At 33.0% G+C, this 72,089-nt stretch overlaps 3 protein-coding genes across 4 annotated transcripts in view; 2 read left to right on the forward strand and 1 right to left on the reverse strand.

Moving 5' to 3' along the window:
* The first annotated feature begins 35,561 nt into the window (after positions 1-35,561).
* On the forward strand, positions 35,562-35,900 carry LOC107948008 (uncharacterized). The gene has a single exon (XM_016882495.1). The coding sequence runs from the start codon at positions 35,562-35,564 to the stop codon at positions 35,898-35,900; it is 339 nt and encodes a 112-aa protein (XP_016737984.1).
* A 6,856-nt stretch (positions 35,901-42,756) lies between these two features.
* Positions 42,757-46,236, reverse strand: LOC107948811 (monooxygenase 1). Of its 2 annotated transcripts, none has more exons than XM_016883465.2 (6): positions 46,063-46,236; positions 45,769-45,915; positions 44,110-44,166; positions 43,863-44,031; positions 43,646-43,754; positions 42,757-43,453 (listed from the first exon to the last, which is right to left on the reverse strand). In XM_016883465.2, exons 1-6 carry the CDS (start codon positions 46,143-46,145, stop codon positions 42,936-42,938), a joined length of 1,083 nt encoding a protein of 360 aa, XP_016738954.1. In that variant the 5' UTR covers positions 46,146-46,236; the 3' UTR covers positions 42,757-42,935. The 2 variants fall into 2 exon arrangements, with proteins under 2 accessions (XP_016738954.1, XP_016738953.1); XM_016883464.2 differs by having other exon boundaries at positions 43,526-43,754.
* Positions 46,237-70,833: 24,597 nt separating this feature from the next.
* The window catches only part of LOC107948808 (22.0 kDa class IV heat shock protein), a 1,755-nt gene continuing 499 nt past the window's right edge, over positions 70,834-72,089 (forward strand). Inside the window, exon 1 of the mRNA XM_016883463.2 lies at positions 70,834-72,089. This exon is cut by the window's right edge and continues 499 nt beyond it. Within this exon, the coding sequence (XP_016738952.1) occupies positions 71,841-72,089 (249 nt within the window). The 5' untranslated portion in view covers positions 70,834-71,840.

Here is a 72,089-nt window from a genome sequence, read left to right on the forward strand (position 1 = left end):
ATTAAACTCTTCAATCTTTTCCCATTAAAACACTATTTATTCCATAGATATTTTGGTATAATTTGAACTCTGCTTAGCCTATTTGAAGGCATCTTGTATCCCCATTTCAAGGCCAATCAGAAAAATAGCTTTTCTTTTGGGGCGACAAAGTGTAGTTGTATATGAGTTTTGGTGAGAATTTCGTTATAATTATGTAGATTATTTTATAACCCTTTTTATATGTTCCCTTTGACATTAAGGGTTTTGTTTTCCAATTTGCACATTGGAATTTTGAGTTTTGTATACGGGGTTTTTAGTAATGCCCATTTGGTACATTTAGGTTTATTTTATGCATATTTTACTCTCAATTGTTTATTCATTTTGTAGAAAATCAAAGCCTCTATTGCCATGGTTTTTCCCTCTATGAAGGTTTTCCAAATAAAAAAATTTTTATTCATTCTTCTCCACTTTTATTATCTCGTTGTTTATACAGGTCGAACCCCAACAATCTAAACAAAAGTTTTTACAAGGTAAATGAAAATTAAAGAAGAAAATGAAGATTGAGATGAAGAATCACCTGGAGGATTGTCATTTTCTAAGCATGCAAAGAAGGTGGGCCTCTGACTCCATGTAAGATTCCTTGAATTCACACATCATAACTATTTGAGTTAAAGGGATATGCAAGTGATTTTTTAGGCTATTGACAATGGAGTCTAAATTATTTATTGTAATACCCCAAAATTTAGGGTTAGAAGTTTTGAGGTTGTGGTTAGGGTCATTGAATAGGTCGAGCACTTAAGTGGGTTTTCATATTATAATGTCAGAATGGACTTGCTAGTCTGGTGGTTTGTTGTGTGTTAATTTACCTTTGGGTTCTAAGTTCGAGTCCTCATGTGTATTTTGAAGAATAAATTTATTTTGGTTTTTCTTTTTAATTTTTAAAGACTTACTTTTAAAATTTGAGAGAGGAGTTTTGTTTTAGTCTGATGTTCTTTTCCATTTCCTTTTCCCTATTTTTTTCTTTGTGATCCCTCTATTATTTTTCAATTCTTTCCCAAAATTTTAGTTCTTTTGATTTATTGTTTCTTCTATTTTACGCTCACGTTACGTGTTGCCTGTCAAGACTGATCGTCCTTGTGTGTTTCGTTTTATTGGAGGTGGAGCAAGTAAGTTTTGTTCATGAGGGTTTATGATATAATTACTTCTATTTCAATTATTTGTTAATGGAAGTTCTTATAGTTTAAGTTTATGTGTAAAATTGAGGTTTTCGAATAGTTTGGTAAGAGCAAATCGATTGATCCTTACTGCTTGATATCGTGTTCTAAGGTGTGTGTTCTGGAAAAGTTTAACTTCGGTATCGAATTTCGATGGAATTCGATAATGTCTTGTGTGTTTCTAAAATTGGTTATTTGAAGTATCTTATTGTTACTAAATTGTGTAAAATTCTGAATGTTTTGGAAAAATTCTTGGTTACCAAGGGTTGGGGATCATTTCGACATCAATCATGATTTTCAGGCTATTCGGTGTGGTTTTGTGACCACACGGGTGGCCACACGAGCGTGTGCTGTACACGAGTAGTCCACATGGTCATGTGCAATTTGGAATTTAGGGTTTTTTATGGTTTTTGGTTCCACACGAGCGTGTTCTCCTCCACATGGGCGTGTGAGCCTCTACACAGCCTAGACACTTCCATACAGCCGAGGCACATGGCCTTTTGGCCCTATTTTGTTGAATTTTTGTTTTGAGTCATAAACTATCTGTTTTATGTTTTTGTGTAATTCGATCCTCGATCAAGCCTCGGTAAGTGTGTTTGGGACTCGATTTAGCTTGGTTCGTGTATATATGTGGGATTATGGGCTTTAATCTATTTAGTCATTTATGTGATGAATAAGTATGAGTGTTTTATTATTGTCATAACTGAATATTAGAATACAAGTGTAATCAAATCTGAATTTGTTTTACTAGAAGTGTTAATGTCCGTTTCTGTATGTTGCCTGCATAATGTGTACATTGTTACACAGCATGAAAATTTTGGGATCTGGATATGAAGAGAAGGAAGACAGACTTAGTAGTTTTAACTGCGATACTTTTGTATAGCGGTTTATCACACTATCCTATTTTGCAAATTTTTTTAGTCATAAAGTATCTATTTTATGTTTTTGTGTAATTCGACCCTCGGTCAATCCTCGGTAAGTGTGTTTTGGACTCGACTTAGTTTGGTTTGTGTATGTATGTGTGATTATGGGCTTTAATCTATTTACTCGTTTATGTGATGAATAAGTATGAGTTTATTATTGTTGTCGTAACTGAATATTAGAATACAAGTGTAATCAAATCTAAATCTGTTCAACTCAAAGTGTTAATGTCCGTTTCTGTAAGTTGCCTGCATAATGTGTGCATTGTTGCATAGCATGAAAATTTTGGGATCTAGATATGAAGAGAAGGAAGACAAACTTAGCAATTTTAACCGAGATACTTTTGTATAGCGATTTACCGCACTATCCTATACGTATATCAGCTCCACTGTATACAGTTACTCAAGTGGCATAGTTCCACGCTGTGGTGTGTAGGGTGGATGAACCTATTATGATCTTCTATGGTGTGCATGGTTGACGGGCCTACCATAGGCCTTATATGGTGTGCTGGATGGACGAAGTGGTGTTTGATTGGTGGGGTGGGATTTTGACCTATGCATTCGTTCGCGTCTGAATATACGCTTGTTTGTCAGAACATTTTGTCTGTTTGTGTGAACTTTTGGTTATTGATAATATAGTTAATGTCATGTAATATGTTCTGATTATTGCGTATGATTGGAACATCATTTCTGTGGTTTTATATTGTATTTTACAATCTGATTGAGACTTTTGTAAGTGTTATTTTTATACATATGCTTGTCTGAAGTATTTATTGTGTCACTCCATCTTTTGCCATCTTTTGCCATCTGTTCATCCTTAGAAGCTGTGGATTTTATCTCTGATTTTTTACGCAGGTTTAATATTGCTTCAAACATAATGAACAAAAAGATTTTCTTGATTTGAATTCAAGTTTTTGTTTCTACCACTTCTGGTAGCCAATGTAACCTCTAGGATTCGGTCTAAACTTCTAAGCTAGATTTTGGGGTGTTACATTTAACATCATAACATAAAAGTAATTTATTTATTTTTTATTTTGTTGGTTTTTTATCCATTTTAAGGAAGTGAAGAAATTGGCTAATTTTTTATTCTAAATTTATTATTTAAATATTGGAAATATGAGTTGCCTTAAAAGAGTAAACAAATCAAAAACTGGTAAATTGCTTTGAAGAACTTGGCTTTTGGATTTTTTTTCCTCTTTTAAGACAACTCGTATTTCCAATATTTAAACAAAAAAATTTAGAATAAAAATTAGCCAAGTTCTTCACTTTCTTAAAATGGATAAAAACCAACTAAATAAAAAATATATAAATTGTTTTTATGTTCTGATGATAAATAATTTCAGAGTCCATTGCCAATAGTCTAAAAAATCACTTGCATGTCACTTTAACTCAAATAGTTACGATGTGTGAATTCAAGGAATCTAACATGGAGTCAAAGTCCCACCATCTCTGCATGCTTCAAAAATGACAATCTTCCAGGTGGTTCTTCATCTAAATCTTTTTTTTCTTCTTTAATTTTCATTTACCTTGTTGAAACTTCTGTTTAGATTGTTGGGGTTCAACCAGTATAAACAATGAGATAATAAAAGTGGAGAATAATGAATACAAATATTTTAGGTGGAAAACCCTTAAAGAGGGAAAAACTACGGACAATGGAGGCTTCTTGTGCCGAGTGTAACACCCCTAACTCGAATCCATCACCGGAATAAGGTTATAGAGGATTACCAGAATTTATAGATCAATTAAACAAATAAATCATGTCATATAATATTCATATCAGGAACCAATCGAAATCAAATAAGTCGGGACTAAATCGTACTCAAAGAATTTTTTAGAAAAAATTAAAAATTTTCAAAGGTGCAGGGGACACACGTCCGTGTGGCTAGGCCGTGTGTCTCACACGGTCAAGAGACAAGCTCGTGCCTCAGGCCGTGTGGACATTTAAAATAGGTACACACGATTGTGTCTCAACCTGTGTCCAAACTTATAAGATCCCTGACTTGGGCCACACGGCCAAGTCACACGCCCGTGTACTAGGCCGTGTGAGCATTCTAATTTGTGCAAATTACAGATACAAGGGACACACAGCCGTGTCACCTGACACACGGCTCAGACACATGTCCGTGACTCTGCCTGTGTAGACGAAATAGGTCATTTTTCTAGCCACATTTCTCACCCAATTTGGTATTAACCCAACCCAACATTTTTGCACAATAACCAACCATAAAAAGACACTTAAAACAAGTCAAACTCAAGTCTTTTACATGAGATATCATCACATAAATCCCAATATCCTAACTTACCTAATTGACCAACTATACATATATGCATATTTTACCAAATATATACAAATTTAAAACAACCATCAATATACCTATAAGATTTTCATCATTCAACTATATCAAACACACATTAAACATGATAAGGCCACTTATACACACATCAAAATATATCCATCACAAGTCATTCAAATGGCTAGTCTCAACAAAACATCTACTTGCCAACATTGGCTAAACTAACCTATACATGCCATTATAACCAAAATTAATTTACTATTTATACCGAATGAGCCATTGGATAGTGTGAATCTACTCTGACCAGCTTCCAACCAAAACGAGCTTCCAAATTACTATAAAACATGGACAATAAAATAGAGTAAGCATTTAAGCTTAGTAAGTTTGTATAACATGGAAATTTACTTACCATTCAATTACATTTAAGGTAAGCATACAAAACATATCCAAATCATTTTGGCCAAAAACCTAAACACATCCTCAACATGTTAGTCATGTATCACCTTCAATAACCAATAAACATGGATGTACATAATCACTAGGCAAGATACACATACATATATCATCCACTTCATGCTTCAATCATGTATATATATATTTGTATTAGTTTGTATCAAATTCATATTGCCTCGTAACTGAACATTGCCCGTTGAACCATTTAAAATATCATTGGATACACTGGTAGTACACACAAAGTGTACAAATCTGTAATCCATCAATTCATATGCATGTATGCTCATACGAGCATATAAACGAGAAGCTCTTCTGAGCCATATAACGGGAAGCTTATGTGAGCTATATAACGGGAAGCTCATGCGAGCAAAATATTGGAAAGCTCAAGAAAGCTGTTAATTTGGAAGCTCATGAGAGTTGTGGTGTGTCCGCAACACTTGCAGGACCACAACCAATTCAGGAACCCTAATGACATTTCATTTGTATCCTTCGAATTTCTAAGGTTCAAACAGGACTCGGTACTTTTCAAATATGTAATCAATAATTATTCATGAAAATTATAAAAATCACACACAATAATATTCAATTTAAAACATATAAATATACAATTTAGTTACACAAACTTACCTCGACAAGTATATGTAGATACGAAGGCTACTAATCCGATACTTTTTCTTTGCCTCGATCTAACTCCGTACTAGGTCTACACGAATCTATACGAATGAATTTAACTCAATTTAACATAATTCATATTCAATTCCGTCCAACACACATCTTTGAAAAAATTACCATATTTCCCTTATACTTTTAATTTATTATGATTTAGTCCCTAGGCTCGGAAAATGAAATTCATACAATTTAATCCATATTTAAGCCTAAAAAAATTTCATACATATCAATAGCAGCCTATGTATTTCACAAAATTTAAAATTTTACCATAAATTTATCATCTTTTCAATTTAGTCCCTAATTGATAATTTCATCAAAATTCTCTTTACAAAAGTTGTTTATCTATCAAAAACCTTTCATTTTCTATCATAAAACTTCAAATTCAACTATACTCATCCATGGCAAAAACCTAATATTTTAACGATTTTACAAATTAATCCCCGAGATAGTTAGATTAAGCTATTACAATCACGGAAACATAAAAATCATTAAAAGCGAGACTCAAATACATACCTAATTGAGCCAAATAAGTTTGCTAGAACTCAAGCTTCCGTGGCTATGGTTTTCATATTTTTTTGATGAAAGATGATGAGAATGGATGATAATAATTTTTATTTCATTCATTTATCATCATTATTTTACCAACTTTCCAAAATTAACCTTACTAATTTATTAAATTTCCAATGATAAATAATCATTCCTATCTACTAACTACTCTAAATGGTCCATTTGTCATAAAATGACCTCCAATTTAAAATCCTATAGCTATTTAATACATTTAGCTATTAGAACTCAATTTTTGCACTTTATGCAATTTAGTCCTTTTTATTCGATTAGACATGTAAATAGTAAAATTTCTTATCAAAATTTTCATACGATATTCCTATCATACTATAGACCATAAAATAATATTAAAATAAATTTTCTTCTGACTTTAGATTTGTGGTCCTGAAACCACTACTCTGATTCCACTGAAAACGGCCTGGTACAACTCTTCCCCCTTCAGGAATTTTCGTCCTCAAAAATCTTACCAGTAAAGAGGTTTCTATATTGTTTCCTCATAGTTTTCTCGGGTTCCCATGTAGCTTCTTCTATTCCATGTCATTACTAGAGAACTTTTACTAAAACTACATTTTTATTTCTTAATTCTTTCACTTTCGGTGCCAAAATTCTGATCGGCTCTTCACTGTATGTCATGTCAGCCCGAATCTCGATATTAGTCGAGGAGATAACATGTGAAGGGCCAGATCTATACCATCATAACATAAATATGCGAAATACATTATGAATCTTTTCTAGTTCTGACGGTAAAGCTAATCGATACGCAACAGGTTCGATTCTCTCAGTAATCTCATACATTGTGTAGGATCACCGGCACCCCTACGGCGCAGTGAAAAAAAATTAAAATCGGTGACCCTAACCATAGATCCATGTGTGAGGAACGAATCGGGGTGAAAAAGGTTACGAAATTACCTAATGTCTATTCCGATTAGACAGCAACTTCCCAACAACGTGTAGTCTGATCTACAGTCGAACCAAGCCGCAATCTATCGAGACTCCGACCTCTACGTAATCCACCCAGTTGACTATGAACGGAAGAAATCCCCAAAACAGTTTTGAAAGTGATTTTTCTTTGACAGTTGCTAGACCCAAGCAAAGGAAAAACGGGATCCTTATAAATCTTTTATTTTTAGGGTTTTTAGGAATTAAATAAATATAATAATATTTTAAACTGAAAATTATAATTACATTAATTATAATATAATTTCGGTAAACCATATATTTATTTGAATTCATATGCTAACCAAATTCATCTCCTCATTATGCGTACAACAACCTTGTACATAATGTGTTGGAAATTTAATTCAAGCGACCCCCAAAAAACAATACCAACTATGGTTTATACCGTTCATTTCAACTATAGGGTGTGACCCTGTAGGTTCCTGTAACGTTAGCCGTAATACTAGAACGATTCCAATGTTACAAACAATGAGTGGCATCTAGCAATGCATCATTGCTACCTAAGTCACAAGAGATCATGATTCGACATAACCTTTTTATGATTAACCTTTTATGCAATAATCCTTAAGTCCTTTATCTCTGGATTGGACACAAGTCATGGAATAGTCACACTTGAATAGTCCATTCCATGTTCCTTAATATCTTAAGCAGACTACGATATACAAATAAGTATGACATCTCATATCAACTTATTTGACCATGGCCATACATTTCTAGTCCCACTTAATTAGGTGGCCTAAGATATTACTCCCATTATGTAGGAGGGACTTATTCTATATCGACCAACCATATACCTCTACATCGATTGTGGTATATCCAACATCAGCCTCTATAGAACAACCAGTTGCGATGTACGTTTGACTGTATCAAGACATACTACTCACGATGTTGGGATTATGATGATCTCAAGTCTGAGGATCATATACATATTAATCGCTATGAGTAATGTCGTGACAATTACATAATAATCTAAGAAACATACTCATAATGGGTCAGTCCAATATGTTGTTCTCTAACACACATATTCATGCATCGATTCTGACATTCCATATCAATGACAACTCTTTATCATCAATCAACTGCATGTTAGTCTTAATGCATTATCCTTGTCCTATCCAACAATAATACTTGACTAAGGATCTTTTAAGAATAATCATATTATTCTCAGGACATTATTATAAAATAGTTTATTTATACACACAAAAAAGAAACTGAAATAATAATGGTAACGCCTTATATTAGTAAACATGATAAATCAAGTATGTTATTACAACCATCTCATGATTGATCTTTGGGCATACTCTAACAATCTCCCACTAGCACTAAGACCAATCACTTATATATCTAATACCAAGTGACTTAGTGTGACGATCTTGCTTCTGCTGTGTCAGAGGCTTGGTCAGGGGATCAGCAATGTTATCATCTGTAGGTACTCTGCATATTTCTACATCCCCTCGATCGATAATCTCTCGAATAAGATGGTAGCGCCTAAGTATATGTTTGGATCGCTAGTGAGATCTAGGTTCTTTAGCTTGTGCAATGGCTCTATTGTTATCCCATCGGAGTTCTATAGCATCTGATATGCTAGGCACAACCCCTAGTTCAATAATTAACTTTTTGATCCAAACTACTTCTTTTGCTGTCTCACTGGATGCAAAATACTCGGCCTCTGTTATCGAATTGGCTACAGTACTTTGCTTTGAACTCTTCCAGCTCACAGCACCACTATTAAGGCAAAACACAAAACCTGATTGTGATCGAGAATCGTCCTTATCGGTTTGGAAGCTGGCATCAGTGTAACCTTTTACACTTAACTCTTCCTCACCTCCATATATTAGGAAAATATCCTTAGTCCTTCTCAAGTACTTAAGGATCTTCTTGACTGTGGTCCAGTGACCTTCACCGGGATCTACTTGGTATCTGCTTGTCATGCTTAAGGCATATGAGACATCTGGATGGGTACATAACATGGCATACATGATAGATCCAATAGCGAAAGCATATGGAATTTTACTCATGTGTTCTCTCTCTTATGGAGTTGAAGGACACATTTCCTTCGAGAGTGAAATACCATGTCTCACAGGTAGGAATCCTCTCTTAGATTCTTCCATACTGAACCTTTTCAGTACTTTATCTATGTATGTACTTTGGCTTAGACCTAATAGTCATCTTGATCTATCTCTATAGATCTTTACTCCTAAGATGTAAGTGGCTTCGCCCAAGTCCTTCATGGAAAACAACTTCCTAACCAAGTCTTAATAGACTGCAAGGTAGGTATGTCATTTCCTATGATAAGTATGTCATCTTCATTTTTTATAAAACCAAACTCTTTGATTGCATCATTAAAATGAAGATTCCAACTTCAAGAAGCTTGTTTTAATCCATAAATGGATCTTTGTAGCTTACATACCTTTCCAGCATCCTTTGGATTGACAAAACCTTCAGGTTGTGTCATGTACACATCCTCTTCAAGTTTCCCATTAAGGAAAGTTGTTTTGACGTCCATCTGCCAGATTTCATAGTCATGAAATGCAGCTATAGCGAGCAAGATCCTAATGGATTTAAACATAGCTATAGGAGAAAAAGTTTCATCATAGTCAACACCATGAACTTGGCGAAACCCTTTAGTGACTAATCGCCCCTTGTAAGTTTGTACATTACCATCCATGCCGGTTTTCTTTTTAAAAACCCACTTGCACCCTATGGGCTTAACCCCTTCGGGTGGGTCAACCAAAGTCCATACTTGGTTTTCATACATGGAATCCATCTCAGATCTCATGGCTTCAAGCCATTTCTCAGAGTTTGGGCTCGTCACCGCTTCTTGATAGGTCCTAGGCTCATCTTGATCTATAAGTAGAACGTCACCATGCGTTGTAATGGGAAATCCATATCTCTCGGGTGCTTGGCATTCTCTTAAAGATCTACGCGGTGGTTGTGTTTCTACAGCAATTACTTGTTCCTCAATCCCTTGTGGAACTTGCTGTTGTTCTATCTCTGGTTTAGTGGTATTTTGCAATTCTCGAACTTCATCAAGTTCAATCTTTTTCCCACTTCCTTTTCTAGAAATAAATTCTCTCTCTAGGAAGACACCAGTCCAAGCAACAAGTATTTTGTTCTCAGTGGGATTAAAGAAATAATATCCTTTGGTTTCTTTTGGATGCCCCACAAAAACACATTTTTCAGATTTCGGTTCAAGCTTAGTAGACGTCTGACGTTTAACATAAGCTTCGCAACCCTAAATTTTCATAAAAGACATACTGGGACATTTCCCAGTCCACATCTCATATGGTGTCTTTTGAACCGATTTAGATGGAACACGATTAAGTGTGAAAGCAGCTGTCTCATGTGCATGCCCCCAAAAGGAAGTCAGCAGATCAGCATGACTCATCATGGATCGAACCATGTCTAACAAAGTTTGATTTCTTCTTTCAGAAACTCCATTCCATTGAGGAGTACCAGGAGGAGTAAGTTGTGAGACAATCCCACATTGCTTCAAAAGATCATCAAACTCTAAGCTCATATACTCCCCACCTCGATCAGATCGAAGTGTCTTTATAGTTTTTCCTAGTTGATTTTGTACTTCATTTTTTAATTCCTTGAACTTTTCAAGGGATTCAGACTTATGGCGAATGAGATAGACATACCCATATCTACTAAAATCATCAGTGAAAGTAATGAAGTAGTGAAATTCTCCTCTAGCCTGTGTATTTATTGGCCCACATACATTAGAATGTATTAATCCCAATAAATCACTAGCTCGTTCACATTTACCAGTAAAAGGAGATTTAGTCATTTTTCCCAATAAGCAAAATTCACATACTTCAAATTGTTCAAAAATAAATGAATCCAAGAAACCATCTTTATGGAGCTTGGATATGCGTTTCTCACTTATGTGGCCCAAACGACAATGCCATAGATAAGTTTGATTTGAGTCATTTATTTTTTATCTTTTAGTATTTATGTTGTAGATGGGATTTGTTTGATCTAAAATATAAAGGACATTAATCAATTGTGTCGAACCATAGAAAACATTATTGAGATAAAAGGAACAACAATTATTCTTAATAATTATCTCAAAACCAATTTTGTCTAAACAAGAAATTAAAATAATGTTTCTAGTCAAACTGGGCACATAATAACAATCCTCTAAACATAAACCAAGTCCACCAGGCAAAGATAAATCATATGGTCCTACAGCTAATGCAGTAACTTTTGCTCCATTTCCAATTCGTAGGTCCACATCTCCTCTAGCCAAAGTCCTACTCCTTTGCAGTCCCTGTATAGAAGTACAAATGTGAGAACCACGACCAGTATCTAATACCCATGAAGTAGTAGTTGATAAACTAATATCAATAACATAAATAACTGAAGCAGGTGTTCTGCTTATTTTTGCCTTCTTGACTTACTCAAGATAAATAGGTCAGTTCCGCTTCCAATGTCCAGTTACACCACAATGAAAATAGTTTCCTTCCTTAGCCACCCCTCCTTTAGGTTTCAATGCAGCCTTTACTTGTCCAGGCTTGGGCCTACCTTTGCCCTTGGGCTTTGTCTGAACTTTGGCCTTTCCCTTTCCTTTATTATTACGGACCATCAGTATAGGCTTGGGTCCAACCTTTTTCATGTTGCCTTCAGCAGTTCGTAATATACTGAGCAATTGTGGCAGAGTCTTATCAATTTCATTCATATTGAAATTGAGGACAAACTGGCTGTAGCTATCCGGAAACGATTGCAGAATAACATCAGTAGCCAACTCTTAGCTCAATGGAAACCCAAGCTTAGACAAGCTTTCAATATAGCCAATCATCTTAAGGACATGAGGTCCAACTGGGCTTCCTTCAGCTAGCTTATATTGGAATAAGGTCTTAGAGATATCGAACCTCTCTTGCCGTGCTTGCCCTGATAAAGTTCTTTTAGGTGCTCAATCATTTCATAAGCAACCATGTCCTCATGTTGCTTCTGAAGCTCAGGATTCATAGTGGCGAGCATAAGACATCCAACATCTACCATGTCATCGAGGTGCTTCTTGTAAGCATCTCTATCAGCCCTCGAGGCATTAGCGGGTGGTTCGTTTGGAACTGGTTGTTCAATGACATATAATTTTCGTTCTTGTTTGAGGACAATCCTCAAGTTACGAAACCAGTCAAGAAAATTTAAACCATTCAACTTGTCCTTCTCAAGGACCGATCGTAATGATAGTGTATTTGTGTTTGCATCCATAATATATCTACAACAATGAAATTATGCGTGTGAAAATTTATCAAATTTATATCAATCATTAAAAGGACTTAATTAAATGATGATCCCACTATTTTATTACAAAACTAATACCCTCATAGATTCGTTTCGGAAAGACTTTCTCGAAAATTATTTCAAGTGGGTTAAGGATCCATATTTCACCTCCTCTTAAGTTAGCTTTGGCTTTACTCTCAAGATTATGGTTATCTAGGTAAGCAACACTTTGCTAATTACATCATATGTAACTTCTAAAGTTTGGTGAACAACTCTTGTTCTAATCATCTTATGATTTATCCAAATTACTCGCCTCTAGGTTTCTAATCCTATTAGAATAACCTAGTTAAGTCATTAACCAATTTTAACCAGCAAATATCACTTGTTTATTCTTCGCGTTTAACCAAGATAAATACTAGTACTTCGCTTTAGCAGAACCTACACAGTATTGATCGAGGCCTTAACGAGGGCAAAATTTGGAAGGCTATGTTGACTTAATCTTTTAATAGAGGGATTTTATTAAGATCATTCCATCTCACCAATTATGATTTACATTAGTCCATTTAGCCATTTAATTGATCTCATCAATTAATGTGGTTCAATATTATCAAATTTTAACATGTTTAAAATTTGGCAGGCTTTAGACATCCATAGCATCTCATACATGAATAAAGTAATATATAAATGCAATAGTTATAGCCCATAAACTAAGGTGGCGCAACCTAAGCCAATGGGAGAACCAAAAGGAAACCTAAAGGTGTAAGCCGGTTTTCAAGTTATCAGTCCACACTGGTTGGCCCATCTTCCTTCTCGGCTAGCCCACAGCAACTCTTGCAAATTACAATATTTAGAAACTCATTTTACATACGAGGGTGTAAGATGAGAAGAGAAATACAAGAGAATAGTAGCAAGGAACGACACGCAGGCCGTATTTATAAAATTACAACCTTTTATCAAATGGTTTGTTGGGCTATAACTATGCATTTCAAACACCGTGCATGTCAAAAATAGCATACATAAATAAACACTTTTGTTAAGGTGTATTAAAACATATCCTTTCAACTTTTATGGCCCACCAAGTTTTATTTATTAAAAAAACCATACTTTAAGAAGATGGGGGCTGAGGCGATAGAGGGAGCGGGATTTGATAATTGTTATCAACAAAATCGTGTTTTCGGGATTTTAATCCCTGAGATTTCATGCCGGAACAACCCTTGTTCCACTAACCAATTAACTATTACTGGAAACTGTTAACACCACCGTCGCACCATCATAGACCTATTAACACTTAATAGTAATAACATAAAACCGATTAGGTCATAACACCATGATTAACATTTAATCCATTGTCAAAAGGAATAATTATCAGGTTACTCTTAAACGATTTAAACAGTCAAAAATTTAATAAAATTGAAGCATGCATCTCATACAATTGCATCACCCAAGTATTTAAACCAGAGTCTGTGTCACACAAGTGGCTCTGATACCACTGTAGGATCGCCGGCATCCCTATGGCGCAGCAAAAAAAATTAAAATCGGTGACCCTAACCACGGATCCATGTGTGAGGAATGAATCGGGGTGAAAAAGGTTACGAAATTACCTAATGTTTAATCTGATTAGACCGCAACTTCCAAACAACGTGTAGTCTGATCTACAGTCGAACCAAGCCGCAATCTATCGAGACTCCAACCTCTACATAATCCACCCAATTGACTACGAATGGAAGAAATCCCCAAAACAGTTTTGAAAGTGATTTTTCTTTGACGGCTGCTAGACTCAAGCAAAGGAAAAACAGGATCCTTATAAATCTTTTATTTTTAGGGTTTTTAGGAATTAAATAAATATAATAATATTTTAAACTAAAAATTATAATTACATTAATTATAATATAATTTCGGTAAACCATATATATATTTGAATTCATATGCTAACCAAATTCATGTCCTTATTATGTGTACAACAACCTTGTACATAATGTGTTGAAAATTTGATTACCGAATTAAATTAATTATAGAATTAATTTAATTCAAGCGACCCCCAAAAAACAATACCAACTATGGTTTATTCTGTTCATTTCAACTATAGGGTGTGACCCTGTAGGTTCCTGTAACGTTAGCCGTAATACTAGAACGATTCCAATGTTACAAACAATGAGTGGCATCTAGCAATGCATCATTGCTACCTAAGTCACAAGAGATCATGATTCGACATAACCTTTTTATGATTAACCTTTTATGCAATAATCCTTAAGTCCTTTATCTCTGGATTGGACACAAGTCATGGAATAGTCACACTTGAATAGTCCATTCCATGTTCCTTAATATCTTAAGCAGACTACGATATACAAATAAGTATGACATCTCATATCAACTTATTTGACCATGGCCATACATTTCTAGTCCCACTTAATTAGGTGGCCTAAGATATTACTCCCATTATGTAGGAGGGACTTATTCTATATCGACCAACCATATACCTCTACATCGATTGTGGTATATCCAACATCAGCCTCTATAGAACAACCAGTTGCGATGTACGTTTGACTGTATCAAGACATACTACTCACGATGTTGGGATTATGATGATCTCAAGTCTGAGGATCATATACATATTAATCGCTATGAGTAATGTCGTGACAATTACATAATAATCTAAGAAACATACTCATAATGGGTCAGTCCAATATGTTGTTCTCTAACACACATATTCATGCATCGATTCTGACATTCCATATCAATGACAACTCTTTATCATCAATCAACTGCATGTTAGTCTTAATGCATTATCCTTGTCCTATCCAACAATAATACTTAACTAAGGATCTTTTAAGAATAATCATATTATTCTCAGGACATTATTATAAAACAGTTTATTTATACACACAGAAAAGAAACTGAAATAATAATGGTAACGCCTTATATTAATAAACATGATAAATCAAGTATGTTATTACAACCATCTCATGATTGATCTTTGGGCATACTCTAACAAAATACATTATGAATATTTTCTATTTCTGACGGTAAAGCTAATCGATACACAACAGGTTTGATTCTCTCATTAATCTCATATGGGTCGATAAATCTCGGAGTAAAATTTCCTTTATGGCCAAACCAAAGAACTTTTTTCCAAGGTGAAACTTTTAAAAATATACCTTGTCACTGACTTGAAACTCTATATATTTACATTTAAGATCCGCATAAGATTTATGTCGATCAGAAGCTACTTTTAAACTGTATTGGATCACTTTCACTTTTCTTCAGTTTTACGAACCAAATCAACCCAATGTATCTTTTTCTCACTGAGCTCAATCCAATACAACGAAGTTCAACATTTGCAACCATATAGAGCCTCATACGGTGCCATCTTTATGCTTGACTGAAAAATATTATTATATGCGGGTATGACTAATGGATAATACTTCTCCCAATTGCCTTCGAATTTTAAAACACAACATCACAGCATATCTTCAAGAATCTGGATCACACGCTCAGACTAACCATCAGTCTGAGGGTGAAATGTGGTGCTAAAATGTAATTGAGTACCCAGAGCTTCCTATAACTTTTTCCAAAATCGTGATGTAAACCGTGGATCTCTGTCTGAAATAATAGAAACTAGCACTCTATGCAATTTGACAATCTCTAAAACATATAACTCAGCCAATCTGTCAAGTGAGAAATCTAAATGTACCGGGATAAATGTGCAGACTTCGTCAAACGATCAATAATAGCCCAATACAAAATTCATAGTAACTCTATCCCATTTCCACTCCGGTATCATCACTGGCTGTAATAGTCCTAAAGGTACCTGATGTTCAGCTTTAACTTGCTGACATATCAAACATCTAGATACAAAATCAGAAATATCACGTTTCATTCCCGGCCACCAGTACATCTATTTCAAATCATTGTACATCTTATTACTTTTCGGATGAACAGTCATGCTACCACTATGAGCTTCGTGCAAAATTTTCTGTATAAGTTCTAGATTCTTCATTACACAAATTTTGCCTTTGAATAACAAACAATCATTAGGTCCTAACTGAAATTCTAAATCAGAAGTCAACTCACACTGTACTCGTTTAGCTCGCCACTCATCATCACATTTTTTAGCTTCAAAAATCTACTGTAGAAACGTCGGTTTAGCTTTTAACTCAGCTAAAACTGAACCATCATCAGACAAAGTCAATCGTGTATTAATTGCTTACAAGGCAAGCAAAGACTTTCTACTTAGAGCATCTGCAACTACATTTACATTTCCCGAATGGTAATCAATAACTGACTCATAATCTTTTAACAGCTTGAGCCATCTATGTTATCTTAGATTCAAATATTTCTGCGCTATCAAATACTTTAAACTCTTATTATTGGTAAATATATGACATTTTTCACCGAACAAATAGTGTCGCCAAATTTTTAATGCAAATACAATAGCTGTCAACTCTAAGTCATGTGTCGGATAGTTCTTTTCATGTGGTTTTAACTGTCTGGAAGCATAACCTATTACTTTCCCTTCTAGCATGAAAATACAGCCTAAACTGTTCAATGACACGTCACTGTACATTACAAATTCCTTACCCGATTCAGGTTGAACCAAAACTAGTGCTCCAGTCAATAAGGCTTTCAACTGTTCAAAACTTTGCTGACATTTATCAGACCATTCAAATTTCACATCTTTCTGTAATAGCCGTGTCATCAGTGTAGCTATCATAGAAAACCCTTTCACAAATCTCCGATAATAACCAGCTAATCCCAGAAAATTCTGACTTAAGATACATTTCTCGGTGGTATTCAGTTAACAATCACTAAAATTTTATTCAAATCAACTCTAATACCTTCAACCGATACTATGTGTCTTAGAAAACCAACTTCCCAAAGCCAAAATTCACATTTGCTAAATTTAGCAAACAATTATTTATTTCACAAAGTTTGTAAAACAATTCTCAAATGCTCAGCATGTTCGATCTCATATGGGGAATATACCAAAATATCATCAATAAATACCACAACATAACTATCCAAATACAGTCTGAAAATTCTATTCATCAAATCCATTAATACAGTAGGTGCATTAGTTAAACCAAACGGTATCACAACAAATTCATAATGCCTGTACTTGGTTCTAAATGTTATTTTTGGCACATCCGAATCTTTCACTCGTAATTGATAATAACCAAAACGAAGATCAATCTTTGAAAACACTATGGTACCTTTCAACTGATCAAACAAATCATCAATACGTGGCAATAGATATTTATTCTTGATTGTTACTTTGTTGAACTATTGGTAATCAATGCATAATCTCAATGATCTGTCTTTTTTCTTAACAAACAGAACCGATGCACCTTAAGGTGAAAAACTAGGTCGAGCAAAACCTCTATCAATCAATTCTTGTAACTATGTTTTCAACTCTTTTAACTCTGTAGGATTCATTCTGTATGTTGCTATCGATATCGGTGTTGTTCTCGATACAATATCTATTGCAAATTTGACTTCTTTAACCGGTGGTAATCCAGGTAACTCCTTTGGAAATACATCAGGATACTCACAAACCACTGGCACTGGTTTAAGCTTTGACTCAGACATTTTAGTATCCAACACATAAGCAAGGTAAGCATTACAACCTTTTCTCACATATTTCTGTGCTAACATAGCTGATATCTCATTAAGCAACCCATTCAATTTATCTGATTCAATACAGAGCATTTCACCATTCCTACATTTCAATACAATATGTTTTTGTTCTCAATTTACCATGGCATCATGCAGAGTTAACTAATCCGTGCCTAAAATCACATCAAATTTATCGAACGGTAATAACATCAAATCAGCCGAGAAATAATAACCCCGTATCATTAACAGACAGTTCTTGCAAACCATATCAACCAACACATACTATCCAAAAGGGTTCGATACTTTAACCACGAAGTCAGTGCACTCAACAGGTAAATTTTTACTAGACACTAATTTTGTGCAAATATATGAATGAATTAAACCAAGATCAATTAAAGTAGTTACATCAAAATCAATAAGTGAGAAAGTACCGATAATAACATCTGGTGTAGAAGCATCTTCACGTGCACGAATAGCATAAGTCCTAGATAGTGCTTGTTCTTCGAATCTTACGGTAGAGTCTTTCGTCATACCACGGCTACCACTCATATTTCCAAGATTATGAGGTGGTTTACCTCTCGTAGCTATATTGCTCAACCTCGAAGTTTGAATATTATCTTTTACAGGTTTCTCCAAGCAATCTCTAAGATAGTGGTCGAATGAACCACATTTAAAACAAGCTCCACTCTTCATTCTACACTCACCAAAATGTAGCTTATTACAGTGCTTGCACTTGGGTTAGGTGCTTATAACACTACCCGCACTCGCTACAGATGTAGCCTGAGATCTAGAATTGAAGAGTCAAGTACCTCTATCTCTACCATAGTATCTCATAGAAATAGTAGAACGGTCATGATATTTCTTTGATTTCTTTGATACTGACTGGTATGACTTTTCTGTCAATCTCTTACTTGGATTTCTGGCTTCAATATTTGCTTGTCTTTTCTCTTTGCTTAGCTCTTCAGCTTTATATGTCCGATCAACCAGTACAACAAATTCTTTCAACTCAAGAATCTCGACTAATAATTTTATATATTTATTTAAGCCATCTTCGAATCGCTTACACATTGCAGTCTCAGTCGAAATACATTCTCTAGCATATTTGCTCAATCAAACAAATTCTCTTTCATATTCAAAACTGTCATATGACCCTGTTAAAGCTCCAAAAATTCTTTACTTTTTGTATCAAGAGATTGATGTATTTCTTTCAGAACTCAATTTGGAAAAATTCCTAAGTGACCCGATCTTTCGGCACAACAAAAATCAATGTATTCCACCACTGATAAGTTGAATCTTTTAATAAGGATACTGCACATTTAAGACATTTAGCCAATGAACAAGATAATTCATCAAGAGATCTGATAGTATTTTCTAGCCAAAACTCAACTCTTTCGGGATCATCTTCTAATGTAGCTCAGAATTCTTTACCACCGTACTTACGAATTTTATCAACAAGAAGCTTACCAACTCTGATAAGTTTTGTACTTTGAGACATATCGGGAACTGGTCGAGGAACAGAACAAGGTGGAGGTTGTGGCACAGCCAGGTCCATTTGTACAAACTCAGTAAACCATTCATTCATCATTTGGAAGAAGGCTTCTTTAGCCTCTCCTCCTCGGCCCTAGATACGAGCCTCCTACTACTAGAAGCTGCTCTTTACATAGAGGCTTGAGCATTACTTTTTGCTTCTACGGAATTAGCTCGGTTGGATGAAATTGCTATACGAAAACATATTTTAAAATGGTCAGCTATAACAGGTTCTATAATGGCATGTATAGCTAGACTCATATATGCTACGTTAGTCCGAGAATCGACTAAACCATAGCTCTAATACTAATAAATGTAACACCCCTAACCCGAATCCATCGATGGAACAAGGTTATAGAGCATTACAGGAGTTTACAGATCAAATAAATAAATAAATCATATCATATAATATTCATATCATGAACCAATCGAAAACAAATATAATGTCCCTTATGTGTGCCCTCGACGCCCAAAATACATGTTATAAATAAGTCGAGACTAAATCGATACTCAAAGAATTTTTCAAAAAACATTAAAATTTTTCAAAAGTGCAGGGGACACATGCCCATGTGGCCAGGCCGTGTGTCTCACACGGTCAAGAGACACACTGTGTCTCAGGCCATGTGGACATTAAAATAGGGACATACAATCTTGTCTCAACCCCTGTCCAAACTTATGAGCTCTCTGACTTAGGTCACACAACCAAGTCACACGCTCATGTGCTAGGCCATGTCAGCATTCTATTTTGCGCAAATTAAAGTTACAGGGGACACACGGCCGTGTCATCTATATGTGTGTCACACACGGCTGAGACACACACCTTTGTCTCTACCCGTGTGGACGAAATAGACCATTTTTCTAGCCACATTTCTCACCTAATTTAGTATTAACGTAACTCAACATTTTTGCACAATAACAAACCATAACAAGACACTTAAAACAAGTCAAAATCAACTATTTTACATGAGATGTCATCACATAAATCCCAATAGCCTAACTTACCTAATTGACCAAATATACATATGTGCATCTTTTACCAAATATATGTCAATTTAAAACAACCATCAATATACCTATAAGATTTTCATCATTCAACCATTTCAAACACCAGTCAAATATGATAAGGCCACCTATACACACATCAAAATATATCCATCACAAGCCATTCAAATGGCTAGTCTCAACAAAACATCTACTTGCCAACATTGGCCAACCTAACTTATACATGCCATTATAACCAGAATTAATTTACTATTTGTACTGAATGAGTCGTTGGATAGAGTGAATCTGCTCTGACCAACTTCCAACCAAAACGACCTTCCAAATTACTAGAAAACATGGAAAATAAAACAAGTAAGCATTTAAGCTTAGTAAGTTCGTATAACACGAAAATTAACTTATCATTCAATTACATTTAAGGTAAGCATACCAAACATATACAAATCATTTTGGCCAAAAACCTAAACACGTATCCTCAACATGTTAATCATGTATCACTTTCAATAACTAATAAACATGGATCTACATAACCACTAGGCAAGATTCACATACATGTATCGTCCACCTCATGCTTCAATCAAGTATATATATATATTTGTATTAGTTCGTATCAAATTCATATTGTCTCGTAACAGAACATTGCCTGTTGAACCATTTAAAATATCGTTGGATACACAGGTAGTACACACGAAGTGTCCAACTTTGTAATTCATCAATCATATACATGTATGCTTATACGAGTATATAAACGGGAAGCTCTGACGAGCCATATAATGGGAAGCTTATGTGAGTTGTATAACGGGAAGATCATGCAAGCCAAATATTGAAAAGCTCAAGAGAGTTCTTAATCTGGAAACTCATTAGAGTTGTGGTTTGTCCGCAATACTTGCAGGACCATAACCTATTCGGGAACCCTAATGACATGTGATTTGTATCATTCAAATTTCTAAGGTTTAAACGGGAGTCGGTACTTGTCAGATATGTGATCAATAATTGTTCATGGAAATTATACAAATCACACACAATATTCAATTTAAAACATATAAATATACAATTTAGTTACACAAACTTACCTCGACAAGTATATGTAGATACAAAGGCTACTAATCCGGTTCTTTTTCTTTGCCTCGATCTAGCTCTATACTAAGCCTATCTGGATCTATACGAATGAATTTAGCTCAATTTAATATAATTCATATTCAATTCATTCTAACACACATCTTTGACAAAATTTTCATCTTGCCCTTGTACTTTTAATTTATTATGTTTTAGTCCCTAAGCTCGAAATATGAAATCCATACTATTTAATCCTTATTCAAGCCTAGCTGATTTTCATGCATATCATTAGCAACCCATGTATTTTACAAATTTTAAAATTTTACCATAAATTTATCATCTTTTTCATTTAATCCCTAATTGATAATTTTATCAAAATTATCTTTACAAAAGTTGTTTATCTATCAACAACCTTTCATTTTCTATCATAAAACTTCAAAATTCAACTATACTCATCCATGGCAAAATCCTAATACTTTAACAGTTTCGTAAATTAATCCCTGAGATAGTTAGATTAAGTTATTACGATCTTGGAAACATAAAAAACATTAAAAACGAGACTAAAATACATACCTAATTAAGCCAAATAAGTTTTCTAGAACTCAAGGTTCCATGGATAGGGTTTCAATATTTTTTTGATGAAAGATGATGAGAATGAATGATGATAATATTATTTAATTCATTTATCATCATTTTTTATCAACTTTCCAAAATTAACATTACTAATTTATTAAATTTCCAATGATAAATAATCATTCTTATCAACTAACTACTCTAAATGGTCTATTTGTCACATAATACCTTTAGCTATTAGAACTCGATTTTTGCACTTTATGCAATTTAGTCCTTTTTATCCGATTAGACATGTAAACAGTAAAATTTCTTAACAAAATTTTCATAAGATATTCTTCTCATACTGTAGACCATAAAATAATATTAAAATAAAATTTCTTCTAACTTCAAATTTGTGGTCCTAAAACCAATATTCTGACGCCACTAAAAATGGGTTGTTACACCGAGAAAGCGGATCACATAGATATTTTTCCAAACTGAGTTCCAAAAGAAATATATTAGTCAATTTTTCTGGATAAAAAATGTAAAGAATTTTTGGAGTTTAAACAAGGTCATTTGATTGTGTCAGAGAATGAGCGGGACTTTGTTAGACTGAGCAAATATGCCCAAGAGTGTATTTCGATCTAGACTGCCATGTTTAAAAGATTTGAAGAAGGGTTAAACGAAGACATAAAGCTTCTAGTTGGAATTCATGAACTAAAAGAGTTTGTTGTACTGGTTGATCAACCACATAAGTCGGAATGACTGAGTAAAGAGAAAAGACATGCTAATTTTAAAGCTAGAGACTCGAGAAAAAGATCGACTGAGAAGTTTTATTAGTCAGTATCAAAGAAATTAAAAGAACATAACGACCGTTCTACTGCTTCTATGGGATATTCTAATAGGGACAGAGGTTCTCGACGCTCCAATCCTAAAACTCAGGCTACATCTGTAGCAAATGTGGGTAGTGTTAGAGATGCCAAACCCAAGTGTAAGCACTGTAACAGACCACATTATGGTGAATGTCGAGTAAAAAGTAGAGCGTGTTTCAGGTGTGATTCCTTAGACCACTATCTTAGAGATTGCCTAGAGAAATCCGAGAAAGAGAAAGTTTAAACTACGAGACCAAGCAACATAGCTGCGGGAGGTAGACCACCTCGTAATCCCATAAATGTTAGTGGTAGCCATGGTGTTACAAAAGATTTTTTTGTGAAATCTGAAGCACGAGCACCAGCTAGGGCGTATGCTATTCGCTCTCGCGATGATACTTCTGTGCGAGATGTTATTACCGATACTTTCTCTATTTATGATACTAATGTTACTACTTTGATTGATCCGGGATCAACCCATTCATATGTTTGCACGAATTTAGTATCTAGTAAAAATTTACCTGTTGAGTCCACTAAATTCGTTGTTAGAGTATTGAACCACCGAGGTCAGTATGTGCTAGTTGATAAAGTTTGCAAGAATTGTCCTTTGATGACCCAAGGTTACAGTTTCCCAACTGATTTGATGTTATTACCATTTGATGAATTCAATGTGATTTTGGGCATGGATTGGCTAACTCTACAAGACGTTGTTGTAAATTGTAGATAAAAGCTTATTTTATTGAAATGTCAAAATGGAGAAACACTTCGTATTGAATTAGATAGTTCGAGTGGGTTGCCTATGGTCGTATCAGCTATGTCAGTGCAGAAATATGTGAGAAAAGGTTGCAATGCTTACCTTGCATATGTACTGGATACTAAAGTGTTTGAGTCGAAGCTTGAGCCAGTCCTAGTGGTTTGTGAGTATCCTAATGTGTTTCCAGAAGAGTTACCTGAATTACTGCCGGTCAGAGAGGTTGAGTATGCTATCTTGTACCAGAAACATCATCGATATCGACAGCACCTTACAAAATGGCTCTTAAAGAATTCAAAGTGTTGAAAGTGCTACAAGAGCTGACAGATAGGGGTTTTGCTCAACCTAGCTTTTCACATTGGGGTGCATTGGTTCTGTTTGTTAAGAAGAAGGACGGATCGAGAAGATTATGTATACATTATCGTCAACTCAATAAAGTTAGAGTTAAGAACAAATATCCACTGCCTCGAATTGACGATTTGTTCAATCAGTTGAAAGGTGCCACAGTATTCTCAAAGATCAATTTTTGTTCTGGCTACCATCAGCTACGAGTGAAAGATTTGGATGTGCCAAAAATTGCATTTAGAGCCAGGTATGAACACTATGAATTTCTTGTGATGCCGTTTGGTTTAACTAATGCACCTACAGTATTTATGGATTTGATAAATAAAATCTTCAAACTATATCTAGAAAGATTTGTTATGGTATTTATTGATGATATTTTGATATATTTCCGAGATGAATTTGAGCATGCTGAGCATTTGAGAATTATTTTGCAAACTCTTCGAGATAAACAACTGCTTGCTAAATTTAGCAAATGTGAGTTCTAGCTCCAAGAAGTCAATTTTCTAGGATATATAGTGTTGACGGAAGGCATCAGAGTTTATCCGAGTAAAATTTCCACAGTTGTTGACTATAAACCATTGAAAACGTATCTGAAGTTAGAAGCTTTCTGGGATTAGCTGGCTATTACCAAAGATTCATCAAAGAGTTTTCAATGATAGCTACACCGATGACACTACTATTACAAAAAGATATAAACTTTGAATGGCCTGATAAATGTCAGCAAAGTTTTAATCAGTTGAAAGCACTGTTGACAGAAACACCAGTTTTGGTTTAGACTGAATTGGGTAAAGAATTTTTAATTTTCATCGACACATCTTTGAATGGTTGAGGTTGTGTTTTGATGCAGGAAGGCAAAGTAACAGTTTATGCTTCCAAACAGTTAAAGCCGCATAAAAGAACTATCCGACACATGACCTAGAGTTGGTAGTTATTGTGTTTGCATTGAAATTTGGCGACACCATTTGTTCGGTGAATAATGTAACATATTTACCTATCACAAGAGTTTAAAGTATCTAATGTAGCAGAAATATCTGAACCTGAGATAGCGCAGATGGCTTGAAGTGTTGAAAGAATATGAGTTAATCATTGATTATCATCTGGGAAAAGCAAACGTAGTTGTTGATGCTTTAAGTAGAAAGTATTTGTTTGTTCTGCCAATGATGAATACATGACTAACATTATCTAATGATGGCTCAATCTTAGCTAAGTTAAAAGCTAAACTGATGTTTTTACAGTAGATCTGCGAAGCTCAGAAATGTGATAGTGAGTTGCTAACTAAACAGGTACATTGTGGATCGACTTCTGATTCAGAATTTTAGATAGGATCTAATGATTGTTTACTATTTAGAGGTAGAGTTTGTGTATTGAGGAATCCAGAGCTTCTTCAGAGAATCTTACACGAAGCTCATAATGGTAGCTTATATGTACATCCAGGAAGTAATAAAATGTACGGTGACTTGAGACAGATGTGCTGGTGGCCGGGAATGAAACGTGAGATTTCTAATTTTGTGTCGAGATGTTTGATATGTGAGAAAGTTAAAACTGAACATCAGGCACCTTCAGGACTGTTACAGCCAGTGATGATATTGGAGTGGAAATGGGATCGAGTTACTATCGATTTCGTATTGGGTTACCATTATCACCAAGAAAGAAATATGCAATTTGGGTCATCGTCAACCGTTTAATGAAATCCACACATTTTATTCTGGTACATACAGATTTCTCCCTTGATAGATTGGTTGAGGTATATGTCTCTGAGATTGTCAAATTACACGGAGTGCCAGTATCCATTATTTTGGATAGAGATCCACGGTTTACATTGCAATTTTGGATAAAGTTATAGAAAGCTCTTGGTACACGGTTGAATTTTAGCACTGTATTTCACCCTTAGACTGATGGTCAGTCCGAACGTGATTCAGATTCTCAAAGATATGCTTCATTGCTATGTATTAGAGTTGGAAGGCAACTGGGAGAAATATCTATCATTGGTCAAATTTGCGTATAATAATAGTTTTCAGTCGAGTATAAAATGGCACCGTATGAGGCTTTGTATGGTCGTAAATGCCAAAATCTTTTATACTGGATCAAGCTCAATGAGAAAAAGATTCACAGAGTTGATTTGATTCCTAAAACTGAAGAAAATGTAAAATTAATCCGAGATAGCCTGAAAATAGCTTTAGATCGTCAGAAATCATATACAGATCTTAAACGTAAATATATAGAATTTCAAGTTGGTAATAGAGTATTCTTAAAAGTATCACCCTGGAAGAAAATTCTTAGGTTCGGTGACAAAGGAAAGCTGAGTCCGCGATTTATCAGGCCGTATGAGATTACTGAAAAAATCGGACCTGTTGCATAACGATTAGCTTTACTATCAGAACTTGAAAGAACTCATTATGTCTTTCACATGTCTATGTTACGACGGTATTGATTTGTCCCTTCACATGCTATCTTCTCAAAGGATGTCGAGATTCAGTCTGATATGTAGTACAGTAAAGAACCGATCAGAATTCTGTCACTAGAGGTGAAAGAATTGAGAAACAAGAACATACCTTTAGTAAAAGTTCTCTAACAATGACATGGAATAGAAGAAGCCACTTGGGAACCTGCGGAAGCTATGAGGAAGCAATATCTGAACCTCTTTTTTGATAAGATTTTTGGGGACGAAAATCCCTTTAAGGGGGAGAGTTGTAACATCCAGTTTTCAGTCAAATCGGAACAGTGGTTTTGAGACCACAAATATGAAGTAAAAAAATTATTTTATTACTATTTTATATCTACAGCATGATAGTAATACCGTATAAAAATTTTGTTGAGAAATTTTATCGTTTACATGTTTTGATAAAAAGGACTAAATTGCGTAAAGTGCAAAAGTTGAGTTCTAATAGCTAAAGGTATTAAATAGTTATAGAACTTTAATGTGGAAGCCTTTATATGGTAAATAAACCATTAATGGTGTTAGTGGATGAGCATGGTTTGGCATTATTGAAATTTTGGTTAGTTTTTAAGGTTAATTTTGGAAATTTGTAAATAAAAGGTTAATAAAAATAAAACCAAATTATCGTCATCTTCCATTATCATTTCTTCAACCGAATTTTCAAAGAAGAAACCCATTTTTGGAGACCTAGGTTCGGCAAGCTTATTTTTTCCAATTAGGTATGCATTTTTGTCTCGTTTTTAATAATTTTTATGTTTTCGGGATCGTTGTAGCTTAATCTAGCTAGTCTGGGGACTAATTTGTGAAAATTTTAAACTATTAGGGTTTTACCATTGATGAACATGCTTGAGTTTTGCAGTTTGATGATAGAAAATGGATAGTTGTTGTTAGATAAACAACTTTTGTAATGGGAGTTTTGATAAAATTATCAATTAGGGGCTAAATTGAAAAATAAAAAATATTGTGGTGAAATTGTGAATTTATGAAAAATATGGGCCGCTACTAATATGTATAAAAATCGGCTAGGTTTGGGTAAAGATTAAATTGCATGAATTTCATTTTTCGAGCCTAAGGACTAAGTTGCAAAGAAATTAAAAGTATAGGGGCAAAATGGTAATTTTACCAAAATATGTGTTAGACTATATTGAATTAAATCTATATTAAATTGAGTTAAATTTATCCGTATAGATTTAGTTAGACCTCGTACAGAGTTAGATCAAGGCAAAGAGAAAATCTTGGATTAATTGCCTCCATATCTACGTATACTCGTCAAGGTAAGTTCGTGTAATTAAATTGAGTATTTATATGTTTTAATTGAATTATATGTATGTGAGTTGTATAATTGCCACGTATAAATATCGATTGCATATCCGACGATGTACGACGATTATCGAGTCCTGTTTGAACCTTAGGAGTTCGTAGGATACAAATGACATGTTATTAGGGATTACATTGCAGCTTGTGGGAGCTTACCAATTCTTCGCTTGTGAGAGCTTACCATTTCTCAGCTCGTATGAGCTTACCGATTTATATCTCGTGAGAGCATTTCGATTCACAGCTCGTATAAGCATACATATACAGGAATTGACATATTACAACTTAGCACACTATGTGTGAGCTACCCTAAGTATCCAATGATATTATAAATGGTTCAATGGGCAATGTTTTATTACAAGATGATATGAGTTCGATAAGAACTATTATAGGTATTTACATGAAATACAATGAAATGACATTACATGATATATTGAAACATGAAATGGATGATACATGTATTTGAAACTTGCTTAATTGTTGTGTTCATCCATGTTTATTGGCTATTATATTTGTTTTACATGGCTAACATATTGGTGAATACATGTGCTTAGGCATTTGGCCAAATTGAGTTGGGATATGCTATATTTACTTACCTAAATTATGTCTAAATGGTAAGTTAAATTCTATGTTATACGAACTTGCTAAGCTTAAATGCTTACTCTATGTATTTTTTTCCGTGTTTTTAGTGTATCAGAAGCTCGTTTGGGTTGGAAGCTTGTCGAAGCTATATCACACTATCCATCAGCTCACTCGATACTTTCAGTTGGTTTAATTTTGGTTATAATGGCATGTATAGGTTATTTTGGCTAATGTTGGCATATATGTTTTTTTTATAATTTGGCCATTTGTTTGGCTAGTGTTTTGGCACTTTAATGATAGTATAAGTCTAGTATATGGTATGTAAATATTTTCTCTCTAATGGCTGATGAATAACTTGGTATTGTTGAATAATGGAAGATGAAAATTGTGGTATGAATATGCATATCGAATATGTGCTTTGTGATAGGATGTAATTGTGGTAAATTGGTGTTTTGGTGGATATGATTTATATGGTCATTTGGTACTAGTTTTAGAATGGAATTTTTGGTACCAAATGGATGTGTTTTGGTAAGTAATTTACATGGTAATTGTTGATACAATTATGCATATATGTTAGTTGATCAATTGGTTATAGTGATTATATGGTTGGTCATGTTTATAAGTTGTCATTTGAGGTGCCTGAGGGCATATTGGTTGTATGTGATCATACCATTTGTATAAGGCTTAATTATGCTTGTTTTGGATGTTTATTTATAGCTTGTGTATATGTGCATTGTTGGGTGTAGGTACATGTCAAATTGGGTGAGAAATATTGCTTGTAAAATGGCCTATTTTCGTCTACATGGGCAGAGACACGGGCATGTGTCTCAACCATGTGTGACACATGGCCAGGTAACACAGTTATTTGTCCCCTGTAGCTTTCAAAGGGTTGCAAGTCAGGCTGTTACACGGCCTAGCACACCGCCTGGCACACGGGCGTGTGAGATTACTTCAAAGGGTACATGGCCGAGCACACGGGCCTATGCCTTGGCCGTGTGGCCTAAGTCAATGAGTTACATGGGCACAGACACAGGTTGGGACACGGTCATGTGTCCCTATTTCGAATACCCACATGGCCTAAGACACGGGCGTGTCTCTTGGCCGTGTGAGTCACACGACCTAGCTACACGGTTGTGTAATCTCTACAGCCTTGAAAATTTTTACTATTTTTTGAAAATTTCTCCGAGTTTCTAATTTAGTCCCCACTTGTTTCTAATGCATATTTAGGGCCTCGAGAGCTCGTATAAGGGACAATCTATATGATGTTGATTGGTTTTGATGTGATTATTATTATGTTATGAAATGTTTGAAGTTTTTGTCTGTTGTATTTGTAATCTCCAGTAATATTCTGTAACCCTATTTCGACGATGGATTCAGGTTAGGGGTGTTACAACCCACTTGAAGGGGTTAAACCCATAAGGTGCAAGTGGGTTTTCAAAAAAAATCGATATGGATAGTAATGTACAAACATACAAGGGGGGATTAGTTACTAAAGGTTTTCAATAAGTTCATGGTATAGACTATGATGAAACCTTTTCTCCTAATGTCATGTTTAAGTCCATCCGAATCTTACTTGCAATAGTTGCATTTCATAATTATGAAATCTGGCATATGGACGTCAAAAAGCTTTCCTTAATGGAAAACTAGAAGAGGATGTGTATGTGGCACAACCTGAAGGTTTTGTCAATCCAAAAGATATCAGAAAGATATGCAAGTTACAAAGATCCATTTATGGATTGAAGCAAGCTTCTTGAATTTGGAATCTTCGTTTAAATGATGCGATCAAAGAGTTTGGTTTTATCAAAAATAAAAATGAGTCTTGTGTTTACAAGAAAGTTAGTGGGAGCACTGTAGTGTTCTTGGTATTGTATGTAGATGGCATACTTATCATAAGAAATGAAATACCTACCCTACAGTCAATTAAGACTTGCTTAGGAAGTTATTTTTCTATGAAGGACTTGGGCGAGACTACTTACATATTAGGAGTCAAAATCTATAGAGATAGATCAAGACAACTCCTAGGACTAAGCCAAAGTACATACATAGAAAAAGTACTGAAAAGGTTCAGCAATTAAGAGAAAACGTATTTCGCTCTCGAAGGAAACGTGTCCTTCAACTCCACAAAAGAGAAAACATATGAGTAATATTCTGTATGCTTTGGGTATTGGGTCTATCATGTATACCATGTTATATGAGTCCAGATGTATCATATGCTTTAAGCATGACGAGTCACTACCAAAGTAGATCCTGATGAAGGTCATTGGGTCGTAGTATAAAATATCCTTTAGTAATTGAGAAGGACTAAGGATACATTCCTTATATATGGAGGTGAGGAAGAGGTAAGTATAAAAGGTTACACTGATACTAGCTTCCAAACTGACAAGTATGATTCATGATCGCAAGCAAGTTTTGGGCTTTGCCTTAATAGTGGCGCTATGAGCTGGAAAAGTTCAAAGCAAGATACAATAGTTAATTCTACAACTGAGGCCGAGCACATTACAGCCAGTGAGGTTGCAAAAGAGTTTGTTTAGATTAAGAAGTTCATATATAAACTATGGCTTGTACCTGACATATCAGATCCTATATAACTTTGTTGTGACAACAACGGAGCCATTGCTCATGCAAAGGAACCCAGATATCACCAGTGATCCAAACACATACTTAGACATTTTCATCTTATTCAATAAATCATTGATCAAGGAGATGTGAAAATATGAAAAGTACCAACAGATGACAACACCATTCATCCACTAACAAAGCCTCTAACACAGCAAAAGCATGATTGTAACACCCTTAGCCCATATCCGTCGCAGGAATAGGGTTACAGAGTATTACCATAAAATCGTAATTTAAAACATTCAATTCTAAACATTTCATAAATCATAGCACAATTCATTCAAACACATGCATATTGTCCCTTATTTGAGCCTTCGAGGCCTTAGAAACACTTTAAAAATGATTCGGGACTAAATTAGAAACATTTAAAAATTTATGGAAAAAGATAGAAAATTTCACACTGTAAGGGCCAAACGACCGTGTGGCCAAGCCTTTTGACTCACACAGCTGAGACACACGTCCGTGTCTTAAGCTGTGTAACATTCAAAATAGGGACACATGACCGTGTCCCAGTCCGTGTCCATGCTCGTGTAACTCTCTAACTTGGGCCACACGGCCAAGCCACATACCCATGTGCCAAGCCGTGTAACTCTTGAAATGGGCTCACACACCCATGTGCCAGGCTGTGTGCTAGGCCATCTAACAGCCTGACTTGCAACCCTTTAAAACCTACAGGGGACACACGGTCGTGTGTCACACATGGCTGAGGCACACGCCTATGTCTTAGGCCTTCTGGATAAGAAAATGGCTAAAATCAAGCCATTTCTTTCACCCTTCTCAAGCATAAGCCTAAGTACTTTTGCACACATGCTCAAAACCTACATTAAAGGGTCCATACAATAGGCTAATAATTCATACAACCAATATACCATATAGGCACCTCAAGCACATACATCAAACATACCTAAACATATGTATATTTAACCATTTACCAACTAACTTGTTTTCATACCAAAACATATCACAATTGACACATGTCAACCATACCATTTTAGATTCATGCCATATCAAAATATCTTTATCATTTAGACCATTTCTCATATGCATCAAAACATCTAAATGACACAAATCTAGCTATTTCCAAAAGTTTCCAACAACCAACATATATACAAACCATATTTCAATCATGCACATCTATTCAAACCTTTGCAAAGCATACCATAACTTGACCATGTTGAGGTCAATTCATCACTTACTATTTTGGCCATTTAAACATGATTAACATAATGTCAAAATAACACACATCAACAAGGCATCAAAAGTATCAAGGTTAACATCAACCAAAATGAAAAATACATGCCAAAATCATCAACTAATATAAACCACAAGTCCACCTATACATGCCATTTTAACCTTGATCAAAACATCAAAATCTACCAATATTCACTGGATAGTGTGATAGGTCTCCAACGAGCTTTCAAATCGATCGAGCTTCCGATAATCTGTAAAGTAAAGGAAAATAACTACATAAGCAATGAATGCTTAGTAAGCTTGTATAAACTTTAAACATAACAATTCGTTTCAATAATAAACTTTATGGGGTAATTATAAACCTATACCAATACCACAAAGTTTATCAAACTTTATAACCATCAACTCATAAATGAGTAAGTTCATCAATATCACATATATTTTTCATTCCTATCATAATAGGTTTTGTAAAACATATAACTCAATCATTAACCTTTTCATAATGCTATGAACCACTCCATTTATTTTCTTACCATTCCATTTACTTACTTTCCGTTTCATTTACTTAGCATAAATTTAAATAACAACATCAATTCACTAATTCGTATATTTGTTCATGAACTAGGTAAATTCATCCATAGCATACGTAAATTTCTCACATATAAATACATCTTTCAACTCATCATTCCCTTTTTATCATATTACATTTCAACTAGGAACTTACCATTTCATTACCTTTCATTACCCGTTTCATATGCATAACACACAAGACATAAACATAACATCAATCATGGCCACAAACTAGTTCATTTAAACATAGCTCTTTGGGAATCAACTACAAGATAAACCATTTCAGAAGAAATTACATACTTTGATCCTTACCACCCTTTTATGAACATAAGCATATTTTTGTTTGGACACTTACCATTTCAATGCATAACTTTAAAAGTAAACATAATATAGTCCAACCAATAGCTTGGCACAAGCCTAAGCATCATCAACAACACATGTTAGTGCATCAGTTCATAATTCACTTGAATTAACATAAGATAAGTCATTAAACATGAATAACCTAACTTGAAATCATCAATTTCATGAACATAGACATACTTTCATTTAACCTTTCATTTTTATAGTTTTCATGATAGAAGTCATTTGAATACTTACCATTCCTTCCCTTTTCATGCCCGTTGAACCACTTAAAATAATATCGGATACACAGGAAAGCTCACACAAAGTGTGCTAAACATATGGTCGAAACCATTTCTTTTCATCATTGCTCATTTGAGTCATAAATGGGGTTGTTCACACAAGCAACGGTCGGAATGTAGCTACACGATACCGCTCACACAAGCTAACGAATATCTGCAACAAATGTCGAAACTCGGCCATCGGTAGGACATTCAAGACCAGCACCCTGAACATGGTAACCTGGGTCTACTCACACAAGCTGGCGATTGGAATGTAGCTACACGATGCCACTCACACAAGATGACGAGTATCCGCAATAAATGCCAGAACTCAGCCATCAGTAGGAAATTCAAGACCAGCACTCAAAACATGAAAACCCTAATGATATGTCATTTGTATCCTATACATTCCTAAGGTTCAAACGAGGCTCGATAGTCGTCGAACGTCATTGGATTTTCATTGTTTCTTTACATGATAAATTTCATAATAACACATATATATATTGATTCATTTACAATAGAACAACACATTAAACATTCAATTTAATCAAAATTTAAGTGTTTATAGTTCATACGAACTTACCTGGCCAAATTTATAAAAATATCAAAATATAAGGGCTCTTTGGTAATTTTTCATTCTCCTCGATTTTCCACTCGATCTTAATCATGCATGAATGGAAGCATGGCTAAACCTTGGTTCTTCTTGCCATGGTGTTTCAATGATGAACATATCAAATGAAGAAGAAAACCTTTTGTTTTCTTATTTTATTAACTTTTTATTCTTTATTTTATCTTTATCTTTTAATAATATTATTATAACATATAAAACACATATAAATTTAAAAGAAAATAAAGCTTTAACCGTCCACCAACTTAAGAATAGGTAATTTACCCATTAAGGTCATTCAATTATAATTCTTTAATCAATTAACACCTTTAAACTAATAACGATTGACTTTTTCAACTTTACAATTTAGTCCTTTTTGCTTAATTAACTATCAAAACATTTAAATTTCTTAACGAAACTTTAATACAACCTTAATAACACTCCGTAAATATTTATAAAAATATTTATGGCTCGGTTTATAGATACGAGATCCCAATATCTCATTTTCTAAAACCACTTGAATTTAAGGTCTTACCACTTAAACTTAATTAATCATTCAAGGAATCTATTTTAGCCCAAGAGCACGAGCGAGGAAGGGATCAAGTCCTTGACCTTTACTAGTGAGTCTTTGTTTGTTGGATCATAAAACAGTAATCAAAACTTTCAAAGATTAGTTTGCTTTGACGCGTTTGGTAACTCTTTTAAACTATTTAAATGATGTTTTTAGGGAAATTTGAAAGAAAGTGTAGAAAATCTCACTAACAATTTATTTTATGTGTTTCTTTAACTGTTAAACTTTTAGCAATGCAAAAATATTCTCTTGTTTAAAAAAAAACAATAAAACTAATTTTATCAATATTTTTTAAAATTTTATTAATCCTCAAATCTCAAAAAGCAGACCTGATCATCATATAGTTTCTTGGAAATTACCTGAACATGGTCTATGATGCATCTGTAAGTCCAAAAAAGCTAACTTGCCCACCTAGTTCGTTGGGACAAAATTTTGGGTAAGGATTTTGTGAATTCAAATTATTATGTAATAATAATAAAATTATTTAAATATGATTATAAATATAAAAATATTACGATATTTTGCTTTTCTTAATAACTAATATCATTGAGAATTAAAAAGTTAGGTGATAACCATTTGTTAATTGAAAAACTTGAAAGTGAACTTCGATCATTTGAATTAAATTGTTTGAGAGGTTTTATCCGAATATTATCTTAATCCAAATAATATTGATCTCATATCATAAATCATAAAACGAATAATTACACTTATATTATATTACGGCACACCTCTGTCTTAACTCGTCAATAAAACTGAACTTGCCAATTGAGAGAGGAATTAGTCAAAACAAAGACCAAACACAACCCATTCCCATAATTTCTTTGAATTTTCCCAAGTGGCCTTGAGTGAAGAATATGGTCATATTTCTGCAAAATCCTACGAAAATGAAAGAGCAGAAAAATATTGGATAGAAAATAGATTGAATCCATTTTTTTCAAAGTCAATGAAGAAAGGAAATTGACATATGAGTTTTTTAATTATTATTGTTATTGCTAAAACCACTTAAGTAGGTATTATAAATATGGATAAAAAAAGTAGGGTTGAACATGAAGGAGAAGAAAAATGGACGGAAAGCGTGGGTACTTGTTCTTATTGGTGGCACTGATAAGCATGCTGAATGGCGGTGGAGGTGTAAGGGCAGAAAGTACAGCAGAGTGCAAAGGAGAGAGGAATATACGGGTGAACGCATGCAAGGGCGTGATAAGACAAAAGTCTCCCACTCCATATTGTTGCCAGAGACTCAGGGTTACGCATGTTAACTGTGTTTGTCCAATAATAACACCTCAGCTGGCAGCATTGATCGACGTCAACTATGCTATTAAGGTTATCCAGGGCTGTGGAAGACAAGTCCCTCGCCATTTCAAATGCGGAAGTAAGCTCTCTCCATTAAGATTATGCTAATAATGCTATACTGTACCAATCATATTTGTTTTGATACTACCATTGTGTTTCGATATTATATATATAGACATAAAAATATATTTATATGAAAATATAAATTGCAATTTCCAATATGTACGCAGGTATAACCACACGATGAGAGGATTATGCTGCGGATTTGAATGTTAAAAAGAGTTGTTGGGCGTCGTGTGCAGATGGTTTAGGTTAAAATAAGTTTGATGTACTCAATAGTTGAAAATTTTATTAACAAATTACGGGTTTAGCCTATGGCTGACCTCTAATCTCCAACAAATTTGTCACTTTGACTTAAATTTGAAATTTTAATTTCTTTGGGTTAATCTGTCAAATAATGTAAGAATGGATTCATGTATTTACTTGGTTTAACACGATAACTCTCGGACTTAGAAGTAAATTATATCCGATGGATAAACATCAATTAAGCTCAAAACAGACAACATAAATGGGTTTCTTCCCATATGAGGGGCCCAGACCCAACAGAATTGCATATTTTTATTTTAAAAAGGCTGATTATGTAGATTAGCCCTTGAACTCGGTAACTTTTTCAAATTGGCTCCTAAACATGTGGACAAACGGGGAAATAACACGTGTCTCTCTCTTTAATTATTTTATTTTTTAAAATATAAAAAAATAAAATACATTAAAAAAGGTTTAGTTTAGATTTCAAAAATTATAAAAAAAAATTGAAAAATATATAAACAATTCAAAAAATATGTTAAGAAATCCAAAAAATGTTTAAAATTTCATAAAATTACAAAAAAAATGAAAAATATAAAAATAAATCGGAATATAAAAATTTAAGAAAAATAAAATAATAGTTTAATTTTCAAAAGAATTTTAAAAAATTGAAAACAAATGGAAAAACATTTTTTTTCCTCTTTTTGACTAGGTATTTATCCGCGTTGACTGATAAATTTTTGCTTTTTGAATTTTAAAAATATTTTTTATTTTTTAAATATTTTTTGAATTTTTATAATTTTCTAAAATTTTAACTATATTTTTGAATTTATCTAAATATTTTGTGAATCTTTATATTTCGTGTAATTTTTATTTTTTAAAATTTCAAATTTTTAAAATTATTTTTGAATAATGCATATTTAATTTTTGAATATTTATAATATAATTTTTAAAAATATGTTTAAGTTCCTTTGAATTTATTTTTTATTTTTTTAAAACAATTGGTAAAAAAATACTTAGACACATCACCCATTGGTAAAAAAAAAATACAAAGGTTTTAATATATAGATTAGCCCTTGAGTTTCGCTTTTTTTTAAATTAACAGGTGGTTGTGGATAAAAATAGTGTCTATGAATGGCAATGGAGCAGGGCAAGAGTAAATATTGCTAAATTTACTACCGTTCTACAATTGGCATTCTCTATTCCACCACCTGCCCCGCTCCACTATGAATATATAATTTTTTTCATCCCTGGCAATACTCATTAATCAACAAATTTGGGGAGAATTAAGGAACAAAGACTGATGTATAATAAATAAATAATTTTTTTAAAAGAAAATGCTTGAATATGTTTTAAGTCTTGTTTTGTGGATATAAAAAATATTTTATTTATAAATTATTATTTTAATAAATAAATCATGTCAAAAAAAAGGAGAAAACTAAGTATTCATGTATTGATAATTTATTTATTGTTATAAAATAAAGAAAGATTGAGAGAATAAAGAAAAAAAAAAGAAAATATGAAAATATGAGAGAATAAAGAGAATATACTTTATTGATCAAAAAGGGTGATTACAATACTTCATCAGACTCTCTATTTATAGGCATAAGAAATATAAAAGAAGTAAAAATCTAATTCTAATAACTATTAAAATTTAGAGTACACCAAAACTTTATTTTGATCATGATGGACATCCACTTAATAAGATATTCATAACACTCTCCCTTGGATGTCCATTGGTAAATAATGTGCCTTGTTAAAACCTTATTAGGAAAAACCCTGTGGGATAAAAACCTAATAAAGGAAAAAGAGTACACAATCTATATCATGCATAATATGCTGCCTCATTAAAAACTTTACCAGGAAAACCTAATGGGACAAAACTTCGGTTAAGGGAAATAGAATACAACGTGTATTTACTCCCACTCATGAAAATATCACATACTTTCTCATATTCTACGTATTCAATCTTGAATATTAGTTTTTCAAATGACTATTTGAATGTATTTGATAAGCATTTATATTACCATTCTTTTAAAACTCATGAGTGAGGGAAATTTGAGGAAATATATTTTGATCTCTTCAGGAGATTTAACAATAATCATAACAAATTTTAATCATGATTATTTTATAAAAATACAAATAGGTATTTTGGATTATTTTATAATCCTCTTTCAACTACTATTGATTAAGTCATGTGGTATGTTCAATTATTTCAATTCATATAAATGAATAATTTTAATAATTTCAATATACTTTTAGCATTCTAAATCCTTCTAGGATTTTAATATAAACTTTACTATATAGTGATTTATAAAGGTTGTAACAACAACCATTAAATGCAAGTTAAATCTTTTATGAATTGTCAAAATAATATGTCTAAAGGTTATTGCATCCACAAAAGAATATTATATCTTTTCATAATCAATACTAGTACTTAGCAAAAAACTTCATATTTTTATTCCGCTTTTGCAAAACTAATTCATTTGCACCATCATTGGTTTTATACCTTTAAATATTTGGACTACTGGTCCAAAAACTCCACGAATTTTAATTCTACTTGAGTTGTGTCTTTCTATTTTGATCAAATTATTCCATATCTATATTTCTCAATAGATTTATTTAAGATCCTCCTTTTATTTCATTATTTCAGTAATAATATTGCATGCAAAATCATTGTCGACCACTTTTATTATTTAGTTCCACATTTTCTCGAATTAACATAACTTATTTAGATCTCTTATTTTCATTATTTTAAAATTTAGTTTCAGGTACCTGAATCTCATTTGAAGTTTTACTTATTAGTTATATCTCGGGTCTTTTCTGGAGCACCCGCCTCTACTATATGATCATTTAGAAGAATTTTCATCTTTGGAACCGATCAATATATTATTTATTCTAACTAATTGTCATGTTGGGACTTTGATTCAAATTAAAATATTAGATGGTATAACACTCGGTTATTTTCATTAAGTTTGTAAATACATCTAACAATTAACTTGTAATGAGTTATCCTTATTGAACTTCTGGTTCAAATCACTCTCCCCCTAACTCATTACAAGTTATTATTTCTCTCCCCTAATGTCGGGAAAACTATCGAATCAAAATTGTAATCATAAATCATGTCATAATTGAATCTCGAAGACATTCAAAACATCTAATAATATAAAGAAACTTGTAATTAATATATATTCCCAACTTTCTTTGAGGATTCACCCATCTTTATGCATTGTGGTGGAGCAATTGGAACATATACGCACATACAAAAATTCAAAGATAAGAAATATTTAGCTCTTTACCAAGAACCATTGCAATGAGGAATATTTATAACTTATTGGCTTGATGCATACAACACATAAATCAACATAATCTCATGTTGAGATAGGAAGTTTAATTGCCATAAGTAATGGTTTAGACATTAATCAGATCCGTTCAATTAGTAATTTCTCTAAACCATTATGTGCATAAATAACAAACTTTAAAAGTTTTTCAAACTCAATCAATAAAAGAATGAGATATAAACTCATCAGTATTAGCAAGATAAATTGTCTTAATTGCATGATCTAAAATTAATTATTTAAACAAGTAATCTTGCAAACGACAAGTTGCAAATTGATAACACATGTGATTATTTTGTAGATGCATCTACCAATATCATAAAATATAAAAACCATCCACATGGTGGATGAATGGGCCCATATTCGTTTCAGAAATGTAAGACATTAAATCTTAACTTTAGCTAGTGAGTTTCTAATAATCAATTTTCATTGAGAACAAGAAACATATGTGAATTATTTTAAATTAAAGAATCTTCTGGTTCTTTAATAATTTTCTATAGGAATTCTTAATTAATTTTCGCATCATATATGATCCAGGATGGTCTAACTAGTCACGCCAACTAGTAAATGCATTTGTATCAGTAAACTTCTAGTTTACTTTAACATGCATTTCAATTGTACTAGTAATGTCAATATAAATTGTGACAAATTGAAAATTTTACTATAATTAATTTTACTTTGTATCCACATTATAAGTATTATTGTGATATTTACTACTGGAAATGTCTAAATCAATGTGAAGTCTAAATCACTATTTTCCAGGTGTACAGCAGGTACATAACCAATGACTTTTTCATACATAAGTTTTCTCTCTTGCAAGTTCTCATCAGTAATATATTTTTCATGTAATTTTAATTGAGAACTTATTCTGAATACTGTAGAGTTATACTCAAAGTTTTAAAAAAGAACTTGCAACTTCAGGTGCATTCAACCATAACGAGTTTTAGATAGAATTACAATATTTTATTGCTCATAAGTAAATCTTTCACAATAAAATATTTTGCTTTTAATCCCTTATAGGGATGATGACAAAAGAAGATCACAAAGATAGTCACAATCATTTCAATTTATAACAAGAGTAAAAAATATAAAGAAGTAGAGATCTAATTCTAATAACTATTTAAATTTAAAGTACACCAAAACTTTATCTTGATCATGACGGATAGAGTGATTCATAACATTTATAATATTTTATGCATTTAAAAAAAATCTTTGTATTTTCGTCGAAAAATATATTTACAAAATTCTAATCATAATAGTAAAAAAAATTACCTATAAACTTATACACAAACAATCCATACATCAGCCAAATAAGAAAACTAGTTATAACCCTAAATCTCACATTTAAAACCCAAACAATTCAAAATCGTCTATTAATTTTAATCAACTCAAATTCACTTTATTAAGGTTATGTTTGTTCATGTAAAAGTTTTTACGGAAAATATTTTCAGTCTTTTCCGATACTTGTTTAATGTAAAATAGGATGATCAGTGTGAAAAAATTTTCAGTCAACGTAAAATTATCCCCTTATTCCCGTAAAATGTCTTACCAATATTTTTTTAGTAAGACATTTTCCAATCTGATAAAGCTCTATTTACCAAAATATCTTCGGACATTTTCCAGTCGACATTAGTTACGGATTAACATAAAACATATAACACTATCAATAATCAACCCGATTCACATTTAATTATTAATTTATACAAATTTTTCAATTTATTCAATTTAGTCCCTAAAAGTTAGACTGACATAACTTTCGATTTAAAGCTTCAAATTGATTTTCGATTTCACTATTATACATTAGGGACCTCCTATTTCTTATTTTTTATAGTCAATTTTACATTTTATTTAGTTTAGTCTCTAATGTATGAAACTATCAATTAAGTTTTACAATTTAGTTCTTTCTCACACCTAAGCTTAAAATCTATCAATTTAACACCTAAAACTTCAAGAAATCAACAATGACAACTTTCTAAAACTTTAACAGTTTTGCAAATTGGTACATGAACTAGCTAAATTAAGCTTGCATGACCTCAAAATCTATAAAAATTACAAGAAAATAACCAATAACTTACTTGAACTTTGAAGTTAAAAGCTTGGAGCCCTAAGAATGACGTCTCCCTAATTTTCTTCATGTATTAAAACTTTACCATAAATCTGAGCCCTTTTATCCTACTAATTGAATAATAATAAATTAGCTTTTATTTTTATTATACTATTTTTTAAGCTTATTTATTATTATTAGAAAAGATATTGTAGTCATCATGTGGTATACTACTAACTATGCACTTGGATAATATTATTAATTTAATATTATGTAGTACTAATTGTGGTTTGGAATAGACCTGTCCATGGGCCAGGTCGGGCCCGCCCGAAATATGGGCCTAAAATTTTTCCCAGGCCCGGCCCGAGAAAAATATCATAAGCCCGAGCCCGGCCCGGCCCGGCCTATTTTTAATAAACATTAAAAAATTATTTTAAAAATAAAAAAAATAAAAATATTTTAAAAGTATTTTAAAATTAAAAAATAAAAATAAAAAATATATTTATTATATTCGGGGCCCAAGCCAAAAAAGTGGTGCTCGAGGCCCGGCCCGTTTTTTAAATGGGTCTCGTTTTTTGCCCAAGCCCATATTTCGGGCCTATATTTTTACCCGAACCCTCCCATATTTCGGGCGGGCCGTCGGGCCGAGCCGCCCGGCCCATGGACAGGTCTAGTTTGGAAGCTAATTTATTATTATTCAATCTTTTTTTTATAACACAATTAGGAATCATCTATTCACTTTGGTTGTTTTTAATTTATGACTCTAGCTTAATAATTGAGTGATATTATATATTTAATTTGATGTATTTATTTTTAAATAAATCATTGTAATATATGCAAAAAAATGTATAATATAAATTTATAGATATAAAATAAACTAAATTAAATAATGAGAGAAAATCTCAAATGTATATTTGTTTCATTGAAAACAGTCTTTATAAAATATTTTCAGGAAATCTCCAAACAACAAAAAATATTTTACACAAATTCATCCAAAAACTAGAAAATATTAGCTTTTCTAGAGGAGTAAAGCTTAATTTAGCAATACTTCTAAAAAGCATATTTGAGACAAAAAATACTTTTGAGATAAAATTTTTCCTAAATATTTGAAAGAAAAAGTACTTTTCGAAAGTAAAAAATACCCAAAAATACTTTTCAAAAGCACAAAAATTTAATTTTTTTCAAAAATACTTTTTATCCCAAAAGTACTTAAAAACATTGCTAAACTATTTAGAAATTATTTTTCAAAAGCATTTCTAATAAAAGAAATGGAGCCTAATTTCAAAATCTCAAGTGATTGTATAACATAAAAAGATAACTAAAATACAACATAAAAATAACACAATCACAAGAAAGAAAAGGGAGATGGGGACATTATTACACTGAATTTAGCAGCTTAATTTTAGGAAAGAACTGCACGTTGTCATCGCATGCATTTATTAAGTCTTAGGAAAGTGATCAGAGGCGGCCGCAGTCATAATCAGTATGGCTTCTCTGGTCCCCAAAAACAAGAATTAGGCCAGCAATACCCAAAGCTTTCTTCACCTTAGACGTATTGTCTTGTGCAAGTCCCATGAAATATGTCTGCAAAGAAAGCCAGAAAACCCTCATCCTACGCTCTCGTACATACTCATCTAGGGCTTCCTCAACCAACCTATTTCCTCCACCTTCCGTTGCTTGCTTTAGTTTCTCAGACAAGCATCTTGCCAACACCACTGCGTCCTCTAGTGACGCCCCTCCACCTTGTGAGATGAAAGGGCACATCGCATGCATTGCATCTCCTGCCACAACCACCGTGCCTTTTCTGAACTTGGCGCGCACCAGGTCCCATGGCGCCCGATACCGTAGTTCAGTAAGGTACAACGCCTTGGGCTCTGTGTTCTTTACCAGCTCCACTATTTCTTCAGGGAAACCCTTTATTGCTTCTAGTGATGCTTTTGTTATGTAGGTTGGATCCTTCTTTGCATCACTCAAATCTGTTCATCATCATCTTGCCATTTATTATAAACAAAATTAGTGTTTGTAAAGAGTAAAAGATATGTTGTTACCTTGAGATGTTAAGACTCGAGTCAAAAACCAATACACAAGCTTATCAGTTACGGGAAGCTGTCCCAAAGTAACATCATTGGTGCTATAAAAACGAAACTTATCACCAAAACTATGAGCACCTTCATAATACGTGAAACCTCTGGTCGCACATCGAGAGAAAAGCTTTGGGGAATTTACGCCTACAAATTTTGAAATTATGGAGTTCACCCCGTCGCATCCAATTACAATCTGTCACCAAACAACCACATTGTTTCACTGCTATATAATAAAAATACTAAGATTCCAGTATAAAATGATAAGTTATCCATAACTTAGATTAAAGTTACGATTTAACACCTTGGCTTTAATGAGAGTGCCATCGTGGAGTTGAAGAAGGGGATTGGAAGTAAGAGGGTCAAGTACGATGGAGACCGCTCGGCATCCCAAATACACACTCTCCACCGGCAATTCCTCCGTTAGTGCCTTCATCAGCTCCATCCGTTTCAAACAACGTAATTCCCCTTTCCTGGCAAATATATTTACTTTTTTTTTTTACTTCCATTAATAGCCATAAAAAACTAAAAACCAAGGGTTTCCAACTTACCCAAGAGGTAATTCTGATTCACGACACTTGCCCTCAGCAACTGATATAAATACTCTCCTACATCCATACCGGTATAACTTCAGAATCTTTCGGGTTTTTTATTAAAATAATTAAAAAATTTGTGAAAATGATATAAATTTTAAATTAATTGCAAAAATGATTTGTCCTGTACAGTATTTTTTGGTGTCGCGAGCACCATAGATTTTTCCAATCTACTGTCAACAATTCCAATGAAATAAAAACTTTAAACTTTTAAATGGTACCATCGATGTGTGATACGTTCATTTCCTGTCATAAACATTTTTTAATTTTCATTTTTTTGTGTTTGTACGACTCATTTTATAATTAATCTAAATTTTATACTATTTTCATAATTAATTAATTTTTATATTATTTTAATAAAAAATCGGAATAATTCAGTACATTTTAGAAAATATTATATACAGATGGAATGTAATAAAATATAAAAAAAATTCACTTGTGAACATACATTAGTGGATCAATCCGGAATAAGGAATGGAAACGAGAACGAAAGTTGTTATTTGCTTGGAAGGTAATACGATAGGGTAGTCTTCTTTGGTTCATAGTGGAGGTGATCATGGGTTGGGCTATCCGGCCCGGTCTAATAGCCCGCCCAAAAAATGGGATGGTTCGATTAAAAATATAATCTCAAAATATGGGTTTGGAAAAAAAATGAGGCCCGTTTAGAAAATGGGCCGGGGTCTCAGGTAAAACTATTTTGACCCGGGCCCGGCCTGAATTATATATTAAATATATATTTTTTATTTTTAATCAAATATATATATTTAATATGGGTCGGGCCAGACTCGGGTTTAACAATTTTCTTTTGGGCTGGACTTGGACAAATTTTTAGGCCCATATTTCGGGCCGATCTGAGCCCGGGCCTAAAAAACGAATCTAAAATTTTATTTGGCCCTGGGTCTGGCCGGGTTCACCTCTAGTTCATAGCCACAAAATGATTTATTAAAATATATATTTTTTATAATGTACTTTGTATTTCAATTTAATTAAAATAATATGAATATACCGTTTACCTATGTAATAATTTTAAAATTTTAAAATATATTAAAAATCTTATCATATACATATGAGTTCGAAAATTACAAAATTAAAATATAATTGTGTGTTTAGAAATAATATAAATATATGATAAATTAATATTCGGTTAACTCATACCAACAAAAGTTGTATAGATATATTAAGTTTTATTTGGTTAGATAAATCTTTATATTTTTTTGGTATTATTAATAGTTATTTGTTTTGTATTAGTTTTAACAAAGTTAAATATTAATAAAGTTTTTTACTTTTGCTACTTTCAAAAAGAAATAAATTATATTAAAAAATAAATAATTCAAAAACAAATTAAAAGAATAAATTTAAAACAGTTTTGCACGATTTTGGAGATATTAACAGTGACTTATATTTTCTTAAAGGCAAAAATATGTGAATAAATTCTGTTTATTTTCTTCTTCTTAAAAGAAAACACTTTAAGGTTTTTTTTTTCTGTTTATGGTAACTCTGCATTAGAATTTTCAGTCGTCGTTAGAGAAGTAAAGCTTCAAGATTTAGAAGACATCTAAAATATTTTAATTAAACTATTTAAGTAGAACTTTTGAAGAGAGTGCTAATTAAGCTTACGATGGAATTTCAGTGCAAGTTTGCCGAAGCTTGGCGGCAACACCCAACCGATCAAGTGCACGCCACCCATTCGGTTGCATAATGATGCCAACGCCGGCGGCTCGCAGCGTTTCCGATCTCTCTAACACCATGCTCTTTATTCCTTTCCTGCAAAATACAACAAACACATACTACTTATTCACTGTATACTGAATGGGTTGATCGCTTCTCTCTTCAAGTGTCCGGAAGAGGAGCGAGCTTTATGAACAAAAAATATATATATGGGGGAAAGGAGGAGGCGGAAGAGTGGAGAACCTGCGAAGAGCAAGGGCGGTGGCCAAGCCACAAATACCACCGCCGACGATGACGATGTCCTGTTCTTGTTCACTAACATTCATGACTCCTTCGTTTGCTGGTGAAAAGGGCAGGAGGGCTTTTTAGATGGAATGGTTCAGCACCGTGTCCGTTTTATATTTCTTCTGAATCCACCATAAATATTGATACAAACATATTTTTTTATTAGAGAAAGTCTGCTAAATATTTTTTTAATCATTCAATTATATTGAGTGAAAAATTATAAAAAAAGACTATAAAGTATTCATTTAATAATTAATAAATAATTTTAGTCAACAATTTGAAAAATAACAAAATGTGACCTAATTATTAATAAAATTTTTGGTTACTTGAAAATTTATAAAATTATCATTCAACTATTTAATTTTATTTTTTTAATAACTAGCCGACTAAATTGTGATAACTTTTAAAATTGACATAATAATAACTTTAAGTCTTAACGTTTACACATTGTATAATTTTAATGACAAAAAAAAGATAAAATTAAATTATTGAGTGACAATTTTATAATTTTTCATAATTATTTAACTAAAATTTTTTAGCTATTAATAGCTTTTCGTTCAAAATAGAAATTCAATAATTAGTGGTAATATAATTTATCTTAACTATCACTATCGTTTCCAAAAAACAAAAAAGATTTAGCATCATTTTCTTTTCTTTTATTTTTTTAATCATAATTTATATTTTAGATGTTTGACTTTTACATATTAATCAAAGTTAACCCGTATTTTTTTTATAAAAATACATTAAAAATTAATGAAACATAAAAATAGGGTGAAAAATAAATTATTTATAAAAATAAGATGTTTGTTACAGTATTTTTGGGTGGCGTCTAACATATTGGCAGCACCATTTTACTTTTTACTCAATCATTCAACAATCACGATATTTTTTTTAAAAAAAAATATTTTTTTATTGGTGTCACTTTTGTGTCGGGTGGTATTAGTATATATTTTTAAAAATACATGTTTTTTCACTGCTATACACATCGAAAAAAAGAAAAAAAATATATTTTTTATTGATGCCGTCTAACACACTGACTGTACTATTGTAATTTTTTTATTTTTAAATGCTCACAAAAAAGAGCAATTGAAGAAGGGAAAGGAAAGAAAAATGCCTCCTACTGTTTTGTTTCATTGTTGGAGAACTAAATTAAAAGATAAACTTTGGGAAATGAAACAAACTCAACTACCATTTTGTTTTATTACCAGCTACCATTTTGTTTCATTACCAACTACCATTTTTTTTAAAGTGGTGCTTTTTAGGGGTGTGCATTCGGTTAACCGATCCGAAATAGTTATAATCGAATTAATTGACTTTTTAAAATTTTTAACCGTTAATCAAACCGAATTTTTTTAAAAAAATTAACCGAACCGAAATTTTTTCGGTTAATAAGGTCGGTTAACCGAATTAATCAAAAATTGTATAGTTTTTATTTTTAGTTAAAAATAACCGAATTAACCAAATTACCCGAATTACTCGAATTACCCGAATTGAATCACTACATAATTAAAAATATTACATAAGTCTTTGAATCACTACATAATTAAAAACATTACATAATTCTTGAAATTAACACATAGTTGAAATGTAAGTCTTTAATATTATCCATTTATATCCATTTCTTCTCTCCAAAAAATCTCCATTTTCATTTAACCTACAAAAAAAAACATGTGTAATTGTGTAGATACTTAAGAGTTAGACTTTCGTTTTATTTTTATTGGGTTGGTAATTGGGTAGACTTTAGTTTTAGTTTTATTAGGTTTGGTAATTGGGTTGGGTAATTGGGTAGACTTTAGTTTTAGTTTTATTGGGTTGGATAATTGGGTTGGGTTGGTAATTGGGTTGGGTAATTGGGTTGGGTTGGATAATTTTATTTATTAATTTTTTCGGTTAACCGACCGGTTTCAAACCGAATTAACCGTTAATTGAAAAATCATAAAAAAATTAACCGACCCCCGACAGAAAAAAATCAGTTAACCGACCGATTAACCGAATTCGGTCAGTTAACCGAATTTTTTCAGTTTTACCCGAATTATGCATACCCCTAGTGCTTTTGGTGTCTCAAACGGCACCAATAAATTTTTTTTAACTTCACTTGCTTTTTTTTCTGGCAGGGAATTTAAAAAAAAAAAAATTGAGCGATGCTATCGTTGTGTTAGGCAGCACTGATAAAAGATTTTTTTTCATTTTTTTAACGTGTATACCCGTGAAAATATATATATTTAAAAATACATATTGGTGCTACCAGACACAGTGGCAACACCAAAAAAATTATTTGTTTTCAAACGTCATGATTGGGCAAAAAGTGAGGTGGTTCCGCCTGACACATCGGTGACACCGAAAAACACAGTAACAAACACCTCATTTTCACAATTAATTAGTCCCCACCCTATTTTTTTAATTTTCTAATATTATTTTTATAAAAAAAAACTTCAACCCCTTGATTGTTGAGGGATATATAATTTCTTTAGGGTAAGTATATAAATTTAGCACATAAATTATACATCTTCTCACATGTAGTATTTAAAAATAAAAAAGAAACATTTTAAATATGCCAAAGTTTTTATATTCTTTTTAAAGTTTAAATTTTAGTCTCTCTATATTTTAATTATGATACATTGAGCCTTTGTACTTTGTTTGATTTTTTTGGTTTGTCTATCTAATTTTACTATTAAAGTTAACAATATCAAAGGTAAAATATTTTTTTAGCCCTCCATTAGAATTTTATTGGTTTTGGTGGCACAGTTGGATTTGGAACTAGTTCAGTTGGATGTAAAAATTGCTTTTTTACATTGAGACTTGAAAGAGGAAATCTATATGACTCAGTGAGAAGGATTCAAGGTTGCTTGGGAAGAAAATTTAGTGAGAAGGTATATACATGATCTAGGAAAGGAGTATTGGCAAGCTGTGAAATGGATTTTGCGATCACTACAACAAAACAACCCTATCGCGACACTTTTTTTGACCTAAGACGACGCAAAAAAGGTTGGCATAGGTTTCGCGATGCTTCTCTCGGCGCTTCCAAAAAGGTTGTCTGTAGTACAGTTGGCATAGGCTCCGCGACACTTTTGAAAAAGCGTTGGCATAAGTCAACATAAGCCGACCCTTATTGAAAGGTTGGGAAAGGCCTAGTCAAGGCAGAACTTTAAAAAAGTTTGGGATAGACCTAGTCAAGGCCAACCTTTGAAAAAGGTTGGGATAAACCAGTCTAAGGCAACCTTAAAAAGGTTGGGATAGACCAGTCTAAGATAACCTTTAAAAAAATTTGGGATATACCTCATCTAAAATTTTTTTTAAAATATGTTGAGATAGACCCGTTTAAGGCAACCTTAAAAAGGTTAGGATAGACTCGTTTAAGGCAACTTTAAAAATGTTGGGATAGACCTTGTCTAAGACAACCCTTAAAAAAGGTTGGGATAGACCAGTCTAAAGCAACTCTAAAAAGGTTGAGATAGACCTTATCTAAGGCAACCTTTAAAAAGGTTGAGATTGAGTCGTCTAATACAACCTTAAAAAGGTTGAGATATACCTTACAAAATCTTTATAAATAAAATATGAAATATAACGACTAGATCATTAAAATATTAATTATATAAAAATATATAAAACAATTTTAATTTTACAACAGTATAATAGATCCCTCTCCTATTATATTATATATAAACACACATATACATACAAGAAATGATGTTGGATTGCAAATGGGTTCAACTTGATCCACTTGGATGGATATTTTAGTTTGCCAATTGTAAAAATAGAAGTTGGTAATGAAAATATATCGCAAAGAAAAGAGAAATAAAAATAAAGAACACATAGATTTTTACATGGAAACCCTTTCGGGAAAAAAAATCACGAGTAGAGGAGAATAAATTTACTATGTCAAATTCGAATGATTACAAGAGGAGTTTCGACTACATCTATTTATAAGTTGAAAAAACCTAATTCTAATCAAAGTCAAATATATCATGCTAATAAATACTAAATATATTGTACTCATAATAGTAAATCTTCTAGAAAGAAGATATATTTTGTTTAACTTGAGTTGTAAGAAATCTCTTAGAATTTGGGTCACACAACTCTAACAATCTCCACCTTGACACAAATTTTCAACGAACAAGTTTTTCACCTTTTCCATAAAACCCCTTAAGGGTTTATCTTCAACATTGAACACCAACCAAGTCTAAGCAATGCCCAAACTTGGTTATAGGAAGTGACTTAGTCATCATATCTACAAGATTTTCATGAGTACTAATTTTTCTCACAACAATATCACCACGAGCAATAATATCATGAACAAAATGATACCGAACATCAATGTGTTTTGTTCTCTCATGAAACATTTGATCTTTTGTAAAGAAGATGACACTCTGACTGTCACAAAATACTGTACTGATTTGAAGGTCTTCATTGAGTTCACTAAAGAGTCTCTTAAACCAAATAGCTTCTTTACAAGCCTCAGTAATCGACATGTACTTAACTTTAGTGGTAGACAAAGCGACTGTAGTTTCCAAAGTGGCTTTCCAACTGATTGCACAACCTTTGACATAACCTATAAGAGATCTTCTTCTATCAAGGTCTCCAGCAAAATCAGCATCAACATACCCAACGACTCCATCTTTAGTTCTTCCAAACTGTAAGCAAACATCAATAGTACCTCGTAAGTATCTTAAAATCCACTAAACTGCTTTCCAATGTTCTTTACCGGAATTCGCCATGTATCTGCTAACTGTACTAACTGCATATGATAAATCTGGACGTGAACAAACCATAGCATACATGAGAGATCCCACTGCACTAGAGTATGGAACATGTGACATGCACTCAATCTCATCATCTGATTGTGGAGACAAAGCCGATGAAAGTTTAAAATGGGTTGCTAAAGGAGTTCTAATAGGCTTAGCACTCTGTATATTGAACCAGCAAAGAACTTTTTCAATACCTTTTATGACTTAGGTACAATTTACTTGCTTTTCTATCTTTGAGAATCTCCATACCAAGTATCTTCTTTGCTGGTCCTAAATTTTTCATCTCAAATTCTTTACTTAGTTGGGCTTTGACCTTTCTTATCTCTCATTTATCTTTTGCTCTATCAACATGTCATCAAAATAAAGGAGTAGATACACAAAAGAACCATCACTATTTTTCTTAAAGTAAACACAACTGTCAAAACTACTTCTTTTGAAATCATGAGAAGTTATAAAGGAATCAAACCTCTTGTACCACTATCTTGGTGATTGTTTCAAACCGTAAAGGGACTTTTTTAGCAAGCAAACATAGTCTTCTTTTTCTAAAATTGTAAAACCCTCTGGTTGTTGCATGTAAATATCCTCCTCAAGTTCTCCATGCAAAAATACAGTTTTTACATCTAACTGCTCAAGCTCCAAATCATGCATGGCTACAATACCAAACAAAGCTCAAATCGAACTATGCTTTACAACTGGGGAGAACACATCTATGAAGTCCACTCCTGGAATTTGACTGTAACCCTTTGCAATAAACATTGCTTTATATCTAGGTTTTTCAACTCTTAGAGTCCCTTCTTTCTTTTTAAACACCCATTTCCAATGAACAACCTTTTTACCTTTAGGAAGTTTGACAAGATCCCATGTTCTATTTTTGTGGAGTGATTCAATCTCCTATTGCATAGCAAACATCCACTTTTCTAAGTCTTCACAGTTAACCGCTTCAGAATAATTAGATGGCTCTTGGTTTGTATTTATATCTTCAGCCACATTTAAAGCATAAGCAACTAGATCAGCCTCGGCATACTTCTTTGGAGGTTTTATTTCCCTTCTAGTTCTGTTTTTGGCGATAGAGTATTGTGGTAAAAAAGCAACTCTATTCAAATTTTTTGTACTGGCTTGAGGAGTCGACTCTGTTGTAGATTTTGAATTAATCTAATGCTCCAACTACTTTGATTTTCTTTATTAGAAGAGTCTTTAAGAGATAAGTTAGGTAGCATAGCAGTTTCATCAAAAACAACATCTCTGCTAATTACAACTTTTCTATTTTCAAGACACCATAACTTATACCCTTTTACATCAGCTTTATAACCAAGAAAAACATATTTAATGGATCTCTATTCCAATTTTCCATTATCAACATGAGCATACGCAAGACACCTAAAGATCTTTAAATCAGAATAGTTAGTAGGATTACCACACCATACCTCTTGTGGAGTCTTTTTCTCAATGGCAACGGATGGAGATCGGTTGATCAAAAAACATGCAGTAGAGGCTACTTCGGCCCAAAATGACTTTGGTAAGTTGGCATTTGACAACATACATCGAACCTTCTCTATGATCGCTCTGTTCATTCGTTCTACAATGCCGTTTTGCTGTGGAGTATGACGAACTGTCAAGTGTCACACGATCCCTTCTGACTTGTACAGTTTATTAAACTCATCAGAATAGAACTCTAAGCTATTGTTTGTGCGGAGGTATTTTATTTATTTTCCCGTCTGTTTTTCAATCATTTTTTTTCAAGACTTAAATGCAGAAAACACATCACTTTTCTGCTTCAGGAAGAACACCCACACTTTTCTGAAAAAATCTTCAATAAAAGTTATCATATAATTAGCTCCACCTCTCGAAGGCACTTTGGATGGTCCTTACAAATCAGAATGAATAACTCCAACGTTCCCTTCATGTTATGGATTCCTCTGGTGAATCGAACTCTCTTTTACTTCCCAAAAATTCAGTGCTCATAGAACTTCAGTTTGCAAATTTCTTACCCATCAAGAAGTCCTCTTTTATTCAATTCTGCCATGCCATTCTCACTCATATACCCTACGCGGATATGCCAAAGTTAATAATATCATCATCTGACAAGGAAGAGGATGTGACAGCTGCATCACCAATAACAGTAGAACTCTGCAAAATATATAACTTGTCAATCTTTTTCTTCCCTTTCATCACAACGAGGGAACCTTTGGAAATCTTTAAAACCCCACTTTCAGCTATGTACTTATACCCTTTTGAATCAAGAGTACTCAACGAAATTAGATTTCTCTTCAATTTTAGAACATGTCATACGTCACTAAGTGTTCTGACAACTCCATCAAACATCTTAAATTTAATTGTTCCAACACCTGCAATTCTACATAAAGCATTATTTCCCATCAAAATAACTCCTTCAGACATTGTTTTGTAAGTTGTAAACCAATCCTGATTGGGACTCATGTGAAAGGTGTAACCCTAATTGAGGATCCACTCCTTTCTCACTTTAGAACTATTGACAGAAGCGACTAGAAGTTCACTATCGCTGTAGTCTTCTACAACATCAGCTTTACCGAAATTTTCTTGTTCTTTTCCATTTTAATTCGCAACCTCCCTTTTGATCTTGTTTTGTAGCTTATAACACTCAGATTTAATGTGTCATTTCTTCTTGTAGAAGTTACAAGTTTTACCTCTATTTGAAGACTTTGATCTACCTTTAGATTTACCGCGAGGATTCCGTTCATGTGTTTTTCCATGATCATCATCAGCATTCTGATCTTGTCTTCCACGAACAATGAGACCCTCTCCTTAAGACTCGGTTTTAACCACAAGATGCTTCATCTTATCATAAGAGGTTAAAGAATCATAAATCTCACCAATTGTGAGAGATTCGCGGCTATATAAAATCGTATCTCTAAAGGTTGAATAAGACGGAGGCCACGAAAAAAAGTAGATCAACCCTAGATTTTCCTTATCATACTAAACCTCCATGGCCTCCAAGTTTGAGAGAATTTCTTTAAACACTGTTAAGTGTTTGTGCATAGATGCACCTTCCTCCAAACGATGAGCATAAAGACGTTACTTCATATGCAGCTTGCTAGTTAGAGCTTTCGACATGCATATTTATTCCAACCTCTTCCATAATCTAGCGGCAAACTTCTCATTCATCACATTCTGCAAAATTCCGTTAGACAAATACAGATGTAACCGTGTTAATGCCTTTTGATCCTTGTGTTTTTTCTCTTTCTCTGTCAATGTTGAAGGCATCTTATCTACCCCTAGCAGGGCTTCCTCTAAGTCCACCTATGCAAAAACTGCCTGTATCTTTATCTGCCACAATGCAAATCTAGTGTTGCGCTCCAACAGCAGAATTTCGTAATTCACAGAGTTCATTACCGTGATTGAGATAAACAACCCAGAAGTTCGGATACCAATTTGAAAAAATAGAATGTCGGTAATGACAATATATTACAAAGAAAAGAGAAATAAAAATAAAGAACACACATATTTTTACGTGGAAAACCTTTTGGGAAAAAACCACAAGCAGAGGAGAAGAAAATTCACTATGTTGAATGCGAATAATTACAAGAGGACTAGACTATGTCTATTTATAGGCTTATAAAACCATATTCTAATAGGAGTGTAGTAAGATTGAAACACCTTATTCTAATCAATATCAAATAGATTGAGTTTAATAATGTTTAAAAAACCTTATTCTAAAATAAAATAAAAGAAGTGTAGTTTTATAGGGATTTTACTTTTATTTTATTTTACCACTGTATTTTATTTAAATAAAGATTTGGGTCATTTAATACTTATATCACACATCTACCATTTAACCACTTCATTTGCACTTCAATGAACAAAAAACCATCTAAATCACACGTCATTCCCAAAAGACTAAAACCCATAGTTACATATACATTTATAAGCCAACATCAAGGAATATAGGCAAATAAATTTAAAACGTATTACACTGGTAAATAACATAAAATAAACTCCTATTACATGTCATTTATAATCGTTAACCAAAACAACCAAAACTACCAATATGACAAATGGATAATGTGATGGTACTCCAACGAGATTCCAACCGATCGAGCTTTCCAATAATCTATAAAACAGAGAAAAACAATTATGTAAGAAACTAATTCTTAGCCAAACATAAAGTAAGCTTAAAATTACCGAACAATTTAAGCTAAACAACCAAACATAATTTCATTACGTCATGAGCCAACTTTCCTTTCCTATACTCACCACCTTATAAGGTTAGTTAATGTAACATTGCATATATAAATCCAATCAAAGCATGGCATAAAAACATATTTAACATTTCACTTTCATAATTCATTACTGATACATATACACTAAATCATATTTACCTTTCAATTACACATTTCATCACAATCCATATCATTACTCAAAAATCATGGTTCATTTCATGTAATCACATACCCTTTAAAGCTTTATGCCCATTGAACCAAATAGAATATCATCATATACTCTAGAAAATACTCATATAACCATTTAATTCTCTAAGCACTCCACAACATAACTAGATAACATATTTATAGACATATGAAACATATATTTACACCATGACATTAATATTCAATACCAAACTATACTAATCAAAAAATTCATCTCATATTCATAATTATGATACATATCTCACCTAAAACATATTACCTGAATAGTGAATGGTTGAAGGATGAGATATCAACCTTTTTATTGTTATCCTTTTCGACCTTTTCATTGATATCTTTTTCAGACAACATCCTTTTCAACCTTTTCATTTTATATCCTTTTTTGATAACATCATTTTCAACCTTTTCATTTATATCCTTTTTTGATAACGCCATTTTCAACCTGTTCATTGATTCAGAAATACCGAATATAATGCCATGGTGTCTTTCAACCATGGTCTTTTCCTTTTCGAGTATAACACCATGATGTATTTCAATTACAGTCATTTTCTTTTCTCAAATAAAAACAATCTTAATCATCAATACATAAATACATATATAAAGATATCAATTAATCTTATAAATTCATATGTAATATTTTAAAATGAAATACGAACTTAACTCAACGAAAATAGTTGTAAAAACGAAGCTGGCGACTAATCTGATACTTTAGCTTTTCCACGATTTAAAACCAATTGGCCAGTTTCTTGATCTAAATAATAATTTCATTCAATCAATACAATTCCAACACCTAAATAAAATTTTTTATACAATTAAGCCCTTCCATCATCATTTTACAAAATGACCCCAACATTTTACCTTTTATGCAATTTAGTCCCTAAACTCAAAACTCACAAATTAAGCACAATTAAATAAAACCCATGCTAGCCAATTTTTACCTAGTCCTTACTCTACTCACTTTTATCAAAATTTCACTAAAATTCCATGAAGTTTTACTATTTTCACAAACAAATCCTTAAACATTAAAATTACAAAAAATCACTTCACAAAATACTTCTATTTAACAACCAAACTTAATAATCTATCAACTAAGCCCAAAACACATTCAATTTTTACATGGTAAGCCCTTAGAAGTTTTTACAATTTTGTAAATTAACCCTTAAGTTAGTTAGATTAAGATATAACGATTTCAAAAACATAAAAATCACTAAAAATGAACTTAAATATCATACCATGCAAGAGGAAATGGCTTGGTCGAACATTGGTGTTTTTGAACCATGGTGTTCGGTGGTAGATAAACAAGAAGGAAGAAGATAAAGACCATTCAACCTTATTTCCATATTTTAACATTTTTATTTTAATAAAATAACTTAATTTTTAATACACAATTCATTAAATCCCACTACAAACCATCCATCATCAATAATTATGGCATATTTTACATTTAAAACCATCAAAATATTCATTTATACTCATTTAGCCCATATAAACTAATAGTAATTAACTTTTCCAACTTTTACGATTTAGTCTTTTTTTCTTTAATTAACTATCTAAACATTAAAATTTCTGAACCAAATTTTAATATGACTCTAATAATAATCCATAAATATTTAATAAAATATTCACAGACTTATTTTATATAAACAATGTCTCGATACCTCATTTTCTAAAACCACTTAACTTTAGGGACATACGACTTGCACCTAATTATTCATTCAATTAACATAAATCATTAAATCAAATTTCAAAATAATTCTATACTTGATTCGTAAATATTAAATATTATTATTCACGAAATCACTTGTCGAATTTGTGGCCGTGAAAGCACCATTTCTGACATCACTGCAAAACAAGTTGTTACTTGGCCCATTCGGGTATTTGAGATAATTGTGAAAATAGGCTTCTTTTAATATTAGGAATTAAATTGAATAAAGTGTAAAGGTTTAGGGTAATTGTGAAAAAAATTGTAAATAGGAAGGAATATGTACTAAATTGATTATTATATGAAATTGTAGCTAATAAATGATATAAATTATTTTATAGATCAAGAACAAGTAGATAACCAAGGAAAGGGGAAAGTTATTGAATAACCCCTGAACTTTCATTGTCTTTGCAATTTAGCCCTGGTAAGTTCGTACGATTTAGTTTAAATTAATTTGAAATGTTATATTGATGTTGTGTTGTGGTTGTTGGATATTTTAGATATAATTGAACTGTTATAATTTGTTGTAAGTCGAGAAAGTAAATGATTTAAATATTATTAGTACGATGATTTATCGAGCCTGGATGAATGTATGATAGGATACAATTGGCATGCCAATAGGTTTTAATGCACACAATATGGGTTTTGACTTGTGATGAGATGGTGATTATTGGCATGTTTCTGTCCACTGAATATACTGAAGTCTAACATTTGTTGCGGACTATCGTGTTATGTTTACAGTGATTCTAGTGTGTTACTAGGGGTAGATGTACAACCTATGGGCTTGGCACATGGTGCCCGGGTGTGTTTTGGAGGTATGTTAGCCTACGGGCTAGAAATTTTATGCCCAAGTGTGTTCTCAATTGGTTAAGCTCTTTTGAGTGTTCTGGTGTGTTCTGGATGGTTAACCGTGTACTTGTTTCAGTGTATATCGTTCATCGGGTAGGTTTTTAATGATTATATGTTTCATTATTAAATATTATAAATGCTTACTTGATCATCTAAAGGTATAAAGTGAGTTGATATATGAATGATCTAGTATGATCGATCAAATTATACAATATGTGTATAGACATAAAGACTCACCTGTTGAATGATTTTGGTTGATAGGATTATCAATTATAAATGGTTATTATGATTAATATATTTATATGGTAAGTTTATTGTTTCAACCTTTGAACTTACTAAGCTCTAGTGAAGCTTACTCGTGTTCTTTCCTATTCCTTGTAGATAACATTTTGTGGAGTCAGGCAATCAGATCAACTTGAAGACCATACTATCCAGATACATTTTGGTAGATTTTGATATGCTTATTTTGGGTTATATGGTATGTAATAGGTGTGTTTGTATATGTTTGAATACTTATTACAAATGTTATGTTTAAGCTTGGCATTAGCTTACTTATGTAAATGTATTTAATATTGGTGTGAATATGTTCATATAATGTTGTTTTGGTCATTTGGTATAAACCTTATGTAATTGTTTGAATCATGGTATGAATGAATGTGAATGAATAATAAGAAATGGTAAGTTTGGCATGAGTTTTATATATGAACTTACAAACTTAAATGCAAATTAGTTTGGTGTGACATGTGAATTGAGGTTGATAATTGAATTGTGGTGTCAATGAGGATATATTGGTTAGGCACTTTGGTTGAATGTTTTGGCATGTTTTAGGCTTGTTTAAATGTGTTTTTAAAGTACAAAAATGGTTGATTTTGATTTGGTTTGGTACCTAAGTTTTGGATGAAAGTTTGCATTATTTTGGAAGCTTTTTAAGGTGTACACGACCTGGGACACGGGCTGTCACACGGCCTGGGACATGGGCTGTCACATAGCCTGGCCACACGGTCGTGTGCCTTATTAATTTTAGGTGCAGGAATTTTTACACGGTCATAGTTAGTTACACGGTCTGAGTACACGGACGTGTGGGGTAGCTACACGGCCATGTTTAAGGCCACACGGGTTAGTCTCTTTCACACGGCTGTGTGACCCCTATTTCCAAATTTTCAAAATTTTTCATGTTTTTTTTATTCAAATTAGTTCCTGATTGTTTCTAAACTATTTTTAGGACCCCTTAAACTCGATTTTAGGCCTGTAAATGTATTTATGCTATGAATAATATTTAGTTTTGATTATTGATATTTAAATTAATATATAAATTGTTTAATGATCTTAAATGTTTCAATATGTGTCATAATACTCCATAACCTTAATTCGACGACGGAGACAGGTTTGGGGAGTTACAACAATGACATTTCAGTACAATCAAGTGATGTATCTTATCCACCACCACCAAATGTAGTGACCCCGTTATTGTAATCTATGACAACATTGGGGTGTAATAGTTTATACTAACAAGGTCACTGCCTTCAATGGTGGAAGAAAACAGGAATAACTTGATTATATTGAAAGGTACCTTGCATTTTACTTCCTCGCACCTATGTTTGAGTTTTATGAAACATGCTCTTCTGATGAGAAGACTCATTGTCGTGCCCGTATTACCACTATCAAATACGACCCCATTTATGATCCATCCCTTGATAGCATAACCTTTGTAAACTTTAAGCCTTAGTTGTACTTCAACCAGAAATACTATAATCACCATCAACTAGGACCTTAAGTTACAAAGCGATCCCGACTTCTTAGGTGGTGGCGCCATACTCACACAACAAGTGAAATTTGTAGGTTACTGAGCTCCATGACATCACCATGTATCCAAATACAACTTAAAACTATGACTACGTCTCCCTCAAAGCGAGAGAGAAATAAATATTTAAACCCAAAAATTTCAACATGAAAGAAGAAGAAAAAATTTAGAGGAGATTGAGATATGGTGAGTAGGGGATGAAAAAGAGCATTTATATAGGGGATGATGGGGGTATAAAAGGGAGAAAATTTTATCCCAAGAATCTTGGGTTGCAGCGCTCAGAAGCAATCAAACTGGGGTGGTTGAAATGGCCAAAAAGAAAAAACTCCCTACAAGGGGTGTTTTCATCTTACATGGCAGTGAAAACGCTTTCTGTAGGGGCATTTTCCACTGACATGTCAGACATGTGGCTTGAAAACACGCCTTGTAGGAAGCGTTTTCACTGCCATGTTAGATGAAGACACCCCTTGTAGGGGGCGTTTTCTCTCTGGCCATTTCAACCAACCCAGCTTGATTGCTTCTGAGCCCCTGTAACTTGGGATTCCCAAGATAAACTTGATTGAGGAAAATGTAGAAATCACATGTGTAGAACTCGCACACCAAAGTTAATATTAATTATTGAAGCGTAGAAAAGCTAATTAAAACACTAACTCATTGAGTGAAAACACTAACTTATTAGTTTATTCATTATTTTTTCCTGTAAAGTACGGGTGATCGTTCGGTCGAATCAAGTGAAAAAAATTCAGGTTAATCGAGTTGACAAGTCCTATTTTACCATCCTAACTTGACTTGAAATTTTTTCAAATCAAGTCGAGTGAAATGAAATTCACGTCGAATCGAGTAAAATTGTTTGAGTTAAATTAAAAAAGTAAACATATCAAATTAAAATCTTGTGCCAATATAAATAATTCCATGTTAGAGTACATAAATTTGAAACCATATATATTTGAAAATCTTTTCAAAGAAAAACAAAAAAAAATACTTTAGTATGATAAACTTGAATAATTAATTAACTTATTTAAGTCTCCAGAATTATTATTCTAGAAAGTTTTTATTTTTTTAAACTTTCTTTATATATTTTTTTTGAATTTTTTAAAATTTTTATATATAAATTGTTATTTGAATTATTTGAGTTATTCAAATTGTAAAATTCAACTCAATTCTTTACTTTTTGAAAATATTGTACTTAACAATTGGACGGAGAAAATCTTAAATGAAAAAGTAACATAAATAATTGTAAATTTTAAACTCAAAACTTGATTGTGTACAAATCAAACCAATTTAATAAATTTGTTTCATACATTGTAAATAAGTATACGTTTCAGATGTAAAACAAAGTATATAAAAAATTACAAAATTACAAAGTATACGTTTCAGATGTAAAACAAAGTATATAAAAAATTACAAAATTACAAAATAATGTAATCATCAGCGTCCCGAATGTGTGCCACAATCGGGTGGGTGTCGGGCACGCCTAGGGTTTCATTGCACTATTTGATTCAGTGGCTCCTCGCCGACTTCGAATTCACCTTGACATGCACGTCAAGGTTGATCGCTGAATTCGTCTCTTTCCTCCATGGTTTACTGTGATCATGTCCTAGCTGCCCATCATGGATCCCGTCCATTTGGGTCTGTTATGCAAGGATGACCCACCTCGGTAAAACAACGATGCTAGGGGTATTTATGACACTATCGACAGACTATTATATGGTGTTGTATGGCCTGATTATGGATAAAAGGTAGGAATCGTCGACAAGCCTAGATGCGTCGAGGTTGTTGGCGAGATTGGCATGTAATATGGCATGATGGGTGGCAGTCGTGCATAATATATCCCTAGAGTAGGTGTTGATGCAGGGAATGATTGCGCGTGTTGTGATGCTTGTTTTAAATAAATTAGTATTGAATGTGCTGATGCAGAGAATGATTGTGCGTGTTGTGGTGGTTGTGTAAAATAAACCAGAACGGAAGGCAATAATGCAGGGAGTGAGTGTGCGTGCTATGATGCTTGTGACAAAAAAACTAGGTTAAAAGCAAAAATAAATGAACTACACTGACCGGGAGGTTGCATGACAATCGGGTCCTCTGGTGCAAATAGAGTAAATGTCAATCCCCCCGCATCTCCATCTACCGACCTAAGATTGATGGGCCCTCGTCTTGGCCTCCTACGACGACGTTGCCTATGTAACACCCCTAACTCATATCCGTCACCAGAATAGTGTTACGGAGTATTATCAGAGTTTACAATACAAATAAACAAAATTTTGAACACTTCATAACATATCAATATTCATATAAAAAACCAATCAAAATCATTCATATTGTCCCATATACGAGCCATTGAGGCCCAAAATATGCATTAGAAACAAGTTGGGACTAAAACAAGAACTCAGAGAAATTTTCGAAAAACATTGAAAAATTTCAAAGTTGTAGGGGTCACATGGCCAAGAGACACGTCCATGTCTTAGGCCGTATGGGTATTCGAAATAAGGACAGTGTCCCTGCCCGTGTCTGTGCCCGTGTAACTCTCTGACTTGGTTACACGGCCAAGCCACATGCCCGTGTGCTAGGCCGTGTACCATTTGAAGTAACCTCACACGCCCGTGTGCTAGATCGTGTGCTAGGTCATGTAACAGCCTGATTTGCAGCCCTTTGAAAGCTATAGGGGACACACGACTATGTCACCTGGTCGTGTGCCACACATGGCTGAAACACACACCCGTGTCTCTGCCCGTGTGGACGAAAATAGGCCATTTTACAAGCCATATTTCTCACCCTATTTTGTATAAACCTACACCCAACATTATGCATATAAGCAAGCCATAATAAGGTACCAAAACTAGGCACTTTCTAGCCTTACACAAATGGTATGGTCACGTACAATCAATATGCCCTTATGCACCTCAAATTACAATTTATAAACATGACTAACCATGTGGTCAATATAACCAATTGATCAACTAACATATATGCATATTTGCACCAAAACTTACCATGTAGATCAATTATCAAAACATACCATTTGGTACCAATTATACCACTCAATCACTAGCATCAAATTTTCATATAATTCACATATAACTTGTACACTAAAAACACCAAATAAGCCATTCAAACAAGTATCAATTCACAACAATTCTATCAAGATTCAAAGCTTATACAAAGTGTATATTCAAACCACCATTTTACCTTCCATCATTCTACCATATCAAGCCACACATCAACATGATAAGGCTACCTATATATATACTAAAATATACCAAAACACAAGCCAAATCATATGGCCACAATCACAACAACACATATAGGCCAATATTAGCCAAAATAACCTATACATGGCATTATAACCAAAATTAAACCAACTGAAAGTACCAAAAGATCCGATGGATAGTGTGATATAGCTTCGACAAGCTTCCAACCCGAACGAGTTTCTAATTCACTATAAAACACAGAAAAATACACAAAGTAAGCATTTAAGCTTAGTAAGTTCATATAACATTGAATTTAACTTACCATTTAGTCACAATTTAGGTAAGTAAACATAGCATATCTCAATTCAATTTGGCCAAATTCCTAAGCACATATTCATCAACATGTTAGCCATGTAAAACACATATAATAGCCAATAAACATGGATGAACTTAATAATTAAGCAATTTTCATATACGTGTATCATCCATTTCATGTTTCAATACATCATATAATATCATTTCCATATATTTCATGTACATACCTGTAATAGTTCGTATCGAACTCATATCATCTTGTAACAGAACATTGCCTGTTGAACCATTTAGAATATCGTTGGATACTCGGGATAGCTCACACATAGTGTTCTAAGCTTTAATCCATCAAATCCTATACATGTATGCTCATACGAGCTCTGAATCAGTATGCTCGCTCGAGCTGTAAATCTATATGCTCTCACGAGCTGTAAATCGGTAAGCTCATACGAGCTATGGTGTGTCTGCAACACATGCAGGACCTTAACCAAATCGGTAACTCTAATGACATGCCATTTGTATCCTACGAATTCCTAAGGTTCAAATGGGGCTCGATATTCATCGTAATTCATCGGATATGCGATCAATATTTAGACATGGAAATTATACAAATCACATACATATAGTTCAATTAAAACATATAAATACTCAATTTAATTACATGAACTTACCTCGACGAGTATACGTAGATATGGAGGCGATTAATTCAAGATTTTCTCTTTGCCTTGATCTAACTCCGTACGAGGTCTGACTAGATCTATACAAATAAATTTAACCCAATTCAATATATTTCACATTCAATTTAGTCCAACACATATTTTGAAAAAATTACCATTTGCCCCTATACTTTTGATTTATTTACAATTTAGTCCTTAGGCTTGAAAATTGAAATTGATGTAATTCTTCCCTACTCAAGCCTAGTCGATTTTTATACATACTTATAGCAGCCCACATATTTCACAAATTCACAAATTTTACCATGAATTTATCACATTTTTCAATTTAACCCCTAATTGATAATTTCATAAAAAATTCCTTTACAAAACTTGTTTATCTAGCAACAACCATTCATTTTCTAACATAAAACTTCAAAACTCATGTATATTCATCAATGGTAAAACCCTAATAGTTTAACAATTTCACAAATTAGTCCCCGGGCATGCTAGATTAAGCTACAACGAACTCCAAAACATAAAAATTATTAAAAACGGAACAAAAATTACTCACATGCACAAGGGATAAATTTTTCCAAACCTATTAAGCTTTAATGGCTTCATCTTCTTTGAATTTTCGGTTGGAGAAGCAAGAAAAAGATGATACTTTGATTTGTTTTATTTATTTTATCATTTAATTACCTATTTATTTAATTAACCTTTAAAATTAATCAAAATTAAAAAATTGCCAAGCCAACATCTTCCACTAACTCATTTATGGTCTAATTACCAGATAAGAACTTCCACTTTAAAGTTCTATAGCTACTTAATACCTTTAGCCTATAGAACCCCACTTTTGTACTTTACGCGATTTAGTCCTTTTTATCCAATTAAGCATGTAAATGGTAAAATTCCTTAACGAAATTTTTATACGGTAATACTATCATGCTGAACACCATAAAATAATAAAATAAAATTTTTTGACTTCAAATTTGTGGTCCCGAAACTACTCTTCCAATTTCACTAAAAACGGGCTATTACAGCCTACTCTTTTTTGAAGCCGGGAGTAGATACGACTTGTCATTATGCCTAAACTAACCCATGTAATCCAGAGACACTGTCAACTCCTGTGTGAGAAATGGTTAACGCATTGGCAAGTAATCATACCTACGCTGCCACATCTCAATGCACTGCTTGTAGAATGTTGGCCAATCTTCCTCGAGTCTCTCCCGCAAGTTGATCTTGTGCAGGTCATCGAGCTCCTAGGTGGCTATGAAATATGTTATGTACACCCAAACTGTCGCATGACTCGATCAGATTAATGCATCTCAACCGTCGTAAAGACGACCAATGGCACTTTGATGTGCCAAATGTTACGATTGGCCAAAAATTCGATCGAGATGGATTCTTAAATCCTTGAATCCGTATATGACATCCATACAAACTACATTATGAATTTATAAGTTTTAGAACGTGCCTAATATTTAATTTCAAGTTGACATCAACTGAATTTTACCATATGACGAATAGGAATTCGAAAGGGAGTTTCACTTGAGGGCGTAAAAATGTTTAATTGAAGACGGAGTATGCAACCGTTAATTTTAGCTTTATTCGGTATCATCGCTCGACACATTTCTCGGTATAATGTTGCCAACACCGATAATCCCTAACTAAGTTCTTCTAGTTTTTTCAAGTTGGCTAGTAGTAGAAGCCACCTTAAATGTACTAGATTAAGAGATTTATCTAGCATTAGCAGACCTCTGGTCAACCTCAAGATGGGTGCGTGCACGAATTGTTCCTTTTCAACGTCACCCGTTGAAGCCTCGATAGATTGGAAGTTGTCCCCCAACCATCTCATCTCGATCCGGCTACCTCTAAACTTGTACGACAGCTTCTCTAGTAGTTGCTCACATGTTGTATTCCAATCGACACAAATAACTGACCCCGTAATGACATCCCCATCGACCGATAGACTGAGTTATAAATTGATGTCCTCGAGTATAATTGTACATTCGTCGTAGGGAAGATGGAACATGTGCATCTTCGGTCTCCATCTCTCGACCAAAGCACTAATGAGTGGGGGATCCAATTAAGCCCCTCCCCCCGAGCATGCGAGCCGTATATAAAAAGTCTGCATCTTGCAAGTGTCCATGAATGACCGCTGGTGTACATTCGCTTAAATTGTTTATGTACGTCTTCAAAATTCAATCTTCAGGCTGAGTATATAAACATAAAAAAAATTAAATAATCTAAAACAACATAATATTTAACTATTTGAATTTAAATAATTTAATAAATTTTCTTACCATTTGTAATTGAATGTTAGAGATATGCTTGTCATCCAAACGAATAAGTTGATTTGCCATTTAAAATTATAAGAAGAGAATAAAATTCAAAAAAAACTAAGGATTGAAAATTTAAAATTTAAAATTAAAATTTAAAATTTGAAGATTAAAAATATAAAGTTTGAAATTGGGGATTGAAGATTGAGGATTGAAGATTGATGATTGAGAATTTAGGAAGGAAGATGAGTATTGAGTATTTGGTTGAAAAGAATGAGTTTGGAGGGATTTATATAGGAATTTTTATGACTGTTGGAGCTCTACTAGACGATGGAAAAGTTACTATTGGAATAGTTACCATTGAAAGGAAAACATGTCCTACAGGGCGTGTTTTCACTGATGTGGCAGTGAAAATGCACTCTATAGAACTCGTTTTTGTTCTCTCTCTTGAAAATGTGTCCTATGTTGCATGTTTTCATTGATGTGGCAGTGAAAACGCGTCCTGTAGGCCGCGTTTTCCTTTCTCTCTCTAAAAACATCATAGATCGATAAATTTTAAAAAATTCAACTTAATTTCTAAAATGATTTTTTTAGCATAAACTAAATAAAATCTCTCAAAGAAAAAGACAATGATAAAAAAATTAAAGGAGACGTTAATTTCACCTTTTCTTTTCTTTTTCCTTTTTTTGTTATCTTTTCCTAGATTAGCATTGTGAGAAACATTAGACATTAAACCAAGTTGGTTGCCATTAATTAGTCTAAGCAGAGTTTTAAAGAATTACTTCATCCATTAACATTTTAGACTTATTTATATTTTTAGGTATAAATTTAAAAGATATGCATTGATTTTGATTTAATTTATAATATCATAAACGAATTTTGATTTGGTGTTATTCTATGCATAAAATTATAGTTCTATTTCAATTTTCACATTACACTTTCAACATTACCTATGTGACACTATTTTTCTTGAAATAATGGTCAAATTGTTGATTGATATTTCACTAAACTAAAAAAAATTAAATTTTAATATTTTCACATAAATTTAAATTATGTTAATATGAGTTTTAAGGCCCAATTTCAAGCCCCATGGGCATAATAGGTATAGTCTCCCTCAAAACCCAATCACGAGATCCAAATCCAAGCGTTAGAATTCAAAACTCAACTTATTCATTTAAGACTTTACCACAAAAAAAATTCGAGAAAAAAAGTTGAAGATTCAAGATGATGAACTTTGGAGTTTAATACAGAGTGAAGATGAATTAAATGGAGCTAATTTTGGTCATGGACTTAAAATCTCAATCCATGATGACAAGCCCATGTGGAAGATGTAACATCTCAATCCATGATGACAAGCTCACATGCCTAGCCATATTATAATTAGTTGACTTGTGGTGCACTTTTAAGAGGGATCTAGGCATTTTTGAGTCAATATGTCTCATATTAATCGAAGATCTGTCTCTTAGCTTTGCAATGTACTTTGAATCACTCGATTTCGAGTTTAGGAACTCAAGTTACGATTGTTTTAGTAAAGACTAAGTGAGTAGAATTTTTGGATAGGATTATTACAGAAATTACGAGTTTCGGGCTTTTAATCTGAGTTTAAATCATATTAGTTTCGATTTAGGCTTACTTTTTATTATATATGATCCCAATGTTGTATTTATTAAGGTTTATTATTTTATTAGTTATTTATTTTGAATTTTGGATAAATTTTAGGAGTTTTATTTTAACAAGAAAGTTTAGTTTAAAATTGTTCGTTTTTAGATTAATTAGAGTTTTAGTAAACTTGAGAGTTTTATTTGGATGTACTTAACTAGCTAGCCTATATAAAAGCCTCTTCATTGTACAAAATTTATAATTCATTCAACAACTTCTCTCTTTGAGTTAATAAATTCTCTTTGAGTTTTTCTTTTAAAGAATTTCTCTTGAGTTTTTTTTTAGAAGAGTTTTAACCATCTTTTCAGATTGTGGGGATCATCTTCAAGCTTTTTCTTGCCAAGTTTTCTTTCTTGGAGGGAAAATTAGATTCGTTTGAATGGAGTTGTGGATTCATCTGTTTCCAATGCTCTTTAGGACTTCTACATGCCACTTTCCATCTTTTCCATCTATCTTGTTTCGTTACTTTGTTATTATGTTTTGTTCTTGTTTCATTATTTCTAATCTTAAATTTAGATTTTTTTTCTATATTTTATTACTTGTTTTAATTGTCGTCCTTTTAAATTCTTAGATTTAACTTGGATTTGTTTGCATTTCAGGTTGTGTCAAAATCCAAGTTTCTTTCTAATCGTTTAGAGTCCTAAATCAAATTTGCAACTTGAACAAACTTTCGATCCTGTTTCGCGTGCATCCTTATCATTTTTTTTTCTGAAATGATTTAAATTATTTTTAGATAAATTTAAATTATTTTCCCACATCAATAATGATGAAAACATGTATTTTTTAATATATGTAAAAATAATTTAAATTTATTTATTTGTATTTTAGTTTAATAAAATGTCATATTAATAATTTCCACACAACATAACAAAAAATGGTGTCACAAAAGTAACCATGCTAATCAAATGCAAAAATTGAATCAAAATTATTATATTATGTATAATTTTAAGATTTATTTCTAATTTTAAGTTTTAAGTGTAATTAATATATTTAAAGAATTACTATGGGAACTCAAAACCTAAAAGTAGTGAACCGATTAAAATGCAGTCAAACATTTAATTTTTAATTTAAAAATATTTTTAACTAAAGGTTGAATAAGACGGGGCAATGAACAAAGTAGAATCAACCCTAGATATTCTTTATCATACTGAACCTCCATGGCTTCCAAGTCTGAGAGAATTTCTTTAAACACTATTAAGCGTTTGTGTACAGACGCACCTTTCTCCAAACGATGAGCATAAAGACGTTGCTTCGTATGCAGCTTGCTGGTTAGAGTTTACGGCATGCATATTTGTTCCAGCCTCTTCCATAATGCAGTGGTGGTCTTATCTTTCATCACATCTTGCAAAATTTCGTTAGACAAATGTAGATGTAACTGTGTTAACACCTTTTGATCTTTACACCTCTTCTCTTCCTCCGTCAATGTCGAAGGTATCTTATCTATTCGTAGTAGGGCATCCTCTAAGTCCATCTGTGCAAGAACTATCTGCATCTTTATCTGTCACAATGCGAATCTGGTGTTGCGATCCGACAACATAATTTCATACTTCAAAGACGCCATTATCATGATTGAGATGAACAATTCGGAAGCTCAGAAACCAATTTGTGAAAAATAGAACGTCGATAATGACAATGTGTCGCAAAGAAAAGAAAAAGAAAAATAACGAACACACAGATTTTATGTGGAAACCCTTTTAGGAAAAAACCACGAGTAGAGGAGAAGATAATTCACTATGTCGAATTCGAATGATTACAAGAGGAGTAGACTATGTCTTTTTATTGGCATGTAAAACCATATTCTAATAGAAGTGTAATAAGATTGAAACACCTTATTCTAATCAATATCAAATAGATAGAGTTTAATAAAGTTTAAAAAACCTTATTCTAAAATAAAATAAAAGAAGTGTAGTTCTATATAGATTTTACTTTTATTTTATTTTACCACTATTTTATTTAAATAAAGATTAGGGTCACTCAATTCTAACATAAAGATATTTGGAAGAACTTAATTTTTATTCTAAGCACATTTATTAATTAAATAAGAGGAGTTCAAATTCCATTAGGAATTTCGTATGTTAAAGTTAACTTCCAAGTCAAATAAGTGCCATAACACACAAGTTATAATGGGCTAGTTGAGTCAGTTTAATTATATGAGTTTATCTCCCTTGATTTAGATAAAAAGTCAAACTTATATATTTAATTAATTTAATAATAAAATATTTTTTAAGAAATAATTGATTAACTTACATAATTCAATTCTAATTTCGTTAAAATCATGAAGATTTTACATACTAGATTTTATATGTAAATATATGTAATTATTCGAATAGGATTAAACAACAATGATTATTTAATTTAATTTTCAAATATAATTAAATAATAATTTCAAAAAATATAATTAATCCTAAATTATCTCTTGCAGATGTAATCTATTTCTCATTTGTTGTTTTTGTTTACTGTTATTCATAGTTATATTGAACTAAGGTATGGACACAATCAAAATTAATAATGATGCTGCTACTAAAACTAATGAAAAAAATTGTAGGTATACTACACCGGAAATATTATAGAAGGTACCAAGCACAAGTGGTTGAAGCCGTAGCTTTAAGGCTTAGTGCCAATTTGACAATGAGTTGCTGCTGGAGAAATGTGATATTTGAGTCGGATAATAATGTTGTAATTAAGATCCTCACAGACCCTTACAAATCCCCCTGGGGGATTGAAGTTGCTGCGGATGACATTTTATCTATTATTTCTTATTGCTCCTTTGTCCATTTTAGTCACTCGTTTGGGAAATGTAATTGTGTGACAGATTAGGTTGCAAGAAGCATAACCAGAGATAACCTACTTGGCGTGTTATAATCCCTGCAGGCATTGGAAAATTTGCTGTTATTTTCTTTTGAAAATATTTTTTAATTAAAAATCTTATTGTAAAGATAGGATCCAAAAGCAGTAAACAAAAAACGAAAAAGTGAGTCTGTCAGGTGAACATGTGAAAAAAATATGGGAGGCAACAAACAATTTTTTAGATATCAATTTATAAAATGAGAAGCAATGGGGACTGCGGGTAGTAACTAGTCATGATGTCTGTCACTGTTTCATGCTGCTCTCTCAACATAACATTTTACTACTAAGCCAAGAATATGTTAATCTTTCCATGGAACTGTATTGTTTTTTTTTTTTTTTGACAACCATATTTATTTGGTTGAACTTAAGTTGGAGCTATCAAGCAAAATAGATGTAAAATAATTCATTCTTTACATTAATTGAACTTGAAACTCATTCTTACAGTTTACACAAATATGAAACCGCTGAATAATTCTTGGGAAAGCCATTATTGATGTGGTGCAACCAGGCTTTGGCTAAAGCATTGCAAATGACACCATGGTCCATGACTGATTGATGTGTTCCTTGCAGTCTTTCCAACATGTCGTCGAAACTCTTAACAACAAAACACTGTTTATCAAAATGTTCTAATAGCCATATATGATCATTTATAGAAATAATAAAGAAGTCCAGCAAAAGCCAGTATTGCAGGTTCTAGTAAGTAGTTCTTAGGCTTGTCCTCACCTTGCCTTCAAATGAATAGCAGGCAATTAGTCCCGGAAAGCCTAAGGCCTTCAATGTTGATCCAAACTAGTTTTATTGCTAAGCCCACGGAAAGCTTGCCTTAAGATAATCCAAACTTGGGACCAATCTTCCCTCCAATCCAAAAGGAAGGGATATATCTTTTTGCTAAAACCATATAATATAATAATACAAACAAAAGAAATATTAAATCCGATTAGACTAGGGCTGTGGAGGAAACTTGGAATAGATCCAATAGACAAATGTAATTAGACATGAAAGACTCTAGAACCTGGACGATGTATCCACCTCCTGCTCGGCCAATCGGCTGCTCTCTTTTCGATTTGCACTGTGCTGCTGAGTTTGGTTATCGCTAGAATCTTCCCAATTTCTCTACACATTAATCACATCATCAGAAATTTCAAGAATTTCACTACTTTTATCCACATATAAATATCCCCTCAAATCTTCTTACAATGGCAATAGAATTTAACATTGAAGTAGCATTCCCTTTAGTCACTAGTTCCAGACTTCCAATTCAAGAAATCTAGTTCACTCTCACTCAGCATATATACACAATGAGGCTCTTGCTGTTGCTCTTGGCTTGTTATGTTGGCCTATGCAATGGATCGAGTTTGCTGCCTTTCATGGATCCAGGCAGTGGCAGTCTGTTATTGGCTGATCCGTTCCGAGTGTTAGAGCAAATCCCACTTACCCTGGAGAGGGACGAGAGCTTGGCACTGTCGCCAGCCAGGGTGGACTGGAAGGAAACAGCGGAGGGGCATACGATAATGTTGGATGTGCCAGGGTTGAAGAAGGAAGAGCTG

Source organism: Gossypium hirsutum, chromosome D13 (genome assembly GCF_007990345.1).
Source record: "Gossypium hirsutum isolate 1008001.06 chromosome D13, Gossypium_hirsutum_v2.1, whole genome shotgun sequence".
Taxonomy (NCBI): Eukaryota; Viridiplantae; Streptophyta; class Magnoliopsida; order Malvales; family Malvaceae; genus Gossypium; species Gossypium hirsutum.

Bases quoted from the DNA above. Each gene is read 5' to 3' on its own strand.
- LOC107948008 (XM_016882495.1), top strand. From the start codon at position 35,562: ATGGACGGAAAGCGTGGGTACTTGTTCTTATTGGTGGCACTGATAAGC.
- LOC107948811 (XM_016883464.2), bottom strand. From the start codon at position 46,145: ATGAATGTTAGTGAACAAGAACAGGACATCGTCATCGTCGGCGGTGGT. The intron at 44,032-44,109 runs GTAAGTTGGAAA...TATATTTGCCAG, and splicing joins GAATCAGAATTACCTCTTGG to GAAAGGGGAATTACGTTGTT. The intron at 43,755-43,862 runs GTGTTAAATCGT...GTTTGGTGACAG, and splicing joins GCACTCTCATTAAAGCCAAG to ATTGTAATTGGATGCGACGG.